Here is a 72089-nt window from a genome sequence, read left to right on the forward strand (position 1 = left end):
GACTGCCCAATGAAATTTGCTACTAATACTATTGTTTCACAATTTTTTTTCACAAATGTTGAGTAGCAGTTAGTTGCTAAAAATCATTTAAACAGTTTACATAATCATCGAATTTTATAACATTTTTTTATACTTTTTCCAATGTCAATTTGCCAAGCGTCGGCTTTTGAGATTCTTTGATGTCAATGCCGACCATTGGCGTGGAAATTAAGAAAAGGGATCAGTTTATCAAACGCATATTTCAAGAAAAATTATATAATTTTTATTAATTTTTACATAATTATATTCAGGAAAATTTCTCAATTTTTGGGCAGAAATGGTTTAAACAATTTTTTAAACAAATTCAAAATATCACCTTTTGTGCTCCAAGAAATATTTTTTAGGTTTTTGGGTGACTCTAAATAAGATCTATGTCATTTTTCTCAAAAGTTAATAGTTTTGGAGATATAGGCGATTTAAAATCCGAAAAATACGATACCTAATATACATTTTCGAGGCTTGAAAAATATGTAAATGAGTATTTTTGAGATTCAAGAGTATCTAAACTAAAGTCTCAACATTGATTTTGGTGAGAAATCGGGGCAATATTTTCCGTAGCAGAAAAAGGTGATCTTTTGAATTTGAATTGTTTCCGGCATAAATGTCCGGCACCCTTCAACCTTCGATTTGTTTAAACGGGGCATTTTTGAATAGGACTCTTCAAAGGACAGAATAAGTTTTTTTTAAATGGGAGCGGGCTCACAACATCGAATATCGAATAAATAACAAATTAATTCTTTCAAATTAAAGCTTGTTAATTTTAGTGATTTATAAGAATATTGGAATTATTATTTAGTTTTTACATAAACCAGAATATTTTTTTACAATTATCTGTAAATAATGGCTCATTCTGTCAGAAAATTTTAAAAGATGGTCTATCCAGCAAGGACAGAAAATCTCAAAATATTGTCTGTCCAGCAAGGACCACGAGGAGGTATGAGCCTTCCTTGCCAGGAAAGGAAAGGGTTGGGTATGTTAGTAAGAATATAAAGTTAGTTTTTTTTTTCATTTTGTTTTTATTATTTTTTTTCTTTTTTGTTTTTATATTTTTTTTGTTTTTTGTTCTGACTTTATACAGTGTGTCGCATTTAAGATGATTAATATATATATTTAGAGGATATATATATATATATATATATATATATATATATATATATATATCCTCTAAAATAACAGCTGAACTGGTAGATGAAAAAGGGGTTGAGGTTAATTGGGTATACAGCTGATTAAAAGCCAAGTGTACTCTGTTTAACAATTTATTATATTTCGCCAATTTTCATTGGCATCATCAGATGAGAGCTACAATTATTTAAAACATGGTAAAATATAATTTAATAATAGTTTGTTGTTTATATACTTACTTAATTGAGGTTAATGGCAGTGCGATTTATTTTAATACCATCAAGTAAAAATTTTTTTGTTGGAATAATGTTGATTGTAGTTGATGTTGATTACAAATTAAAATATAGGAAACAAATACAATTCAAATTAAAAATAAAAGAGACACAACGTTTAGTTCGGTAAATATCATTAAGGTTAAGTACTAGAACTATCAAATATCGAATGTTATTAATTGACTTTTGTGAAGATGATTAGTTCCATGATGTTGACGTAGTAGTTGTTTATTTGATTAATATTTACTGTAAGGTGTGTTATAGTTGAAAACATTTTTGAAATTACATTATGTGTTGTATTAATTATTTGATAGTTATGTGTCTATTTATAATGTTGTGTCTAAATTAGCACACAAGTTGCCATCTACCACCATTCCATCGTCTAATAAAAAAACGTAAATACCGATATTAAAATAAAAACCTGATAATATTATTATCAACACTTACCATTAAGTAATTCAGCTTCTAATGCCATGCTTAATATACGAGAACAACGGGAAGACATTTTTAACTAATAAAACTTTTCCACAAATTAACAAAAAAATTCACCAAATGTAACACAAAATAAATCTATCTATGTTTAAAATGTTTAAAATTGAAGACACACGGGCGTCGACAAGTCCAGACATTTACTGGAGAAGAATTGCATATCTGCAAATTTCTACATACCTACCGAATTATCTACGTGCAATATCGTATTACGCTGAGAACTAAAGACAGTTATCATGAAATATACCGAAATAGTACAGTGAAAATAACTTAACTTGCACTTGTCTGGTTTTGGCAGAACTATAATATTGTAAATGATAAAATATTATTTTATTTTAACAGACAACTGCACATATCTGTTTTTGGCTGAATAAAAGTGTCATCATTGGAGTTAGTTGTTTTGAGACCCTTCTGTTTCTCACATTTAAAATCTGTCTGGACGTGTTTGGTTTCATCAGTACATTCTTTGATAATTATTAAGTACAAAGGCGTACTTAACTCAGAATTGACAAAAAGTGGAGTCAGTGGGTTTTGGCAGTAAGCCGACGATATATTTTCAGTAATCCTGACGCTATGCATCTTCTGAATGCTAGGTGATCCATTTTCCCACCATTACTTTTATGCAATTGCCAGACATTGTGCTCTGCCATATCAAGACAATAAATAAAAGTACCATTTCTTGCTTCTGATACCTATTCTGTATAAGCTTATGTTTTGGTCTGCACGGTCTACTCCTCCCATATTTTCATTATATATTTTATCATTAATGGCTGTGGGATGAGTATACTTTTCTTTTCTTTCTGCGAATATCTTTTCACCTGTAGACTTGGCAGTGGTGAAGTAGCATTTGACGAAATAGTAACATTATTGTCGTTCTATTTACATCCTATAATATTTTCGTCTTCTACGAGTGAGTATTCAAATACACCCCTCTGATCTTTTTTAAAAAACTTTATTTTTTAGAGGACAACCCGGAACTCGATTTTCTCGAACTGTTCCAGTGCATTTTAAATTTATTGCTGTTATCTTGTTGCCGAGAGGCGTGGAGGGCTTCAGTTTGGCCTGTCTGCTGCTCGCAGGCTTCTTACGGTCTCGGGAACTGGACCGGGAAGAGCTATGAGTTTCCACCATCTTTGGTTGAGCAGTTCGTCCAGTTATGGTTGGTCTCGTAGGTGATACTCGGATTCGTGTATGTTTCAGCTTGAAACTATTACAAATCTGAGAAGATTTATGTGCTTGGAGTGCGTGATCGCGATGTGAAATGCCACAGAAAAGCGTACAAGTGCAAGATATATGTATATATGTTAAAACAAGTAAGTTTGAAATAAGCGCAAACACTTTTTGTGCTTAGTCTACGGAGTAGAAGTTCCACAAGCGTGTTTTCTGCACGAAAAGTAACAGAAAATATACGGAATTGTTTGTATACACAAATAGAAATAAAATGCAACAATAATAAGACAAAATAGGTGAGAGATTCCTTAACTCACGGAAGGAATCCTCGAAATAACTTGTGCCTCCTTAACTTACGGAAGGAGACAACAAGCATACAGAAATATATAAATGTTTCGAGCGTATGGTCTCTAGAAAGAGAGATATCGCAGCGGAAATATTTATGTCAATAAAAGCAATAATTAAATAGCAAAGAAAAATGGGAATATATCTGAGCGTATGGTCCGCTAAGGAGATGTCGCAACAAGATATACTCAAACAGTAAATATGCAATAATAAAATAGCAAAGAAAAATGGGAATATATCTGAGCGTATGGTCCGCTAGGGAGATGTCGCAACATTCTCAAACAATAAATATGCAATAATAAAATAGCAAAAGTAAATGGTATTTTCTCTGTGTATGATCTATGAGAAATATCACAGCCGAAAAATACAACAAAAATACATATGTATCAAAATGCACAGAAAAAATAGCAATAAAATCAATATCAAACAATGGTAAATAAAAGGCAGATTCTAGGTGGATGACTGGCGCCGTACCTAGAGACTTAGAATACGAGGGTGAGTTCGAACTGGCCGACTACAGAAAATCCACCTTCTTTTATACACGAAAATTCTTTGTTCTGGAGGATTATGACGTATGAAAGTGGACTTTCCATAAAATCGACCAATGAAAAAATTGAATTGCTCAAAAGTTGGAATAACCCTTATTCCAACCAATGAATAATTTTTTTCGTGTTTGGAGATGTTTCCCGTACGCTGATTGGTCGGCAAATGCAAGCGTACGAGAACAATCTCACGTAGTAATGGAAGTGAGGTAAAAAAATTATCACAGAATAAGTGAAACGGCGCACCTGGATTATCAGACTGCAATTTATCGGCAAATGACAATACGAAAGTGGAGTTGTGGCACCTTGATAAGTTTCAAACCACTCGACATATCCGTTTTGTGGTTCCGACCCATAGTTTATAGCCCCATCTAATGGGTTTACCTCTGATAAGTTGTTTTGATCGATGCTGCACATAGTAAGGGACCATCGCTGCATCAACACTGTGATGTTCTTCAAATGGACGAAATATATGAAAATTTTTATTGATTATGTCAAATAGCGGACGCATTTTAGCAAATTTATCGCCTTTTTGTAATTCGGTATTATCAGAAACATGTATATTTTGCATAATAAAATTGAATATATTTCGCGATATAGCCGAATACACCAACTTACACCCTGCGTCATCGTTGTTTTCCCAGTACATAGACCTTCGAGGAAATGAGAAATATCCACATAGAAGTATTATCCCAACAAAACACCTAATTTCATTTTAATTGATATCTCCAGAGCGATTGTGTTGAGATGCATATAGATTACTAAAATGTGTAATTAGGTCCACAACTTCATCATCAATGAAAAGGGAAAATAACTGTAAAGGTGTGAGAAAATTTGTTGGTTCTTTTACTGTCTTCCAGTCGGAAAAATTGGGAACAATATTTTGTTTTTTCAGGATTTTTCTCTTTTTTCTTCGGTTTAGGTTGTGGAGCACTTACACCAAAGCGAGACACATGCACAGACAACGGGAGGTTATCTTTACTATCAAAATCTTGAATTGTAGTATCTTTTGGACCCGAAATAATAATTTCATTCAGCCCTTCACCCTCCAACGGTGCACTATCAAAAACAACTTCAGCTTGTACTCTTAATTGACTGGAGTTATTTATGTCAATGTGGAATCTTCGTCGGTATCATATTTATCGGATGGAGGGAAGACAATAATACCATCAGGTAATGAAGATGGATCATCTAGGTGTTCAATCTCATCTAATAACTCATTGAGAGTCAATGGTTTCGTCCAATAACTAAAAAGTTACAAAATGTTATGACTGAGTAACATGTTATCCTACCGTATGTTATAAGATACAGTCGTTTTTAAGCATTATACAATGCGCCATCTGGCGGCCTTAGGAAAGCAACATCTTTTTAAAAATTCTTCTCGTAATTCTTCAAATGTAAAGATTAATGTTGAGGGTTTGATTACAAAAATAAAACAACCGTTGGTTCTTTTTCTACTTTATAGATCAGTTACTGAGGGTTTTTACCTCCGAATTCTTTATAACTGAATCGATTCATTTGAAATTTTGTGTGTTGGTTAATAATTACTCAGGGAACAAAAGTTATATAGTGCCGATGTGCGATTCCACCCTGGGGGTGTTTGCCACCCCCTTTCGAGGGTGGAATTTTTTTCACTCAAAATAATCACGCTATTCGATAGAAGGACAAATTTCAAACAAAAAATGTAGTAAACATTTTTTTACGCTAGATCAATACTTTTTGTGAGTTATTCTCTGTTGAAAAGTGTCATTTTCCGTTAAGAAAAAACATGTTTTTCAAAGGTTTTTTAAAGATAGCTCTGAAACTAAGAGTTTAATCAAAAAAGTGTAACGACTAAAATTAAAGCTTATAAAAAAACAAAAAGATTGGCTTTTTAATAAATATTTTCAGTTCAATATTAACTGAGTTACGGCTGTTCAAAGAAGTTTTGTTTTTGTCTTTCAATACGAGTATTTAACGTTAAATAACGGAAAACGGGTACATTTTTCGACAAAAACTCATCTAATATTTTTAAAAGAGCTTGAAAAGACCTTTAAAATGAGTGGTGGTAAAAGTTCTTTGCGCCAACTGTACGTGAGATACGATAAAAAAAACGATGGATTTCTCAAATTTTTGTAAAAAAAAACGCAATAAAACTAACGTCATGTTCACTAGGATTAAAATAAATTGTTTTCCTTATAGAATTCACTTTATTTTAGTGTTTTTTGTATAATCCAAAAGTTTAGCTACTTTAGAATACCCAGTATTTGAAAAAAATGGTTACATTTTTTTTGTAAATATTAAAAAATCTTTTTTTTATATAATAACTTCAAAACTATAAAAGATACGTAAAAGATGACAATACAAAAAATAGGTTTTTTTAACAAAAATTTTCATTTTTTTAATTTTTTTGTAGCTTAAAAAATAACGGATATAGTTGGTTGAAGTTTGCTTTATAGCACATGAACCACTGGTTTTCGACCCTTTGACTTTTTCACCCTTTAAACATAAAGGACTTTAGAATGTTTTAACATTCCCATGCTTATAGCCCGGTAAATTACCTGTGAAATCGTTTTTTTATGCATGTTGTAGCATCAAAATTAACCGAGTTATTGTAAAAAAACCAATAGTACTTTTTAGAATAAATTTTGGACCACGGAAAAATTTTATAATTTGGAGCATTGAGCATTTCGAAGGAACTAATAGACATTTAATATATACATACTGGAAACAGGTAGGGATCTTTCTATTTGGAACATCTGCTATAACTAAACCGGCTTTTTTTCTATGTGTCTATGTACTTTTTCGTCAGTATATATTAAAACAGCAGAAACTGAACACGTGGCGTAGATTTTGTGTTAAAATTTTTCCAAAAAGACGTTACATTTTCTTATGTTTTTTTTTTAAGACATGTAAGTACATAATATATACTACTTACTATGGTATACCGACAAAAGGACGCAGAAAAAAGGACGCATAAAAAAGGACGCATAAAAAAGGACGCGGAAAAAAGGACGCGCGAAAAAAGGACGCGTGGAAAAAAGGACGCGTGGAAAAAAGGACGCATATTATTAATGAAATACTATAAATAGTTTATTTTAATTGACAATAGCAATTACCCCCGTTTATCCCCTATATATAATTACAGAAAATGATTCTACCTAACCTAAAATCGGTTACGGTAAAAGTAAAAAGTGAAAAATATTTATATGAAAAAAACTTGCCTTCACACTTTATCCAGGCTTAGGATTGGCAGCAGAAGCTGGCGTGTTTACAAGTATTTTTTTATTTTTTTTTTTTTAATTTTTTGCTTTTTTTGGAATTTTTTTGTCATTTTATTTTTTTTTTGTTTTATTTTTGATATTAATTTTTTTTGTATTTTTTTATGTTTGCAACTGAAAATTGTGAGCAATGCCTCTCAAATATTCTAAAGTTGGCCTGTCAGCATAATCGGCAACAATAGCCCTTATCCTGTTTGCTGTATCTTGATATTTTCTTTTGCGTGGAGGTACATTGCCCGAAATGTACTGCTCTATTTTCAAAACATTTAAATCATGTTCTTTTTTTTTAAGAATTAATAAATTTCCAAATATTCGGATGTGCACTATTGAGAAGAGAAGAAAAGCTGTTGTGCCATCCTTCGACAGCATTATTAGTTCGAGGTATATCTTGGTCTGCCAAATCGTAACAATTCCATACATTTGCTGGAAAAAGGGGTTGTCTTCGATTTCCTCTTCTAGCTAATCTCCCTATCCAAGTGTCTTCAAAGTAATTAATCAGCGGCACTAGTAGTTCTTCATTTTGTGTATAAAAATCGCTATTGAGCAACTCCTCGTACACTCTGACTACATGGTTGTCTGGAACAAACGCAAGAGCTGTCAATTGTCTTAGGTGAAGGGCGAAGTCAGGATTCTCAATATATCTACGTTGCAATCCGGCACTTTGAATATGGCGCCACATACACTGCGAGAAATGAAAAAAACATCCGCGGATTCTCACATTTGGGAACTCAGTTTGTGCAGCATTCATTGCCGCTCTTTCAAAGTCCATTATTATTGTTAGAGGGCGCAAGGCCGGATTCAACACCTTTAGTTGCTGAAAAACACGTGTATAAGTCTCTTGTGTTTTGTTCGTTAGAAGTGCAAATACAGTCGGGATTACATTACTGTATCGCATCCCATGAATTGTGTATATTTGAGAAAACAATGGTGGTGCTGAGTTAAATGTTCCATCGGCATACCAATGATCGCATTGTTCCATAAATCTTAAATTTCTTTGTGTTGAAAATAACAAAATACGTTCTTCTTCTGGCCCGCTATCAAATAATACAAATAGCTCACCGCCTGTAGTTGTTTTATATTCTTCAGGAAGCACAAGTTCTTCTAAATTTCTCGGATTTGCGGGCGTACCTCCTAGCTCGTTCCGAACTCTTTGCACAGTTTTTTTTTAACGACGACACTGATGGAAGTTGTGCCGTAGCAGCTAAGGAAAGTCCTTGAGAAATTTCACTTACTACACCTTGGGTGGAGTGTTAGTAGATAGCTAGAGGGGGTTTAACAATCAAGAATACAGCGAAATAGCGTGGTACAGGCAAAAAATCCTTGATCGTGTAGTCTGAAGGGGGTTTGTGGATCAGCGTTGGGAAGTTGATGGGGGGCTATGAAATCATAATGTTTGGCTTTAATGGGGGGACTGTGGATCATGATTGTTATATAGGGGAGTATTAGTAGTTCTTGGAGTATCTAAAAGGTCCTGTGGGTGTTATTCTGGGGGTTGGCAGTAGGTTTGGACCAAATTTCTGAATATTATGTGGGTTTTGAATCACGAATGATATACCCGACCGTTCTGGGTGTATGTATGTATGTATGTATGTGTGTGTATGTATGTATGTATGTATGTGTGTGTGTATGTATAAAAAAAAATAAAAACAGAAATATAATTCTAATTATTTTTATTGTTTTAAAATGTATGTATGTATATCAGTATACTAGTTTTCTTAGAATCATACACTTTAGGTACGAAAAGAATTGTTTTATTTGATTAAATATTTACGATACAATATGTATTGTAAAAACATATTTGCTTTAAAATGTCTAGACCAATAATTTTTGAATAAATTATTAGTAAGAATAATAACCTGGTATTAAACAAACAAACAAAGTCGTTATGAATTGACTTGTTTATTAGGAAAACAAGTCAATAAACATAATACAAAACAAAGGACAAGAGGGGAAAAAGAAACACACAGTGGCGTTCAACCAATTTAATTAATTCATCAAGCTGCAATAAAAGAAATACATTAGTATCAATTTGGAATCATAAATAAATAAACTTACTAATCTTTAAAGCCCATATTATTACTACCGGCTCTTCTTCTATAATAAAGAGCCGGTAGTTTAAAATTCTCCCAACATATTGGGCAGATATTGGAGCCGCCTCTTCTTGTCCAAACAGGACTCCTATGGGGCGGCTCCTTAAATGGCTTGGTAATCTTCTTGTTAGGAAAGATTTTATTGCTGCTAAAATGAGTAAAATAAAAAATTATTGTACACCTCTGAAGTTGTTGTTTATTGTGTAGTGACATAGTTACCTTCCATTTCTGAAACAAAAAAAAATGTGTTAAGAGAAGTAGTATAAATATATACAAAGTCCCAACGTGTTTTATCATCATTCAACAAATTGTAACGAGTGGTTTTGAATACTTCAATTTACAGTAAGTGCAATTAGTTTATACATATATATTATGTATTAGTATATTTATTAATATATAATCATTTTTACTTTATCTAGTATGTTTTTTTTTGTTGTTTCGTATTTGTAATATATGTAAGTGTCGTTATCAATTTTGACATTTTCAAAATTCCTTTTCAATAATGTTTCGCATTTGTATTTACTGAAAAATTTATATCAGTGTTGTTTGATTTTTTACTTTATGTTACATCTCTGATTCTTTAAAATTTCCAACGTTACATAAATTTTTATTTTCTATTGTTTTGTGTCATTTTTGAAATCTGTTTTATTACATTATAAGTCTTTAGTATAATTCTTATACAAGTAGTGCAAACATTTTAGATCTTTTTCTACAATTCTTTTATTAATAATATTAATACTATTTAGTGTTAGTTAAATTGTAGTCTAGTAAATTATTTTTAATTATAGAATATGGATCTTTTAGCAATCAATGCCAGCTGCTCAGTAAGCAGAAAAGCAACTATTAGACTACAAGATCTTCCACAAGGAGAAACGTTTAAAATCGTAAATTGCAAAATAGTGCAAACTCGATTTGGTCAAACGGTGTTGATAGAACTCCAAGAAAACGTAATATTTCTCCCGAAATATACAACAGAACACATACAACCTCATTTATTAGAATTAAGTAGCGGTAACTACGGAATTTCCTTTAAGGGACTGAAACCGGCAACTTCTACCAACTTTAAACCCTCACCTAATTTTGAATTTAAAAAATTGTAAGGTAAGCAAATTTTATTTTTTTTTTGTTGTTGTTTTCTATAATCATTATAATAATTATTGCTAATATGTCGATGGAACAAATCGCTAGAACAAGTGATAACATGTTAAAAAGTGTAGATGAGGCTTTTAAAATTTTAAAAGATACGTGGCATAATGGAAAGGCTGAAAAATGGATTAAAATTATAACAAACAATATAACAGTTTGTAACAAACTCATTAAAAAATTAGTTATATCTGTCAGTATACGAAAAAAAGTATTAAACAATATTGCACAAATGAAGAGAATACGAACTATATTAAAAACAATGTTACAAAGCAAAAATAAAGAAAATGATACTAAATCGACTTTAGGAGTAAAGTGGGAAAATTTAGCATCAATTTTTTAAGGTCGCATACATACAGGAATAATTATTAATTTAATTCATAAAGATGTAAAAAAATTCTTCGAAGATGCTTTTCTTATTTTTAAGCAAAAAATGATACAATTTGTAATAAATTTAAATTCTACTAAAGTCAACTCAACATTTTGTGCCGAATTTATTTTAAAAAAACAGGACGAAGAAGTGACATCACTTAAATATTTTCATACACGCACTGAAGTAATCGATAGGAGTACTGACTTGAAGGATTGGTTTACCAATTATATTGAGGAACCTCTTTTAAACAAACTAGAAAATTTTCAAGAAAAAGATAGTGGTTACAGTCTTAGTAATATAATATCTCTTGAAATTAATGTAAACAAATATGAAATAGGTAAAGGACCGTCTTCGTTTATTCCTCTTCCTACAGAAATTTTAAATAGAAAAGCCTGTATTAATGTAAAAAACAACGATAATGCCTGTTTTTATTGGAGCATCGTAAGTGCATTATATCAACCAGTGAATAACTTTAACTTAAATCGTACCTCCTCTTATCCATTTTATACTACAGTATTAAATACGAATTCTTTGGAGTTGCCTATGCCTATATGGCAAATATCAAAATTTGAAAAAATGAATGATATTTCGGTAAACGTATTTGGATTGGAAATGAATAGAAACGGATCTTTTGTAACTGTAGTTCTAAGAGTAACACAAAACAAGAAACCTAGACATGTTAATCTTCTGTTAGTTCAAGACATTTACCTTCCAAAAGATGAAAATATAACTTCAACTGACGGTAGTGAAGAAGAAGAAGAAGATAATGATAATGTTGATAAAGAAGATGATAATAACGAAAAATACAAGATTAACTACCATTATTGTTGGATTAAAAATTTATCACGTTTAGTTAATAAAGAAATATCAAAGAAAAAGGTGAAAAAATATATATGTGACAGATGTTTAAATTATTTTTATTCTCAAGAAAAGTTAAATGAACATGTAACAATGTGTGAAAAAAGCAATGATTGTAGAGTCATGTTTAGTAAAAACAAAATTATAAAGTTTAAAAATTTTGTTAACAAAGAAATAGTTCCGTTTATCTTATATGCAGATTTTGAATCAATATTAAAACCTCTAAGAGAATTAGAAACGTTAGAAAATAGACAACGTTACCAACAACATGTACCCTTTTCTGCAGGTTACTATTTGAAATGTTTCCATGATAATTCTTTTACATATTACAATTCTTTTCGTGGACTTGACTGTATGACTTGGTTTGCTAATGAGCTAGATAAAATTGCAACGGTTATTTCATCCAAGCTAAAATTTGTTGAACCATTAAATGTAAAAGTAGATTTGAAAAATGCAACAACAAAAAGTTGTCATATTTGTGAAAAGGATTTTTCTTCAACGGATATAATTGTTAGAGATCATTCACATCTTACAGGTGATTTTAGAGGTTATGCTCACCAAAACTGCAACCTTAATTACAAAAACTCGTTTGTAATCCCAATTTTAATTCATAATTTAATGGGATACGACTCGCACCTATTAATTAGAGATTTAGCAAAATTATATCCTATAAAAGTGATTCCGTTAAACAAAGAAAAATATATTAGTTTTACCGTTTTCCATCAGAAAACCAAGATAAAATTTCGATTCTTAGATTCCTTTCGATTTATGGGATTTTCCTTAGAGAAAATGGTATCATTTTTAAATAAAGAACAACTGGAAAATTTAAAAGCGGAATTTAAGAACGTTTCTTCAGATAACTTTGAATTGTTAACACGAAAAGGAATTTTTTGTTACGATTATATAGACAATATAGAACGACTTAATGAAACCCAGTTACCTAGCAAATTACATTTTTATAACAAATTAAATGATGAGGAAATTAGCGAGGAAGATTATGCTCACGCTCAAAAAGTTTGGAAAAATTTTAATATAACGGACTTGGGATCTTATAGTGATCTCTATTTAAAAACTGATATAATACTATTGGCAGATTGTTTTGAAAATTTTCGAAAAATGTGTAATCGAACGTATAATTTAGATCCTGCACATTATTTTACACTACCTGGTTACACTTGGGATTGTATGTTAAAATATACAAAATGTCAATTGGAAACTCTACAAGATGTAGATATGTTGTTGTTTTTTGAAAGCTCTATTCGTGGAGGAGTTAGTCAATGTAGTAATAGGTTTTCTGAAGCTAACAATAAATATATGAATGAATATGATCCTTCTCAAGAATCAAAATATATATTATATTTTGATGTAAACAACTTATACGGTTGGGCACAAAGTCAGTATTTACCTTACGGAAATTTTCATTGGATTGAAGAACCTGAAAAACTTGACGTAACATCTGTACCAAGTGATTCTTCAACTGGATATATACTAGAAGTTGATTTAAGCTATCCCGTTAAACTACACGATTTGCATAAAGATTTACCATTTTGCCCTGAAAAATTAGCACCACAAAATACTAAATTAAAAAAATTGTTGACGACGTTACACAATAAAGAAAAATATATAATTCACTATGAAAACTTAAAGCAGGCTTTAAAACATGGTCTAGTGCTTACAAAAATACATAGAGTTTTATCATTTAGCCAATCAAATTGGCTGGTACCCTACATACAGCTGAACGCTAATCTTCGAGCTGAAGCAAAAAACGACTTTGAATGTGAAAATTTTAAACTAATGGTCAATGCTAATTACGGAAAAACGATAGAGGGAGTACGAGGAAGAAGGGACCTGCGTTTGGTCCGAAAGTATGAAGGGAGGCATGGAGCGAAGAATTTAATTGCTAGTCCATTATTTCATAGTAGAGTTTTATTTGATGATAATTTAATGGCAATTGAACTAAGAAAATCTAGTATTGTTTTTGACAAACCAATCTATATAGGAATGGCAATTTTGGAATTATCTAAAACATGTCTTTATGATTTTCATTATGATTTTATGTTAAAACAAAATTCAATTCAACAGTGCAAATTGTTATATACTGATACTGACAGTTTATTATATGAAATAACTTGCTACGATGCTTATGAACAAATTATTAAAGCTAATCTTTCAAAATTTGACACAAGCGGTTACAAACCAGATAATGTTTATAATATCCCCCTAGTTAATAAAAAAATTCTTGGATTAATGAAAGATGAAACATTAGGAAAAATAGTTTCAGCTTTTGTGGGATTGCGATCAAAACAATATACATACAAGTTATTTAAAGAAATTCCTAATGAAAATAGCAAAGAAATTTCATTTAAAAAAGCAAAAGGTATTAAAAAAAACGTTGTAGCCAAAAAAATAACATTTGAAGACTATTTGTATTGCTTAGAAAATAGTGTAAGCAAGTGCGCAACACATCGTTATATTCGATCTATACTTCACACTGTTTTTAGTATTGAAGAAAAAAAAGTTGCATTGAATCCTTTTGATAATAAAAGATACTTGCTTGAAAATTCTTTTGACACTCTTCCCTGGGGTCACTATAGTATAATGCAGTAACAATTTTCTTTCAGATAATGATGATGATGAGTTTACAAAAACAATGTGTTAGAACAATATGCAAAAATATCAACAGCCTTTGCGATTTTATGTACACGTCCGGTCTACCTCAGGTATTAAATAAAAAAATTTGTAAAAAATATCCATCATATAAATTTCAAAAATTACTTGATGAGGATGCCTTACCCGAAGTAAATATGTATATGAAAGAATTTGAAAGTTATCAATGTAAGACTTGTTTATGTTATATTATAAAATTTGAATATGTATATATTAAAAAATACAATTTAAATTTATGTCAAGAATGCGCGAGAGACTTTGAAAGAAATTTAAGATTTTCAGATATTATATGTGAATACAAGTTTGTTAAGTGGGATGACCTATACAGCGAGTCTTCCTTAAAAAATCTTTTTTTCTACTCAACTTATTTTTGTCAAAATGATTTTCATGGTGTTTTATTTTTTCCTACTACACTCATTTATTGCAATTGTACATTATGATTTATATTTAGAAAATCTTTCGAACGTAAAACAACAACAACAAAAAAATTACCATGCTTGTCCTTTTTACATTAATATTGTTACTAACCGTTTATACAGAATAAAAGAAATCTTTGATTAAATATGATTACTAACCATTTCACTAGAATTAAAAACTTATTAAACAATATTCTTTTGAATTATTATGTAAATCAAAAAGAATGTATTAAGTAGATAAATGTAACAAGTAGTTTTATTGGTTTTAAAAAATTAAAATCAAAAAAGGTATTTGTGATCCATATTTGTAAACAATAATAAAGTATTATAACGATTTATTGTTTTTTTTTAAGTTATTCAATACTCAATATTTCCCCTTCTCTCTCACTTTACCAAATAAAAGGACAGGAAAGCAAATATTGCATTAGTTTATCGCTGAATTAGAAGTAGAAACGTAAACAATAGCATATCAAAATGTGTAACTCCAGATTTCCAAATACCGATATATTTATTGGAGAACGACGCTTTTATCTAAACCCGACTAAATCAAAGTATGTCGCAGTGTGCTTATCCCACCAGTTGAATTTTGCTCCATGTATCATGATATCTGGAATAAAGGGTCACAGTAATACTGTGGTGTTAACTGAAGAAACCTGGAATCACTTGCTATCTTACAAGTCAACCATTGATGACTTTTTATCGTCCATTTACATCCCAGATTCTATCGATGCTGGTCCATTTTTTTTGGAATTTCAACAGTTGCGATATGCTTCAGCAGTGAAAATTACAACTGGTCAGTCCCAAGTACTCCTTGGAGCCAATTCCGTTTCCACACTTTGGAGAATTCTACCACTAATTAATCATTTGTTAGAAACAACAAAAAGGCAAGAATTAGCTAATAATATAAAACTGGTACAAATGGGAGCAGTTTCGGCCAGTGATCCTATTCAAGAATCATTAGAAATTATAAAATCTATTAAATACGTAAATCCTTTATTGTATAGTTGGCTGATGGAACTCATTTACATTCATCCAGAACTTGTTCAGGAACCAGGATTGCAGTTATGACGACATAAAAAATTTGTAAGAATCAATGAAGAAGCAAACGTAGTTTATAACATGTTTACGTGGCAATTTGCATATAAATCAGCGCGTAAACCTTATTGGGAAATTTTAGCTGTAGACAGAAATCGATTCAAAAAACGAATTGAAGATGTAGAAAAAATTCTTAATCCCATATTATTATTACGTAAACATGTACAATAGTAAAACTGTTTTATTTATATAAAGTTTTATTAAAATAAAAAATTATTTGTAAATTTGAAGTTTTATTTAAAAAAAAAAAGAAAAATTACATTTCATTAGGTATTATATTATTATGTTCTTTTTATCGATCCAGGAATTGTTTGAGTTGGACATTCCTAACCATTTTACAAAGACTTTTGAACCTTTACGACGTAAAATACGTTCAATTAAGTAGACATCAGGATGTCTGGTTTTCTGAAGCTCTTCGGTATAGAAACTTCCATTAATTTCTTCGCCAGCAGCATCTTTGAGTAAATAAGTGGTAGGATTCGTATGTTGAACGTCTCGAATAGTAAATATTTCGTTTGTCCACAAGGGCTGGTATCCTTTGGCAAATGCGTGGCGGTATCTACTTATTCGAACAAAGTCACCCTTACGAAATTTTGGCTTTCGGGGATCAACAGTCTTCATGTGATTATAAGCAGTAATATATTTTGCATTTTTTTCGGTTACTTGATTGGGTATTGCACCTGTGGTAGAATGGCGAGTAGAATTGTATTTTTTAACCAGTTGGGGAAGTACGTCTATCCACTTGTACGATCCTTCTGCAATACTTGCTTTTAAATTTGAAAAAGAGCTGTAATGATTGATATGATAGTGTTCAGTTAACCGTTTAAAATGTAAATTGTAAAATTCCGTTCCATTGTCAGTTTGTAAATTTTTTGGAATTGTGTCCAATTGTTGCAAAATTTTCTTCATGCCGCTACTGATTTCTAAACCTGTTTTCTTTTTAATCGGTATCGCCCACATGTACTTGCTAAAAGCATTAACAACAACTAGAATATAGTTGTATCCTTTATTGATTTTAGTATAGGAAGTTATAATCGCCAAATCAGCCTGTAAAAGATCATGGAGACCTTTAACAATAACCCGTCGTCGCTTATAATTTATCCTAGCAGGCTTATGCAATTCGGCAACTATTTCAGCTTTAGACATTTTTTATTAGTGGACACTGTAACAACAGTTCAATGCAAATGGTGGATGGATTGCTTATCTTGAACGCTAATATATCCCCTTTTTCAATTGACATTCCAGTCAACTGACTAAATTTATAAGCTTTATTATTTAGCAATACATCTCCGTCAGCTGAATAAATAGTAAGACTTTCAATTTTGCCATTTAAAGGAAATGTAAAAGATGAAAGTCCGTTATCTAGTATATAATGCTCCTTATTCAAACTTGGTTTCTTTTCTCCTCTTATACGAATCAAATGTTTAACGTGATAATCAAAAGTCTCGCAAATATAAAATGCTGAATTAAAGCGAGGAGTATCTGATGAAGATACAATATCATTTTCAGAAAAAGTGCAATTGCTTGAATTAAGGTAGTGTTGATTAAACTTGTTGAGCGGCATAATAAAACTGTAAATCAAACAATTAGTTTGAGATATTTATACGCTTATTCAATTTTCTGTAATGGACAAAGAAGTACAAGTTCCAAAAATATTTTATCTGAGTGAAAGCCAGAATTGGGTGGCAAAAATTGATTAGGAAGCAAAAATTGGAGACTATCGCCTTCATTTACATCATACTTTTTGCGTATATCAAGTTCTTGAACTATATTTTTATTTTTATTTTTATAAATAAGTTTGTACGATTCTGGAAACAAGCTAATATTTGTGATAGTGCCACTTACCCTAAACGTGTAAGTAATAGTGTTATTATCTAACACAAAATGAGCTTTATCAACAAGGGAATTTTTAATACCTCGAATGGTAATGATACAGGTACTATAAAAATCACTTGGTGTGCAAATGTAAAAAAGAGAAGAAGAAGAAACAGACGGAGAAGCCGAAACAGTTTCGTTGTCAGAAGTACAACTTGTAGACGTAAGGTAATGTTGGTTGAACTTGTTAAGAGGCATTGTGTTAATAAAAAATATTGATCGAAAACCGCATATTTATGTAATAATTCCACCTTCACGTAGTTCTTCTAGAATAGAAACCATCTCGTTATTATGACCAGTATTTCCGGCATTTTGAGAAGCTATTAGTAATCTTAACCTATCAACAAGTTCATTATAATCATCAAAATATTTATAGTCAATGGGATTTGTATCATAAGACATTAGTGTCATTTTTCCTCCTTTTTTGGTCGCCATTTTTCGAGTAAGTACACCAGTTATTAAGGGAAGATGGAATGGAACCAGATCTAGGACGTGTATAAACATGTAATTGTGGTTTAACGATAAAAAGCCATTTGTCTTTTATATCACTGGAAAATTTGCGAACTGGTAGGTCCTCCTTATTTTCTCTTCTATATGCATTGGTTCGCTTTATAATATCTATATAATTAGTAAGATCTTGTTTTGTATACGAAACGGGATTCTTCAAAAATAGCAACTCATAAAGTCCGACAGTACCTCGATAATTAACTTTTTTATCTTTAAATTAGCTCCATGAAACTCAACGTCTGAATCTCCAATATAAAATTTATCCTCAATGGGATTATGAAAAATTCCTAATATATGATCGTACTTGTTGGAAGTATCCCGCACAAGTCCCTCGATAAACTCTCGAGGAAGTGGAGATGTAAATTGTTCGAAATATTCACGAAGAACATTTGGGTTGTTGATTGTTTGATAAAATTGAGATAGAGTATCGTCTATAAATTGATCCTCTCGGGTTCTATCTGGTAACTCTCCACTTTCATTTCTTGTTTCGTATGTTGTTTCGTTTCCGATAAACTGAGTGGGTTCTAGTTGAGTGCTATTATATTCTGGAGGTGATACAAATGACAATTGTCCGAAAGTCGAAGGACTTTTTTTAATAGGACTTATTTTATCAGATAAGTTAAGATATTGTTTTTTAGATATATCTTCTGGTTTAATAAATGGTGTTTTTATTGATTTGTCGCCCAATGCTGTTACTAATTCCTGGATAGGTTTAGTAAGGGGTGCGTAGGATTTTTCCAATTCCACTTGCGATTTGTCGTCACCACTTTTTAAAAGTCTAAATTTACGCTTAATGGCTCGACGTGATTTTACGAGTTGTTTTCCCAGTTGATCGTTCATGATGTAATAAACTTTAAAATACTGTTAGGGCTTTATATAGCAATCAAACCCTTTTCTATATCTACCGCAAGAAACATCACAATCTTTATCGATTACAAGAAATCCAAATTTTTTATCCCAACATGAAGATGTCATATCTTTAAACTGTTGCCAAGTCATATGGATATTGGCGTGTTCTAAATATATGTGTTTTAAATTGGTAGTATCTTGTGGAAAAATTATTAAAAGATTGGCGTTATCGCGAATTAGCTGTTTTGGAATTACCGAGTATGTCTGACAAAGATAAAAACAATCTGTATGTTTATGCCGACCAAAACTAAAATAACTACGTATAATGTTTTGATCACAAGAAGCGACGTCGTCAAATATAATAACTGAGTTGTTTTTAATATTTTCCGGATGTGGTATATCTTCAGCGTTGCTGTACTCTTGATATCCAATTTCTAGCAATGGTTCAAGTACTGATCGTAGATACTGATATTTTGCTTGTTGTAATGATTTGGAATACAGGTAGACATTTTCAAATTTTAATCCGTTAGGATGCTCCAGTAATGCTAATAGCACGTTAGTTTTTCCCGACCCACTCGGACCTACAATAAGTGCTCTTTTCGAATCTCCTCCAAAGATGGGACCATGTTTTCCTACAGTAGGTATAGTTCCTAAATCATAGTTAGGTACGGGCAGGGATACTTTTTGTCGTTCGATCTTCATGACTTACAATGAAGGTATAAAAGGTGTGCGAGTATATATAAAGAATCACATACTCATGAAAACTGTCAGAGCTTCACGAAAACGCACAGGAAAAGGTCTGATAAATAGCTTGATTAACAAGCTACCTTTTGAACTTCATATTCCAGGCGGCTATTCTTATTGCGGACGTTAGTATTACTTTTTATCTATTTAGATTAAAACGATTTCTAACTTTGTTGTTATTTTAGCTGGAACCAAATTAAAAGAACGACTCGCACGAAGAGATCCTGGGATTAATCCTTTGGACGAAGCGTGCAAGGAACACGATATAGCCTACTCCTTAAACAAAGACATTGGTGATCGTCACAGAGCTGATCAAATTTTGGAACATAAAGCGTGGGAAAGGGTAAAGTCCAGGGACGCTAAGTTAGGGGAAAAGGTCGCTGCTTATTTCGTAACTAACGTAATGAAAGGCAAACGCAAACTTGGAATGGGTCTCAAAAAAAGACCTAAAAAACGAGTTATTCGTGCACCAAAAAAGGTGGATTTCTTCCACTACTCTTACCAATATTGGGAGCACTCGCTGGTTTGGGTGGGGGAGTTGCGGGCATCGTAAAAAATGCAAATGATATCAAGGCAAGCCGTGAACAACTTGAAGAACAACGTAGGCACAATATGGCAATGGAACAAAATCAAAAGACAGGCTCCGGGTATTACTTAAAGCCATATAAGGGCTACGGAATGAAGAAAGTAGTAACAAAGAAACGATCAAAGGGAGGTAAGGGTTTTTACCTAAAACCTTTTTTAAAAAACTCCCGGTAAGGTTACCTGACAAAATTATGACCAATGTTGATCTTCTCAAATATGTAAAAAAGCTTGAAATTCCTAATTTTTGTGGAATATATATGCGTGATTCATTGCCGAAAAAAATAAATGAATATGAATCAGCTATTATTAACCTTGACAAACAATCTGGAAAAGGTACACATTGGACCGCTTATACGAAAAATAAAGATTTAATTACGTACTTTGACAGCTATGGTAACTTAGCTCCTCCTATAGAGCTTGTTAAATATTTTCAAAGTAACGGTAGGGTAAACATCAAATATAATTATGAATCAGTACAACCCTTTAACTCTTACCACTGCGGACAGTATTGTCTGAAATTCTTATATAATCAGTACTATTAAAAAGTTTCATTTTATCATCAACCTTTATTGTGAAATGTCGTGTACATTTACGTTAAGCGGTGCATCTTCAATTTTAAGTGCACAATTTAATCCACCCATATATTTAGAGGAAAATTCGGAATATGAAATAGGATTATCAAATTTTGAAACATTTAATACTATCCCTAATGTAGACAAAACTAATAACATGCTCGTTTGGGGTGCCGAGAATAAATTTAAATATAAAATTCCCACAGGAGCTTACGAAATGAACGACCTTATAAAAATAATTAAAAATAAGTTTATTGAAGGTAATGAAACAATAATTCATATTACTGGAGATCCCATAACTTCACTAATTTCCTTGAAAAGTAACGATTGGATTGATTTTAGTGTAGATAATTTAATAGGATCTTTACTGGGATTTCCAAAAATAAAACTTGAACCTAACAAAGAACATACATCTTCAGTTCCAGTTAATATCTTGAAAGTAAACACAATTCTCTTGGATTGCAATATAGCCACTGGTTCCTTTTTAAATTCCGATCCTGTTCATATTATTCACGAGTTCTTTCCGACCGTTCCGAGTGGCTATAAAATAGTTGAACAACCTGTTACTATATTGTATTTTCCCGTTAGTGTTAAAACTATTAACAACATAACTGTCCGAGTTTTGGATCAAACAGGTGAATTGATCAATTTTCGAGGTGAAACAATTACCGTACGTCTACATTTGCGGAAAATTCAATAGCAAATATGGTATTGCATTTTTACAAAACTGCTGCTTTTCCGAAACATTTACAAAACTATAAAAGACGACAACGCAACAAAAAACATTACAGTTCTTCGACAGCGCGGCCCAAACTGCTAACCGTACGCAATCGTAACTTTTTGAAAGCGCTTGGTTTTCACGTTCTTATTTAATAATGGATTTATTAAGTGTTACCGATGAGCCCTTTAGTGATACATCAATCGAAAACTGCCAATTTCATAGTTATCAACCGTACAATTCAGCATCTCCTAACTACAATGATGAGGTCAGAATAATAATAACAGATTTTGACGCCCTTACTGCGCCCAGTAATAGCTATATTTACATTGAAGGTCAATTACTGACCGACAAAAATCAAGTCCCAACAAAATTCAAATTTATTAATAACGCTATTGCCTACTTGTTTCGAGAAATTCGATATGAATTAAACGGGGTAAATGTAGATTCCGTACGAAATCTGGGCTTAGTTTCTACTATTAAAAATTATTTGTCATTAAACGATAATACATCTAAACTTTTAATTAACGCAGGGTGGTGTCCAAATGAAAAAGACCGCATTCTAACTGATGACAAAGGAAATTTTAATTTATTTATTCCGCTCAGACTTTGGTTGGGAATATTTGAAGATTTTACAAAAATTATTATGGGAATGAGACAAGAATTGGTACTGATTCGAGATAAAGATGACATAGACGCAGTATTATCAACAGATGAGACAGAACATCCAAAGATAAAGCTGTTAAAGCTATCATGGCATGTTCCTCAGGTTACTCCTTCGATTTCTCAACAGATTATATTAAATAAAATCCTCAATAGTAATAATGAGCTACCCATTAAATTTAGAAGCTGGGAGCTAATCGAATACCCTGCTTTACCAAATTCCACGAGACATACGTGGCCTGTCAAAACATCTACTAAATTAGAAAGCCCGAGGCATGTTATTATTGCATTACAAGACGGAAGAAAAGGAAATTTGTTAAAGGACCTGAGTCAATTTGATCATTGTAACCTGAGAAATATTCGTGTTTTTCTAAATTCTAACAGATATCCGTACAATGATCTGGAGCTAGATTTTGACAGTAACCGCTTTGCTACTTTATATGAAATGTTTGCAAATTTTCAAGAATCTTATTATCATCTAACAAGTAATCAACCATTATTAACTCCACAAGAATTTAAGGAAAAAGCACCCATAGTACATATCGATTGCTCTCGTCAGCCTGAAGTTCTTCAAAGTGGATCTGTTACTCTGAGAATTGAATTTGAAACTACTAAGCCAATAGGTACTAATATCTCAGCGTACTGTCTCATTTTACATGAGAAAGAATTTTATTACAACCCGCTAACAAAGATTGTAAGACAAGTATAATCATTTTTCTCAATTATCGAAAGTCGCTAACAGACTTTTAGAGACAAGACAAGTATAAACTTTTTTTTTTATTTTTCGAAAGTCACCAACAGACATACAGACTTTACAAACAAACATACATACATTTTTCCTTTTTTCTTTTCTGATTGAAATTTTTTTAATGAAATCATACACAAATAATAATAAGTTATTCCCAAATTTACGACATCGTCTCTGTTATTTTAATTTTGTTAAATTAGTCTCTTTTAAAGAACGATTGCGTAAGCAGCATCTCCAAAAATTGAAAATTCTTAAACAAGACCTACAAATATATCTCAATTACAAAACAACTATACGTCAGTTACGACAACTTCAAATATGCGAGTAGTCGTTGACGTTCAGGGCTTTACAATAGGTAAGAAAAAGTTTTTTCCTAAGGAATTGGCCATATACGATGGAAAACAAGCAGCCCATTATATTTTTCGACCTCCTTTTGCAAAAAAACTATTAGACTTGGAGGATTTCCGAAAAGCCAATTGGTTATCGAGCAACTACCATTTTTTACAATGGGAAAACGGTTTCACACCAATGTTTCAGTTTTCCAATATTTTACATTTTCACACAAAAAACGCTTCAGTCGTAATGGTTAAAGGAAAAGAAAAAGCTGAATACATTAGGACCTACTTGAAAGATAAAGTATATGAATTGGAAGAAACTCCTAGTCTCCAAATGTCTTTGCCGAAATGTATGGGACATACCAACAATTTATGTATGTGTGCTTTAACTAATGTATATTATTTGTTCGATACGTTTGTTATGCAATAAATTGTTGAAAAAAAAAACAATAACATGTTTTATTTATTTCCCCACCCTTTCTGTATCATATAAAGGCAAATATTTTTTATAAATTTTATTAGTATTCACGATGTGTGATAAAGAAAGAGGTTACGATATAGCTGGCTTTTATCACAATGATTTTAACACAACTAGTTTAACTAATTTCTATTATAGATTATCGACGTTTAAAAACTGGAAAGGACTGATATCGGCCATTGAGTTGGCTGCATATGGCTTTTATTTTTTACAACTACAAGATATTGTAAAATGTTTTCATTGTAATGTAGAAATTTATAGATGGATGTCAAATGATGACATTTATAAGGAACATATAAAATTCAGTCCTAATTGTACGTTTGCATCGAATATACACAATCTTTTCCATAAAAACAACAGAACGGAAACTAGTGACAACAAAATAAATCAAAAAAACGTGGTGAAAAAAACAATAAAAATAACAAAACGGAAACTAGTGACAGCAAAACAATCGAGAAACGTGAAAAAAATAAAATGGACTATAAGTGCATTTTTCTAAATGTATTAATCATTTTGATCCATTCAAGCATAATTTTTACACTCAACTCTCTATATAAATAGAAGAAAATAGATAATTTTTTTTTAGTGATATGGAAAATGTTGGATGTACAATATATACTTTTAACTGCAGTCATAAACAATACGCTATTTCTTTCTCACCCGTTTAATACTCAAGAAGTCTGGATCTGTTTTGACCACGGAAATCATTATGAAACCTGCTCTAACTGGACAAAAATGACTATATACGTTCCAAATATTTCACTAACTCTGAACGCAACAATACCACAAGATAGTATAAACTTTAAACTTAGATTTTTAAAGCAACATAGAAAAATAGTTGAGACTTTGTGGACCAAAATCATAAATTGCGAATCTGGGACAAATCAGCAGTGTACTAGTTTGATATTGTATTATATCGCAGTTTGCCTAACAATAATTATTGCAGGAATTATATTTAATTTATGGAGGAGAATGCGGGAAAAGTCACAACAATTGGAAATAAAACAAGGTCGATGTGCGAAATAAGTTAGAAAAAGTATTCATTTTGGCAATATTTGTTTATTTATTTTATATAAAATGTATATTTTATTAAAATTAAATAGAACTTTATGTTTTTTATTTATTTCGGACTAAAAATACTTTTTTTTTCTTTTATTTCTTTGTTTTAGAAATAAGACAGTAATTTGCAACGAAACATGAGAACATAAAACAGTAATAAAATACCTACAAATTTCTAAATGCAAATTTTGTTTATCAGTGTAAATTATAGTAATTACATAATATATAAAAAATGATTTTACTTACCAGATTAGTTGTTCTTTTCTTTTGTGGTTTAAAGACAAAATAAAATGATTTTTTTTTTATTTGTGTACCTATTTATATACAGTTAAGGATGTTAATATGAATGTGATTTGCATACGAATGACTTAGAATTATTATACAATATAATTAAATATTTAAAAATTTATCGACATAATGTTCTTATAATATTATGCAGATTAAAATGTCATCTTTTTCAACATTTGTTTATGGACTTGTTTTCCCAATAAACAAGTCAATTTATAATGACTTTCTTTGTTAATACTCTTAAAGGTTAATATTCTTAATAATAATTTATTCAAAAATTATTGATCTAATCAAATAATGCAAATATTTATTTTTGCAATATTTAATGAATAATAAATTAATGGACTTGTTTCTCTTCGGTTTCAAGTAAAAATTCTTAATAACATTTTTGTTAAAGCAGGTACGTATTTGGATATTTAGTAAATATTTAATCACAACTAAATTATATTATTGGTTTTGTTTAATACCAGGTAAATTCTTAACAATAATTTATACAAAATTATTGGTCTGGACATTTTAAAGCAAATATGTACTTGTATAGTAAATATTTAATCACAACTAAATATTATTATTAGTAGTATATACAACACCCTACTTTTCATCAATAAAACAATTCTTTTCGAACCTAAACTGTGTGATTCTAAGAAAACTAGTATACTGATATACATACATACATTTTAAAACAATAAAAAAATAGAATTATATTTCTTTTCTATTTTTTACATACACACACACACACACACACACACACACACACACACACACATACATACATACATACACCCAGAACGGTCGGGTATATCATTCGTGATTCAAAACCCACATAATATTCAGAAATTTGGTCCAAACCTACTGCCAACCCCCAGAATAACACCCACAGGACCTTTTAGATACTCCAAGAACTACTAATACTCCCCTATATAACAATCATGATCCACAGTCCCCCCATTAAAGCCAAACATTATGATTTCATAGCCCCCCATCAACTTCCCAACGCTGATCCACAAACCCCCTTCAGACTACACGATCAAGGATTTTTTGCCTGTACCACGCTATTTCGCTGTATTCTTGATTGTTAAACCCCCTCTAGCTATCTACTAGTGTTCCAGTTGTTGTGCAACTTCTTTCATCCGGTTACAAGCTTCTTTTGCTTCAATCTTTGCCGTGTCTGCAACGTGATTATGTTCTGTGGATTTTGTAATTTCATCCACAACGGTATGCACTCCTTCTGTACATTTGCACGTATTATAAGTAGCACACTTCCAAATTGTCTTTTCACCAATCACTCGCTCTTTTTTATGGAGAAATCCATTATAAAGTAACAAGTTGTTGCCTTTTTGGCTTTTCACAAACGCTAACACCATCTTAACAGACTGATATCAATTTGTAAAATGTTTTCTTGTTAAGAACAGAATAAATTACCTACCGCGACAAGTTTCCCCTATATAAACAATTTGGTTAATGATGTTTTGTTATATCGGACCTTTTGTAATATTCATTTCTTAAAAACAATTATCAAACAATTAGAAAGTATTATTTTCTTACTAATCGTTTCTATTTACATTCTTAACATTACCTGCGGAATTTACCAACCTTCCGGTTCGCGTTAAACCCTCATTAGACCCCTTACTGGGCTGGTACTTGGGTTTTTCTAATCCCATACATAATTCTGATAATATGGAATCTAACCTGTTTCAATACCAGAAATCTTGAATCAACATTATATTAGTATTTATTATTTTACTTAAGATATTTTAGTCCTAAGCCTCGATAAAATGTGAGGGCAAGTTTTTTTCATATAATTATTTTTCACTTTTTACTCTTACCGTAACCGATTTTAGGTTAGGTAGAATCATTTTCTGTAATAACATATGGACATAACATATGGATAACAACTGTCCTTTTTTCGCGCGACCTTTTTTCGCGCGTCCTTTTTTTCCGCGTCCTTTGGTCTCGCGTCCTGTTTTCCGCGTCGTTTTGTCGTAGATTCACTTACTATATAAGTTAATTGTATGATTAGTTATAAGTTCTAATTCTTAAAAATATCATTGTGTTGGAAACATCTTTATTATATATAAAAATTAATAAAATAATATTGGTAAGATTTAATACATTTTATTACATACTAATAAATACCAGAATATTAATCTTGTAATAAATATTCCTCCGAAAATTGTTATAAACTTTTTTAAAATGTTGTATTTTGGACTGCAATCGATAGTTTACAAAAATTTATATTTATGATTTTAAAAACAGTTTAGGTAATAAAATAAATACTTTAAACATAGAACTTTCAAAATTTTTTGAAAATTGTAAAATTTAATAAAATAAAATGTAATAAAAATTATTAAATTTTAGTGTCAGTAACAAATCAAATTTAATAAAAAAACCGAGTATTTTTTGAAAATTTGTTTGTATGGAGCACTCAGTATTTTTGACAATTTTAAATAACAAAATACACCTTATCGGAAGCAGGTGAATATTATATTGTCGAATCATTATTATTAAGCACAGTATTTATTTACAATTTATATTTAAAATTAAGCATAACATTAATATGTACAATATTTATCTAAAGCTGTTGTTGAATTTTGATTAATCCATTTATAAATTAAGCATAACATTAATGTGTACAATATTTATAAATGTGTATAATATTTATCTAATTAGAATTACAATAATTTTAATCTTTAAAACACTATGAAAAAAACTCGCAAAAAACATAAATGTTAAATATAAATTAAGTTCCAAGTTGCAAACCATAATTAATATTTGTGATATTCATGTGTACTAAAATTACCCTGTCAATAAAAGTTTATAAAAGATTTAACAAGTTACTAAAAAATATACTTACACAAACATATCTTAAAATGCAAATTATTTAAATTTCAGATGGTCCTGTTTAATAATTTATTTGTTTTTTAGCTTATTTAAAAGTACTATACAGCTCATAAAATAAGTAATTCTTAAATCACGTTCAAATATCAAGATAGTGCATATTGGTAAGCTTCATTTAAAATTTATTTATTATAATTTTTTATAAACCAAAGGAATTGAGTTCAATTTCATATTATTTTTTTAGTAAAAATACAATGTATACCCCAAGTACAAGTTGTAGTAATGATGATAGAGATGAAGAGTTTTGTAGAATTTGTTCTTCGAAAACCATTGAAAAAGTTGTTAATGTCGGTTTAAAGGGTAAAGACACGTTAAAAAAAATCTATTGAAAGGCATGATAATTTGTTTGCTAAAATAGACTCATCAGAAAAAGTATTTGTTCATGATACCTGCCGAAGTGCTTATATAAATAAAATTAATGTTGAGGCAGCCAAAAGAAAAATGGAAATTCTTGCCAGCAAAAATATTAGTCCCATAAAGAGAAAATTGAGGAAATCTAGTTCAAGGTCTACCATGGGGGATGATTCTTTTGATGCTTCTTTTGATTGGGATGAAAATTGTTTAATTTGTGGAAGTAGTCCATTTAGAGATGACAACAATCGAGAAATTCTAAAACGTGTTAATGGTGCACAAAATCTTGTAACTATGAAAGCTGTGTATTTTGGACTGCATATCATAAAGAATTATGCAAGATTACAAACTGTGAACAAATGCCAATTTACTATGAAGCAGCTTATGGAACCTATACAATTATCTGATACAATCCCTCATGAAGATACAATAAAAAATCGATTATTCAGTAAATTTTCAGATCAAGTCATTGTCTCGAGCAAAATGGGTGGCAATATCTATGTATGTTTTTCAAAAAATCTGTATGATATATTTACGGAAAGATGGTATAATACTCGAAAACAAAGTATTGAAGAAGAAGAAAATAAATTAATCGATTCTGCTGCTGAATTAATTCGACGAAAAATTAGAAATACTTTTTGCAATATGCATGAATATCCTGCCAGTGATAATTTACTTACAAACGTGAACAAAGATATCCATTCACACTTGATTCGTCTTTTGACTAACATAATTTCTAGTGATAAAAAGCAAAGTTCTAGTAACGATCAATTGTACTCAACAAAAATATCTTCTATAGCCCATGCAATTGTGTCTGCCGCACGACCCAGAAGTTTTTTGTCGTCATTGCAACTTGGTACAGGAGCAACGTTTTACCGAAAATTTGGATCAAGAAAAATTGTCGATTTATGCTAGCAGCTTGGATTTTCATGCAGCTATAAAGAAGTGAACTTGTATGAAATTTCTGCTGCTTGTGAATCACAGAGAATTTTGATTAATCCATTTATACAATTTGTGTCTGATAATAGTGATTTTAATATCAGTACTATAGACGGTCGAGGAACTTTCCACAATCTAGGCTCGATTGAGGTAATTGCTCCAGCCAATAGCTTACAAGCGAGATTACCGCTGAAGCGTGTAGCATTATAACTGCTACATTGCCTGCTTTCTTTCTTATGTTAATATATTTCGTTAATTCTATTCTCCAATTTCCATATCTTCTGTCATAATTCATATTCTTCTATATCCTCCATTGTATCTCTTATTTTTCTATATATTTTCTCAGATATAGATTGTATCAGAATTATGTCGTTACTTAATTGATTCATTATTCTCTTTTCATTTTTACTGGTATTTGGTATAAAAACCAGTTGGCGTCCAAATCTATCTTCTTTATATATATATATATATATATATATATATATATATATATATATATATTTCAGTATCTACCTTTCCTATTGTCTTAATAATTATCATTTTTATCTTTTACTCAAGTTTCTAAAGAATGAATTTTATTTTCATCTCTATTTCTGTTACTTTGGAACGAGAGGTGCCATCTTTATTCTCTGTTTAGTTTAATGCTAGTGACATTAACTGTCTGTCAAAGACTCCTTTTTGTTGACATTTCCCCTTTCCCGTTCGATACAAAACTCGATATAATGGCTTCTATTTCTAAAAATGTCGATTTTCTTCATGACTTCTGTAAAAGTACAATAAATAGGAGGTAAGAGTATAATATATTTTATCGGTTTCCTGATTCTACCTGTTGTATAAAAATCTTTCTATAATTTTAACTTTGAAAATTCTAAGATCATTATTTATGATTATGGTATGTAAATAGGTACATATTTTTGTGGATATTTCTTTTGTTTTTTATTTTATATAAAAAACTAGCGATAAGAAATATATAGTTTCTTTAATATAGTATGTAAAAGTTTTACGAATATTTTTATAGTTTTAAATATTAATTTTAAATCCTTAATAATATCTTTTGATTTTAATAATAATTAACTTTTGACAAACTACCATTTCTATATAGAAATGTTTCTAAATTCTAAATTATCTAGCTTTTCAATAAATATATCTTGTCATTTTTACCGAATCCGCTTTTTAATTAATATTAGAATATTTCAGTTGTAAAAAGTAATTACCATTTGCTTTAAAATATTATATATCCTTACTTTTACTTATTTGCTTTTGATAAATACATAAATAAAAATTGTTTCTCGACTTGCTTGGGTGAATAATGATAAAATTTTGTTAAATTTGATTGGTCACCTACTCATCCCCCAAGCAAGGTCTCTCATTTTGGTTTCACCATTTTCTGAAGCAAGGTGTGTTTTTCTTCATTTTAGTCAACCTCCGGGATACATTTCTCAAGTGCGAGTCAAATTCTATTAACATCCAGAAGACCAACCTGCCTGAGAATGGCACTATCATTCCGATAGGAGAGTTGACTCCGGGGCAAGAAAATCCACAGCTAACAACATGGCTTGCTAACAACCATAGCAGTAAAGTCCAGGATAAAACCTAGGATTTGGTGACAAACATTTTTCTTTACTATAATGTAACACTGTAGCAAAAAGTCGAATAATTTTTATTTAAATTCAATATCATATTTAAACATGTATTTTTCTGTCATTTTTTTTAATATTTTAATAAACATGTGTTAATTTAACTGTGTATTGTTTCTTCTTTTTACTTGTTTGCGTGTGTTGCTCCAGAGTAGGCCATATTCACGTCCTGAGTGAGCTAGCCAGGGAGTGTTTCGTATAACGTCTAATATAGCAGTTTTGCAATTGATACATTAGGGGTTATGACGTTAAAAATTGGTCCCAACGGGAAACGATTTGTCGCTCCAACGTTGTTAGTGATGTTAGTCGGGTTGTAGCAGCAAACTAAGGTTTGCGGTTACAAGTTGACAACAGCAGCTCAACGTTGGGATGTTACAAATTGAGCCTCGAAGGGTTACAAATTGGCACCCAATGAATATTCGTTGGCACGTCATAGATTGACGTCCAATGAATGTTCTTTGGAACGTTACAAGCGTTTACCATTTTCCGAAATTCCCAAAGAATGTGAATTAGTCGAACAAAATAAAATTGAAATATTATTCTACACAAAAAAATCAGGGAGTGGTTTAAAGAACCACTTGGTTTATAGTGAATTTTTAGTTATATTCTGTAATTATTTGATTTGAGTTTTATTGGAGTTTTGGTTTTTAGTGAATTTTTAGTTATATTTTGTGATTATTGAAACCAACTCCAACCAATTAAAGAGGTGGGAGTTTTGGTTTATAGTGAATTTTTAGTTATATTCTGTAATTATTTGATTTAAGTTTTATTGGAGTTTTGGTTTTTAGTGAATTTTTAGTTATATTCTGTGATTATTGAAATGCAATGAACGAAAAACCGAGTTGTTCCCAGAGAAGACAGCAAAATTCCAAAAATGTTGATGTTGATTCCAAAAATGAAAAGCCGCAAAAGAGACGGAAAATGTTAACGTCCGAAGAGAAGGTAATAATACGAAACGTTTATGAAGAAATTGTCGGCAGAAAAATGGAATTACCAGTAGCATGCATGTCGAGCCTGGCCTTGGATTTATCACTTTGAAGCTTTAAACTTTTACGAGCAAATTCGTAGACTTTTTCTAATTTTTCTTTCAAATTTTCAATGTAGGTCAGGGATGGAACGTTCTTCTTCACAGGGAGGCAATCTTCCGAAAATAAGATCTTGAGGAAACTTCATTTCTCTTCCGGTGATCATCATTGATGGAGAATAACCAGTTGCTTCATGTTCGGAACTTCTATAGGCTAACAGGAATAGAGGAATTAAACTATCCCAATCTTTTTGATTATCAGAGACAAACATTGAAAGGTACTGACAAACAGTTCTATTATGTCTTTCGACCATTCCGTCTGATTGAGGATGAAGAGGCGTAGTGCGAGTTTTCTTAATACCCAAGATTTTCAATAATTTTTTTTTCCCGGTTTTTTATAGCGTTCTCCGCCTTCCGGTTGCCAGTTTCCAGCTACGTCGGTCATTCCATTCGCCAGGGTGAAGGTTTCTTTCCGACATTGTCTTCTGAATGCCGCCCAGCCAGGATTGTTTTGGCCTTCCTCTCTTCCTTCTTTCCCTTGGCGTCCATTTTAAAATTTGGTTTGGCAGCCTGTCGTCGTCCATTCTTTTCACATGACCATACCAGATCAGTTGTCTCCTTTGAATTTCGTCAATGATGGTTGACTTGACTCCCATTATATTTCTGATATGGTCATTTTGTATTCTATCAAGCCTTGATTTTCTAGCTGATCTTCTCCAGAAGTCCATTTCCAATGCAAGTAGGCGTCGCTCAAGGGATTTAGTAAGTTGCCATGTTTCGCATTCATAGAGCACTATACTTTTAAAGATGGAGTTAAAGAGGAGATGCTTTCTTTGATTTGATAGTTCTTTTGACCATAGCATCGGGTTTAGGCATCCTATCACCCTTTTTCCTTTCACGATTCTTTGCTCTATCTCTTTTTCGGTGCGCCCACTTTTGTTGATTGTTGTTCCCAAATATATATATTCCTCACAGTTCTTGATTGTTTCATGTTCGTTGACCATTAGATCTTCTACTTCATTCCCGATGCATAAGTATTGCGTTTTGTTTCTATTTACAGAGAGGCCCCATTCTTCATATGTTTTAAACAACCGTCTCTTCATGAATTCTAAATCTTCCTTGTCTACTGCCACTACTACTTGGACGTCCGCAAAATGTAGAGTGTATAATGTTGTATCGTCGTCAAGTTGGATCCCCATTCCTGAACATGATCTTCTCCAGTGTTTTAGTGCTTCATTTAGATCTTAAGATTAATAGATCTTAAATAGTATTGGAGAGAGGCAGCATCCTTGTCGTAAGCCTTTTGTTACTGGAAATTCTTCTGATAAGGTGTTGTTTAGTTTGATTTTTGATAATGCTTTATTGTATAATTGTTTGACTGCGGCGATGATCGTGCTATTTAATGAAGATCGTTCAAGAGACTGCCACAGCTTTCTCACAGGAATCGTGTCATATGCTTTTGTGAGATCCACAAATAAAAGATGTATTTCCTGGTTTCTTGCAACTTTCTTTTCATTCAGTTGTGTTAGGGTAAATATGTGGTCTACGCAAGATCTTCCAGCTCTAAATCCTGCTTGCTGTTCAATTTCATGAGGTTCGTATTCTTTCTCAATCATGTTTTTTTTGAGATTTTACCAAACAGCCTGCTAAAGGTACTGGTGACAGAGATACATCTGTAGTTTCCGCAAATATCTTTTGGACCTTTTTATTCGGGATTTCTTCCGTATTTAAGTATCTTGTGATTTTCTTAATTCTTGCCATAATTCTGATTCAAAATTTCGTCCTTGATCAGAATGTAACTCTAAAGGAACTCCATGTCTTGATACGACGTGTGTTATAAATGCTTCTGCTACTGTAGTCGCTTCTTGATTAGGAAGGGGTACAATTTCAGGCCATTTTCAAAAATAATCCATTGCGACCATTAAGTACTTGTTCCCTCTCTCTGTCATCGGAAGTGGACCAAGAATATCCACTGCAAGCCGTTCAAAAGTCTCTCCGGACAGATATTGTGCCATTTTACCACGACTTCTTGTTCTAGGGCCTTTTTTACCATTACATAAATCGCATTTCCTACACCAATCTTCTACATCAGTAGAATCGAGACATCGAGAATCGAGACAGTAAAATCTGTCTCGAACTCTGGCCAGTGTTCTTTTGACTCCAAAATGTCCTCCAGAAAGGCTGCTATGAAGTTCTAGCAACACACTTTTAATGTGTGATTTCGGCAGTACCACTTGTTGAACTATATGTACTCCATCGAAACTTTCCCACTTCCGATATAATAGACCATTGGAAAGATACAGAGATTCCCATTGAGCCCAGTACGCTTTTATAGTTCCACTGTATTTGGTTATTTCCTGCCAAATAGGTCTTACTCCATTTTTAAGCCATTCTCGTATGACTCTTTTGACTCTTTTTAAGATTTTCCAGGGAAATCTGATCATTATCTTCTTCCTGTATAACTGTGGTTACCTGGAGACTTACTTCTTCGGTTATGTTCTCTTTATCTTCAAGTCTTTTACAGTACTGGCATTGTCGTTCCAAACAGGGTCGCCTAGAAAGAATATCGGCTTTGTTATGGAGACTCCCTTTTCTATGTACTACGTCGAGCCACTTGTCCCTCTGGCTTTTTAAAATTCATTAGCCACTGTAAAGCGCTATGGTCAGTTCTAACTATAAAATTTCTGTTATAAAGAAAAGTATGAAAATGTTCTAGGGCTTTTATAATAGCTAGGAGCTCTTTTCTGGTAACACAATAATTCTTTTCAGCCTTTCCCATTGTTTTACTAAAATATGCAATAACTTTTTCTTCGCGTTTTGGCAATCCGGTGTCCAGTCAAATTCAATATTGTTTTCGGTTAGTCGATAAAGGGGCTTAGCTATGCGGCCAAAATCTTTAATAAATTTTCGGTAATATGAACAGAGTCCAAGAAAACTTCTAATTTCCTTTTTATTTCCTGGTTTAGGTCAATCTTTAATAACTGAAATCTTCTCTGGATCAGTTTTAATTCTTTCTACTGAAACGATATGTCCTAAATAGTATGCCTTTCTTTGAAATAGTGAACATTTCTTATAATTTAACTTTAAATTGGCATTTCTCAATCTGTCAAATACCTCGCTTAAGTTTTTCAGATGTTCATCAAACGTTTTGGACATAATCATTATATCATCAAGATATACTAGACACGTTTTCCAGGTAAGTCCTCTTAAAACCATCTCCATTAGACGTTCTAACGTACCTGGAGCATTACACAGACCAAATGGTAGGTCTTTTTGTGTAACCTGGTTTAATCTTCTGTAGTCTACACAAAAGCGAGTAGATCCATCTTTCTTAGTTACTAAGACTACTGGTGAACACCAGGGGGACGAAGCTTTTTCGATAATATCAGCATTTATCATGTCGTGTATTATGTTTTCAACTTCTTTTTGTCTAGTAAATGGCAATCTCCGTGGCGCTTGACGAATTGATGTTGCATCTCCGGTATAAATTCTATGTTGAACTAAACTAGTACGCCCTGTAGATTTCTCGGATTCAAAAATGTCGTAGTTTTCATTAATAAATTCGTTAATTTTGTTTAATTCTTTAGTTGTTAAGTGGTCAACATTTTTGATTAGTTGTTTTACTAGGCTAGCGTCAACTGGGTTACTGGAAGCTGTATTCTTTTTCAAATATTTTTCGCACTTGCTTATTTTTTCTATTGGTGTACAGAATGCTATTTGTTGTTCTTTCTTCAATTTAAAAGGCTTTTTAGACAAATTAGCAACCCTTACTGGAATCATCTGATCTACATTAATGAGGCATCTGGCTATCAAAATTCCATCACTAACTAGTTCATCGCTTTCCACAACGCCGAAATGTAGACCTACAGGTTTTTGACTCAGTCTCGCCAGGATGATACTTTCAGAATTTTAGGAATTTCGTTATCCTCGCTCACTATAACTCTTACTTGAGGTACCGATTCTTCCAAATTTAGAACAATTTCTTCATTTTTAATTAACAAAATTTTATTTTGAAGATCTATGATAAATTTGTTCTGCATAATATCCATCCCAAGAACGCATTCGTCTTTAATATCGGCTACAAGGAAAATGTGTTTTATCAAGGTGTTACCAATCTGTATGGTTGCTGTTATCTCTCCATGAATTGGAATAGTGTGGCCTGAAGCTATTTCAAGAACTAAGTTTGTTTTAGTGGGTTGTAGTTTCTCATTCAGAAATCCGGTTCAAATAAAGGATCTGGTTGCACCGGTATCAATAATAAAGGTGCATTTTTGATTCTCAACATAGCCCTTAAGTAATAAATGCTGTTCATTTTTATGTAAAGTGTAAGTGCGAATTTGGGGGCTTCTGGATGTCGATCTAGGCGACCTTCTAGCCTAATTCTTTGAATGTTCTCTCCTTGTTTGGGATCGGCTTCTGCAATTGTTTTGAAAATGTCCTATTCTCCCGCAATTAAAACATCTTCAGTTTTCATTTCGAGGTTTTTGTTGAAGATTTTGCAGTACGTTTAAAATTTGGGATAAAATAGGTTGTTGGTTATCTGCGGTTGTGATTTCTTCATTTTCTTGAAATTTTATTTCTCTTGAAGATCGATCGAGATCTGGAAATGCTTTTTGCCGCTTCATACTCCTGGGCTGAAACTAGTGCTCCATTTAGCGATTTGTGATGTTGTAATCGGAGAGCTTCTTGCATTTCAACATTCTGTAGTCCATCTATGAATGCCTGTATTCCAATTTGTTCCAGAAAATCTTTAGGTGCCTGAGGGTATGCCAAGTGCAATAGTCTTTTAATGTCGGCTTCAAATTCTTGCAGGCTTTCGTTATGTTTTTGATATCGAATTTTTAGCTGACTTTGGAAAACCTGCTGGAAAATCATTTTGTTGTTCTATTTTATTTTCAAAATTGTTTTGTTTTTCGTCTAATTTATCTATTCTACTAATGATTTGACTTATCTCTAACTGAAAACTTTTGTGAATTTGGGATAAACCATCTATGATTTCTACCTCTATTTTTTTACGCCTCTCCTTTTCCTTTTCCTCTTCTTGCCTATGCTTCTCATTTTCCGCTTTCTCTTCTTGTCTACGCTTTTCTTCATCTTCTTTCATTTTTAAAAACCACGCAGGGGGTCCGGACGTATTCATTTCTTTGTCAAACTCAGTGGATCTTGTATTTACCATTAACAACTGCTAAATATTTCTTTATCCCACCGCTGTCTCCAATGATGTTACACTTCTTGAAAATTAAGTTTATTGAACACCAACAATATTACAATACTTTTTAACTAACTGTCAACTGTAAAATTATATATTTTCTGACGTTCCAAACTTCACTAGACATTTTTCTAATTTCCTTTTTATTTCCTGGTTTAGGTCAATCTTTAATAACTGAAATCTTCTCTGGATCAGTTTTAATTCTTTCTACTGAAACGATATGTCCTAAATAGTATGCCTTTCTTTGAAATAGTGAACATTTCTTATAATTTAACTTTAAATTGGCATTTCTCAATCTGTCAAATACCTCGCTTAAGTTTTTCAGATGTTCATCAAACGTTTTGGACATAATCATTATATCATCAAGATATACTAGACACGTTTTCCAGGTAAGTCCTCTTAAAACCATCTCCATTAGACGTTCTAACGTACCTGGAGCATTACACAGACCAAATGGTAGGTCTTTTTGTGTAACCTGGTTTAATCTTCTGTAGTCTACACAAAAGCGAGTAGATCCATCTTTCTTAGTTACTAAGACTACTGGTGAACACCAGGGGGACGAAGCTTTTTCGATAATATCAGCATTTATCATGTCGTGTATTATGTTTTCAACTTCTTTTTGTCTAGTAAATGGCAATCTCCGTGGCGCTTGACGAATTGATGTTGCATCTCCGGTATAAATTCTATGTTGAACTAAACTAGTACGCCCTGTAGATTTCTCGGATTCAAAAATGTCGTAGTTTTCATTAATAAATTCGTTAATTTTGTTTAATTCTTTAGTTGTTAAGTGGTCAACATTTTTGATTAGTTGTTTTACTAGGCTAGCGTCAACTGGGTTACTGGAAGCTGTATTCTTTTTCAAATATTTTTCGCACTTGCTTATTTTTTCTATTGGTGTACAGAATGCTATTTGTTGTTCTTTCTTCAATTTAAAAGGCTTTTTAGACAAATTAGCAACCCTTACTGGAATCATCTGATCTACATTAATGAGGCATCTGGCTATCAAAATTCCATCACTAACTAGTTCATCGCTTTCCACAACGCCGAAATGTAGACCTACAGGTTTTTGACTCAGTCTCGCCAGGATGATACTTTCAGAATTTTAGGAATTTCGTTATCCTCGCTCACTATAACTCTTACTTGAGGTACCGATTCTTCCAAATTTAGAACAATTTCTTCATTTTTAATTAACAAAATTTTATTTTGAAGATCTATGATAAATTTGTTCTGCATAATATCCATCCCAAGAACGCATTCGTCTTTAATATCGGCTACAAGGAAAATGTGTTTTATCAAGGTGTTACCAATCTGTATGGTTGCTGTTATCTCTCCATGAATTGGAATAGTGTGGCCTGAAGCTATTTCAAGAACTAAGTTTGTTTTAGTGGGTTGTAGTTTCTCATTCAGAAATCCGGTTCAAATAAAGGATCTGGTTGCACCGGTATCAATAATAAAGGTGCATTTTTGATTCTCAACATAGCCCTTAAGTAATAAATGCTGTTCATTTTTATGTAAAGTGTAAGTGCGAATTTGGGGGCTTCTGGATGTCGATCTAGGCGACCTTCTAGCCTAATTCTTTGAATGTTCTCTCCTTGTTTGGGATCGGCTTCTGCAATTGTTTTGAAAATGTCCTATTCTCCCGCAATTAAAACATCTTCAGTTTTCATTTCGAGGTTTTTGTTGAAGATTTTGCAGTACGTTTAAAATTTGGGATAAAATAGGTTGTTGGTTATCTGCGGTTGTGATTTCTTCATTTTCTTGAAATTTTATTTCTCTTGAAGATCGATCGAGATCTGGAAATGCTTTTTGCCGCTTCATACTCCTGGGCTGAAACTAGTGCTCCATTTAGCGATTTGTGATGTTGTAATCGGAGAGCTTCTTGCATTTCAACATTCTGTAGTCCATCTATGAATGCCTGTATTCCAATTTGTTCCAGAAAATCTTTAGGTGCCTGAGGGTATGCCAAGTGCAATAGTCTTTTAATGTCGGCTTCAAATTCTTGCAGGCTTTCGTTATGTTTTTGATATCGAATTTTTAGCTGACTTTGGAAAACCTGCTGGAAAATCATTTTGTTGTTCTATTTTATTTTCAAAATTGTTTTGTTTTTCGTCTAATTTATCTATTCTACTAATGATTTGACTTATCTCTAACTGAAAACTTTTGTGAATTTGGGATAAACCATCTATGATTTCTACCTCTATTTTTTTACGCCTCTCCTTTTCCTTTTCCTCTTCTTGCCTATGCTTCTCATTTTCCGCTTTCTCTTCTTGTCTACGCTTTTCTTCATCTTCTTTCATTTTTAAAAACCACGCAGGGGGTCCGGACGTATTCATTTCTTTGTCAAACTCAGTGGATCTTGTATTTACCATTAACAACTGCTAAATATTTCTTTATCCCACCGCTGTCTCCAATGATGTTACACTTCTTGAAAATTAAGTTTATTGAACACCAACAATATTACAATACTTTTTAACTAACTGTCAACTGTAAAATTATATATTTTCTGACGTTCCAAACTTCACTAGACATTTTAAGAATTTTCGATGTCATCTTGAATGTTCTCGAACTACTTCTTCTTTTTCGTCAATGGACTTTTACGCAGACAACAGATTCTTATCGCAGGTACATGACAATAGCACACTTGCCATCGCCTGCATTTCATCCATCCTCATACCATTAGGATGTCTATGACGAATAAAATCATTGAATGAGGAGGCTATCGCCTCATATAAAAGCATTTTTATGGAGGATCGAGCCCATGCCTCAACATTTCTAAAATTTAAATTTAGGAAGACATTGCCATTTCCATTTGTAAGTGCTTCATTCATTATAGCTCTGATTCCGTTATAACCATAAACCAAATCGGCAAACCGAGCATACTCAGGCTCATTCTGCAATAACGCTTTGTAGTTTGTACTAAAGCTATGATACACATCATTCATCACTGCAGTTACTTCATCACTGACTGCCTTGAGCTTAATACCCTTGGATATATAAATTGAACTAATCCATACAGCTAACGCTCGAATGTACATGTCATCCGCTTCATCTTTAACCGAACTCACCGAGTAAATATCTGGTGAGTCGTATTGCATAAATTTAAATTTCACCATTTGCAGTGAGAAATCCGACAACTTAATTTCATTATTTGGAGTCAACGTTCCAGGTGAATCCATATATTTTAGGAACCGATGCAAATAATGCGAGTTAGGTAGTGAAGAGACCCAACGAGTCAACTTCGTTCTAGATAGTGCTTCAAGATTGAAGCTTTCAGCTAAATAATTGGTGATAAAGGGACCGTCTCCATATGGGGTGCGACGGTACGTGATGAAATATATCCAGATTTACTTAGTATGATAAAGCCAGAACTCATTTTACGATCGTTGGTCTCAGTTCAGGTCATTGTAAAAGTGGTTGGTAAGGTTACTGCGCATGGTAGAACGCGTCGTGAGAATGAGAAATACACATTTGTGTTGTGTAATGAAAATGAGATCGAAAATTTGGTGACAACGGTGGGATAAAGAAATATTTAGCAGTTGTATTTTGAATTTGGAACGTTGAAGTATATAGTTTTCAGTTAGTTAAAAAGTATTGTAATATTGTTAGTGTTGAATAAAGTTAATTTTCAAGAACTGTAACATTTGTAACAGCGGTGGGATGGTCGAAAGACATAATAGAACTGTTTGTCAATACCTTTCCTGTTAGTCTATAGAAGTTCCGAACATGAAGCAACTGGTTATTCTCCATCAATGATGATCACCGGAAGAGAAATGAAGCTTCCTCAAGATCTTATTTTCGGAAGATTGCCTCCCTGCTAAGAAGAACGTTCATCCCCGACCTACATTGAAAATTTGAAAGAAAAATTAGAAAAAGTCTAAGAATTTGCACGTAAAAGTTTGAAGCTTCAAAGTGATAAAGCCAAGGCCAGGCTCGACATGCATGCTACTGGTACAACTTTCGCAAGAGGTGAAGGTGGAGGGTGGAGACCTGCATGTTTGCAATAATTTCGAATGCTTCGCCCTGTAAAGATCTATTTAAATAATGAAACCGCTGTACATTACTAATTGAACTATTGTTATTTATCAAACTGTTAAATGAATCTCTAAATTGTAGCCAATCACCAGATTCGCCTGAAAATATTGGCAAATTGATGGCTGGCAACTTTACTTCTGAAAAATTGAATTTATTATTATTTGAATTCGCAATGGAATTTACATTGTCTGTGCTACTTTCCTTAATCATGGCTTGCGCTTGTGCAATTATCGAATAAAAATCATTTTCAAAGGTTTCGCGTGTTTTATATTCGTTTTGCAAGTCCTCTTTCTCTACCAAGCATTTAATCTCTATCTGCATAACTGAATATTCAGCTAGTAGACTTTCAATGTGCCCAATTCTGTTTTTAAGTCCCTGTCGTCAAATGAATCAATTTGAGACATGCATTTATTTACATATGTCTGAATTAAAAACAAATAAGCAAATATTAATAAATCAACAACTGCTTTGTAAGAATGCAAATAAAACTTGACTATTTATGTATTGAATATGCCTGTTTGTAATAATATTTAATAATAGTATAATATATCCTAAAATAATTCGAAAAATAAATAATTGACTATTTGTATTAAATATGTCTACGTAATATTTAATATGATAGTAGAATATATACCGTAAAATCGTAAAATAATATGAATAGAAAGAATGCAAATTTTTAATTTTGGTATAGGAAAGAAAGGTAGTAGGGAATATAGCTCTTATTGAATAAGTAATACGTTACAGTTTTGCTGCCAATATGATTGAGTGTATCGCCTTAAGTGTTCTAGTCGCCAGAAGCCCAGATGAAGTTGTTGTCGTCCAGATGAATATCGATACAGCGCACCGCTCTTGAATGCTTAACCTTGAATTGGCTGATTGGCTGGAGCTGGTTCTGTGTATGAGTTTAAATGCCCCTGTTTTCAACGGCGTTTTCGGCTTGGCGTCACTTCACAATCACTATGTATTATTTATGAATTAATTAAGTGTGGACATGTGTATTATTTGTATCGAAGGACCAAATCTGTAGCTTACGCTTGAAGTGTTTTGTATTTGCTGAATTAACACGTTAAGCCCCAAAGCTTAAACGCGCACCTTTCGTCTCGGACCAAAGGATTTTTTTTTACTTCTGACATCAAAGTTATATTAGTTTTTGTGTGTGCATGATAATTTGACGTTCTGACAATTAAAACAAGGGAAAAACAGTGTGGTCATTTTTGGTACACACGGTCTGGGGATCAAATTTTTTGTTCTTGGTTTTACTCCAGACCATGAGCACCAGGTTGTCCCACACAGTTTGTACTTTTTCTGGTATATTAGGGGTATGTTTATGTTGTGCGAGATGTTGTGAGAAGGTGGAAGTGTTTACTTCACTTTACACTATTGTCACAACCCTCCCTCCCAATTTTTTCCGACCCTATTGTTAACTTCATAACCATCCATATCTATCATACCTCACTATCTCATCATTTTTACACTCTTCACGTTTACATCATATTCCTGTCCATTCTTTTTTCTTTTGCTAGTTCTCTGTCATTTCATATATCTACCATCCACTCATTAGTTCTAAACTCAGTAACCATTTAAACATAACCCAACAATTTATCAAAATTCACTATTTCCCACTTCACCAAAACCCTTAATCAACCATTGCTTCCCTCTCTTAGTCAACAACTTAGTACAGCACACTCATAAATAAAATTTCAGGCTTTTATGTACCGAATTTAATACAACCAAAATATATTTTGTTCAGGGTGCTAGATGCTTTAAGCATGAAGGACCTCTATTATCTCAAATTTTTTGATTAACTCATTTATTTTCCTTTAACCCCCTCTTCTTTATTCTTTAGTCATTTCCTTTACTTTTATTCTTATCAAGTCTCTGAGGAGCTCAGCCTTTTCAATTTTAAATTAATTCCATATGTTATAACTTTAATTCCTTCAGCCGGAAGATTTTTAATCCCTTTTCTCAATTTATTGGACTCACTTATATTAACCTTTTTTTTCTATTCAATTTTACCTTGTCTTAGATGTGAGCAACATAAAAGGACAATTCCATATATCTAAGCTAATTTGTCACAAATTACACTTTTTAAACCACACTCCATACGACAAAGGGTAATATAAGCTGCCTAATGCATACGTCATTCTCTTAAACATGACCTTTAACAACATCAGTAATTTTACATCTTTTATATCCAATATTAAATAATTAAAAATTTTTAAATCCCAACACCTGGATTGCTGTTATCATTTTTAACATCATCAAAGGTTTGAATCTTTTGGCTGTAGTAATGCTATGTTTAACTAATATTGTTTCATGGTACATTAACATTTTGTTTTCGACACCGTTCATGACGAGAGGCTAATTGCCACCTTGCATTCCATCTTCTCATTGGGCGACTGGATGACATTTTTGACATCAGTTAGTGAGGTTAGGTAATCAGTATGTTCCATCTTTTTATTCGACGATTTTGTCACGTGACCTATTGAAGTTATGTTTAAATTCTAAATTGTTTAGGAAAAAAATATATGAAAAATGATATTTTCTTGAGTTATAGAAATAGCAGGTCGCCGGTTAGATTACATCAATCGGGCTTTAGTGTTGAATAAATATTATACTGATGAGATTTTTCCACGTTGTTTAATAAGCAATCGCTCCGATCAAGCTGCATTGTCTCTATTTTTTAACATATTTAAAGATTTCGACACCGTTCATGACGAGAGGCTAATTGCCACCTTGCATTCCATCTTCTCATTGGGCGACTGGATGACATTTTTGACATCAGTTAGTGAGGTTAGGTAATCAGTATGTTCCATCTTTTTATTCGACGATTTTGTCACGTGACCTATTGAAGTTATGTTTAAATTCTAAATTGTTTAGGAAAAAAATATATGAAAAATGATATTTTCTTGAGTTATAGAAATAGCAGGTCGCCGGTTAGATTACATCAATCGGGCTTTAGTGTTGAATAAATATTATACTGATGAGATTTTTCCACGTTGTTTAATAAGCAATCGCTCCGATCAAGCTGCATTGTCTCTATTTTTTAACATATTTAAAGAGATGTGTCTTATAAAGAGAGAAGCTGTGTTACTTATTTTTTTTAATGCATTTGATTGCCCAATACAAGGGCCATCTACATCAACAGCTACCTCAATTGGTAAGAGATTGTTTTATTAGAAAGATGAGTTATTTTATATGTTTTACATGCTGTTTTCCACTACAATCTATAATGAATCAATTGGTACCAACCAAAGTACTCATGTACTACCAAAAATTATTTGTAGAAGGATAAAGACGAAACTGTTTATTTTGATTACAGTTTTGATCCAGTTGAACTCTACCAGCCGCTTGATTGAAGTAGAGAAAATTGCAGAAACAGGTACAAATATTTTATTTTAATGCACTATTTTAAAATTTCTTTAACTTTGTCTAAAGACATTTGATGATGTTAACAAAAAATTCTTATCTTACAGGAACAAGTTGACAAACTCTAGCTAAAACTAAAAAGGTTTGTTTTCTCAAATGTAAATGAAGTATGAGAAATTTGGGGCAGGAGCCAATTTACAATCCTAGAAGAAAAAAGACAAGAAGTTGTGAAAGGCAATCAATAAGGGCAAAGTGAAATGGGAATATTTTAAAATATTACACTCTTCTGACAGATTTGAGGTCTTTAGGACAATTTGTAGATAGTTTGTGACGATGTATCATTATCATCATCAGTGGCATCACATCTTTCTTCAGAACAATCCTCCATTCACACCTGTGTCTGCCAACTCTTCTCCAGGTTATAATTCCAATAGAATATAAATTATCCTCTAGGTTGTCTCGATACCTAAATCTGGGTCTTCCTCTGGCTCATTGTCATATCAGCCCTCTTTTGTCAAAAACCTTTCTGACTGTTGCACCTACCTTTTGCCTGATGAAATGCTCTATCCATGTAAGTCTTGCTATATTAATGAATTTTATGTCAGGTTCCTCAAAGTTGTAATGTCTGTGTTATAAACCTTGTTATTTGTAGTAGTATCTTTTAAGTGTATTCGTAGGTTTACATTGTAGTATGTTTTAGGTTTGATTTAATTTTTGAAAATGTAATTGATTGTAACATATATGGTATAATGCTTATTAAATTATAAACATTTTTTTTTATTTAACAATATATAAATATATTGATTATAAAATGATACCTTAATTACGAAATATCAATCAAATTCTCTGATGATGAATCTGATCAAAAATATTTTTATTTAAAAATTTTATAATATAAAATTTGCAGCAATACATTTCTTCATGTTCTCTAAGGGTTTTAAAAACTTTTGGGCCAGGTTATAATATATTTTTATTTTGTTGTTATTTTTGTAGTTAATTGTACATGATTTATGTGTTTGTATTTAACAATATATAAACATTTGTATTTTAAAATGTTATAACACAGTTTGCAACAATATGATATCTTCGTATTCTCTAAGGATTTTAAATACTTCCTTTTTTCACCTCACAATCTACACTGCTGTTGTAATAATCATTACAGCCTGTTTTTGATTATTCATTACTTTTTACGTAAATATCAACCTTTTGTCTCAATGTAATAGAGTAAGTAGTTGTCAAGTTATGTATTTGTGTTAGAGGATATGTTTAAAATACATAATCTTATTTTATTGCTATATTCCATTTTCCACGAGTCATAACTATGTCACTAATAAAGTTATACATTTAGTAGATTTAGTAAATTTCATTTCAAATGATTTTTTCATATTAATTTTTTTATTCATAAAAAATCATAACTTCTTATTATACTAAAACAATTTTCCGTGGTAAGTTTTCGGATCTCGAGCTTGTTAATAAAATGATTGGCTACAAAAGATAATACCATTGAAAAAATATTTATTTAGACTACTGTAACAATAAATCAATTTGATACATTGTCAAAGTCGCCTTCTTTCATTTCAATACATTTTTGAATTATATCAGAAAAAATTTCTCCTAACCTTTAGAAATATGTTTGGTTGATTTCTAATAAAATTTGCAGTATTCTCTTTTTCTTTTGTGCCATAATTCTAGTCAGTGATTAATTTATTGAACATACAAAAGGGTCTTCATATGTCCCCAAAAATAAAAATCTACGGGATTAAAGACATTCATGTGAAATAAGCAAAACAATAAGATTATGTATTTGTGTATATTTGTAATTAAACACTCTTTATCTCGTTAATGTAGAATATTTTATTTAAGTGTTTTAGGTTAAACCTTATATATATTATAAAATGATGAAATAAATAAATTATGTTTATATTATATTTATTTATTACATGTTAACATTATATAAATAAATTGATTGTAAATTTATATCACTAAATTACATAATATTATAAACCTATATATCACTATATAGGTATTATAAAATTCATGTTAGCAACATGGCTTTTCTAAAGGTAAGTCTACATGCACAAACATAATACTGTATACTAATTTTATTACTAATTCAATTGAACATAAGGGTCTATGGTTGATGCTATCTACACAGACTTCTCTAAAGTCTTCAACAGAGTTAACCATGATCTGCTTATTGCTAAATTACAAGGCTATGGATATGAAGGTAAAATACTTGAGTGGATAAGTAGTTATGTGTCTGGTAAGTGTCAGTATGTAAAATATGGAAATTGTTTATCTCAGCGACTATCTGTGACCTCAGGGGTCTCATTATTGGACTTCTCTTATTTATTATATTTGTTAAAGATAAAAATACAGTACAGTTAGTACACAGTAAAGTCGTCAACTACTTTATTGATTTATTCGAATACGTTTCGCTTTTACTTTTAAAAGCATCATCAGTTCACTTCAAATAAAAAAGATTTTAGAATATAAGTAAACAAACCAACAGGGTTCATACTTACAAAAACAATTTGCAGGGTTTTTGGATGTTATAAAAACTCTACGATAATTTAACATTAAAGATTGACAACTAAACGAGAGAAACGAAACAAAAAAATAAAAGAAAAACTGTAAGAACACTAGTTCATTTGATTTTAACCGATGGCTTCATTTGAATGTTGGTTTAAGCTCTTTCGAGGGTCAAACCACACTAATCTTTTCTATTGTTTTCTATCAGCTCTAGGATGTCATCATTTTCACATGTGGCTTATTGTCGTACATGTGTTTCTCTGGAATGTAGCAAGCCGGTACGATTCTTGAGGGAATTAGCGGGCGGAACGGGGACATACCTTTTTTAAAAAATGATTCATTTATTCCTTTTCTTTAAAAAACAACCAAACAAAAAAATGGAAAGAAGAATGGGAATGAAGTTACTGTCTTATAACGGGTTTTTTTATTTGTTTTGTATGATGAGAGAGTGATATATCTGGCTCAAGTTGTCGATGTTGGTTCTCTTATTTAGGGACGATGGATGTTTTAGAATTTGACACATTTCAAGGATGGATCGCTTATGATAATTTTTTTGTTTGCACAGTATTTTGGTATTCGTGAAGTCGATACTGTGTTTGGTTGAAATGGCATGCTGTGCAAGGGCACAAGATGGTTTAGAAATCCTAATGTCGCTTTTGTGGGACGTTAGTCGACCTTGAAGCGAGCGGCTGGTCTGGCCAATGTAGCAGGAGTTGCACTCTGCACAGGGTACTTGATAGACGACATTAGTTTGTTCTAGAGGGGCCAATGGAGTTTTTGTCTTAGAAAATAACTTACCTAAGGTTCTGGTATTTTTTAAGGCTATTTTGACGGGTAAGTTTTTGAAAAGTTTGTTAAGCTTGTTAGTGATTTGTGGGAAGTACGGGAGCGAAGCATATTTTGTGGTTTGTTCAGGAGTGAGGGGGGACTTATTCATCTGTATTTTGTTAGATATGGACGCTAATGTTAGCCCGTTGGGTGTTTCCGTAATGGACTGTCCATAGCTTTTGGAATATAGAAATTTATTGATGAAGGATGCTGGATAGGAGTTATCTATGAGAATGTACTTCAGTAGATTGAGAGATTCCTCTTTGTAAAGCGGGTGTGTCAACATGTGTACTCTAGGCTGAGGGCTTGTACCAGGTTAGGCTACGGTTACTATGCATGCGAATTCGTACGAAATTTTGTTCTTACGTGTTCTGACGAACTCGTCGTCAGAGCAAGGTGGTTACACTGTGGACGCATTTTGATCGTCAGTACGTTTCTGCCACCCAGCGAAAATGGACGAACTCGATGATCTATATTTTTTGGATAATCCTTTATTAAAGTTATTAATTTTAAATAGTGGAAAATCGGAGCACGTGAGCCAGTTGTTTAGCGGTAGAGACGACAAAGGAGAGTTTCGTATGTTGTTTCGAGAGATATGGGACCAACCAGAGAAGTTTTTCGAGTACTTCAGGATGACACCTGAAACTTTCGACTACATACTAAAGGGGATTGAAAAAAGGATCGAAAAGTTCTCCAATTTTCGCGAATGTATTTCGCCAAAACACAGACTGGCTGTAACTTTAAGGTAAGAAAAAGATGAACTACACTGTATACTATATATTTAGTTCTTTACTTCAATAACAATTTGAAATATTCAATAATAAAATAAAATACAAAAAGTTAAATTAAACGCAGCAAAATTGAACGAACAAATAGCGCTTAGTTTTTAATAATGTTTGTCGTCCGGTGTTACATTAGAAAAGGACGAAGTAAGGTCATCTTGTTGACTATCACTCGTCGATGAATAAGTGGAAAATGTATGAGTTGGATGGTGAATTGGTTGTGGTGTATATTTACCTCCAAATCTTTCCTCCTCTTCGCAAAAAACTTGTTGGAGTTTAGTCCTCACGTACAGTTTTCTGTCATCTGGCACTTTCCTCAAATAAGGTAGTAGGCTCATCAGAAAATGATAGTCCGGATCGTCGTTTCGTGGAGATGAATTTCTTTCTTTGATCATTCTAAGTTTCTCTTCTTCAAAATCCATCAATTTTCTGACGATAGTGGCATTATTTATCTTCGCTACTTTTTTCTTGGGTGCAGAAAATGCTTGTGGTGGCGTTGTTTCATCCACTGTGTTATGAGGTGATACGAGAGTTTTTGTATGTGAATCTGGTTCGTCTTCTGCGGGATCAGGGGGAAAACTAAAAGGTGAATTATGGGTCTCTTCTTCACTATCAGATGTTGGCTGGGTGGGTCTCGGGACATTACCCTGCAGTTGTCTTTTTTGAAATTGGTCCTTTAAAAACTCCATGCTTCTAAAATAGGCCCACTTAGACTCTTTGATGATTCCTCCTTCGTCTCCGCTTCGTTTTTCAGGATACTTGCTCAATTCTTTGCGAAACGTGTCCCGCAAACCTCGCCACTTAGTTTTGGCTGTTTCACCTGAAATTATTGAAATGAGAACCAATTAATCTTGTTTTCATTTGTAACCTACTATTATTTTAGTGTATTGAATTATTGTTTTGTTAAATAATGTTGATTTAGTGTGTAGTAGATTTGTTTCTTATTTCAGATTTCTGTCTACTGGGATGTCTTTTCGAGCACTTAGCTTCTCATACAGAATTTCCCACTGCGGTATTCGAAGCATAGTTTACGACACATGTCAAGCTATATGTGAGTGCTTCTGCGGTACACATATGTCGTTGCCAACTACAGAGGAATGGAAAAACATCGCGAGTGACTTCTACAACAAATGGAATTTTCCCAACTGCATTGGTTGCATAGATGGCAAACATATTCGCATGAAATGCCCAAAAAAAACTGGGTCGACATATTTTAACTACAAGGGCTATTTTTCAATTGTACTGCAAGGAGTAGCCGATGCAAAGTACAAGTCCATTGCTGTTGAAGTTGGGGAATACGGTAGGCAAAGTGACGGGGGAACATTTTCAGATTCAAATATTTATCAACAGTTGGAAGCAAGAACTCTAAACATACCAGAGAATGAAAATATTCCGTCAACTAACATTCCAGCACCCTATGTTCTATTGGCTGATAATGCTTATCCTCTGAAAACCTATTTATTGAAGCCGTATTCAAGACAAGGACTTGGTATTGAAGAACGGATTTTTAACTATAGACTATCAAGAGCTAGACGGTGTGTGGAATGTGCCTTTGGTATTCTGGTATCCAAGTGGAGGTGTTTAAAAACCGAACTGCAAATCGATCCAGATAAAGTAGACATCGTAGTTAAATGCGTTTGTCTTTTGCATAACATAATCGTTGATAAGGAAGGACTGAGTTCCCTTGATATTCCTGCGATGGGACTTAAACCCAAAAACAATGCTCCAGTTTCACGGAGATATAATAACTACGGAAGAAGCGCAAATGATGCTAGAGAATGAAAACTTATTTTGTTAGCCCAGCAGGTGAGGTTCCGTATCAATATGACCTAGTATAATAATCTCCAGCTCTATAAGATTTGTTATTGATGGGTGAAATGTTAACATTATAACTCTACTTGCTTAGGTAATTTACTTGCTTTATGATTATGTGTAAATTAATATATTCGTAACTAATCTATGTGTAATCACAAACAAATTCATAAACTTTGCTTACTGCTGGTGTCGAGTTGTGATGCAACCTTCTCCCAACTTTGCCGACAAACATCTCTGTTGTGGTAATGTTTTTCCCTCATGTTCCACAAACACTTGTTCTCTTGAACACAAGCAATTAATTTTTCAATGTCCATGGTGGACAGTCCGCAGTTCCTAGAACAAAACATCCATGTAAATGTTATTGTTTTTAAACATCCATAGTTGAAAGATTTAACGCAAAAAAGGAATTAACAAATTAAACATCCATGTTTGTTAACATCATAATTCTACTTGATTAGGTGTAATTCGCTAAAAAATTCTTAATAAAAAAAGAAAACTTTACTTACTGCTGGTATGTGTCGCAAAACAGCCGCTATTCGGAATAATTCGTACGAAAATAACAAAGTTGTTTGAACTCTCAAATCGTACTGACGACGACGCACGTATTCTGACGAGGAAATCGCACCCACTGTAAACACTTCCATTGAAAAGCATTTACTTGTTTGTTCAAGCGAATTCGTCAGAAAACCTAAGAACAAAATTTCGTACGAATTCGCATGCATAGTAACCGTAGCCTTAAGTTTATATCTCATTGGGTGTGTCGAATGGTAATTTAAGAAACGGTTGCTAGCCATTTCTTTTCTGTACCAGGTAGTGACTAATCTGTTATCCGGTGTGCGAATGATTCGCATATCTAAAAACGGGATACTGTTATCAACCTCAAATTCACATGTGAATTGTAGGTGAGGATCAAAGCAGTTAAAAACTGATAAGGTGTCAACCGCCTTATCCGAGGGTGTTGCTAAAATCAGATCGTCGACATACCGTTTTACAAAGGGAACCTGGAAATCTAACTTCTTGATACTCTCATTAATAAGGTCATCTAGTACAAAGTTGACTAGAATAGGTGGATCCCATAGGAGTTCCAAAAATTTGCCGATAATATTTGTCATTGAAATTTTTGCTTTATATATATATATATATATATATATATATATATATATATATATATATATATATATATATATATATATATATATATATATATATATATATTGTATATATATTGTATATCCTCCTCTGGATCATTAGAAATATATAATTCCTTAGAATCATTTTTTAGAGTCTGTCTGATATTTACTACCTCAGAGGTAACAGGTTTTTTAAAAGGGTTTACATTTGTTTTTCTTTTTTTTTGTGTTGAGAAAAATCTACTTTGCTTTATAATTTTTTTATTGGCAGGTTCTCTAGAATTAACAGTATCATGGGTAAACGTTTTAGAAGCAGTAGATGGCAACTCGAGTAACTTCTTAATAGTATCCAAGTGACTTTTAATTTGTAATATTACTTCATCTAGATTTTTATGGTCTACATTTTGTAATTTATCTATTGTATTTACAATATTTGCAGAAAAATTCTGTCTTAAAATGTCAGATTTATTTAAATATTGGATACTTTAAAATTTACAATTATTGAAGTGATGCTGATGCTTTTCCTCCTGTCTTTCAAATTTATTTAAATCATAGTTTAATGATATGTAATGAATATGCTTACATATTATGGTGTTACCAATACAAAAGTCATTACATGTGCATGAATATGTGTGACAACATAAGTCACATTCTTTGCGTTTTAAAACACAACAACTTTGCTCAAATAATTTTTATACAATAAATATTATCTATATACCAAATATTGCGATTTTCTAAATCAACACTTACTGAAAAATTACTTGTAACAGCAATTTTATGTCTTAAAATAATTTGTTTAATATGAATTGAGTTTTTCCCTTTTATTTACTTTATATGTCTTTCAATGCACTTATCCCTAACAAATTTCATTAAACAATGTAGACTCTTATCTAACCTTTTAACCTTTTTGCCACCTAAATAAAAATATTTTATTACTTTATGCATAGATTCTATGCGCATATTTGTATTAATGCCACAACCCTCCCTAAAGCAATAAGCCCACTTTTCATATATTAAACTATAATTATTTTTAAAGTAAATACCAAATTCTTGAGTATCAGTATCTAAAAACAACTGGGAAACTGTATTATTAAGAACATTATGGAACTCATTTATATTCGTATTTTGTTAAACAACCTTAATTACCTTATATACCTCAGATCTTTTAAGCTTATCCCTTATTTTTGAGAGATTTTGCTGCCAAGCTCTATCAACATGCCATGAACAAAATAATTGGTAAATTGCTGGTCCCGTGACAGTACACCATGCATTATAAAAAGTTGAAACAATGTCACTCATAAAAGTTTTTGAATGTAAAACTCCAATATTTAACTTTACTAAATTGAAAAAAATTTCATAAATGTATGTGTCTTTTCTGTTGCTAAACAAAAAAGCCACTGGTATACCTTCACCAAACTCGTCCACAACCATTAGAGTAGTTAACTCAAAGTCGTAATTGTTTAACCCATGAGTCCCGTCTATAGCAATTATATTACATCCAAATTTTTTTAACATATTTTTCTGAAACACAGTCATTATAACAATACAAAAATCCACATTATTCAGCTTATAGACAATATCTGTCTCCACCTGTGCTTTGTAAAATAATATAGGATTATTTTCATCCTCCTTACACATTTTTACCCATAGGTCCACAGAAACTGCATCATTTTCATGTTTAACCCCTTCCGAAATGTTAAAATGATATGAACTTTTAATGTTTCGTATATCCTTTTTTGTTATTAGATCTTCACGATTTATATCCTCTTCAATGTTTTGTCTATATTAATCTAAGATCCTAAAATAATAAATACATAAAATTTTTGACTGTAAAATCCCAAAAAAACTTAGTTATAAAATGTGTAAAAATAAAATTTACCTTGAGGGTGGAATTCCCAGTGTTAGTTTTGAAGCTACTAATGATCTGTCCATCTTTGGAAGTCTTAAGTGCTATAATTCAAAATCATGGCCATAATGACTTTTCACCCAAGTTGTTACAATTTCTTCTGCTTTAACAACTTTAATCAAGCTAATGCAATATCTTCCCAATTTACATGTCCCTTGACTTTTTGGTAGTCTTATACCAGAGCTTTTTGTTCTTAGTTTTCCTAATAAAACAGAATGCCTAATTAAAAGCAAAGAATGATTTGAATATGAGTAAGTACCTACCAGATCTATTGCATGAATAGATAATTACTGGTTTACCCTTGAATTTATATTTTCTTGAAATTATATAATTTGATTTGGTTGTCTTTTCAATTAAACTTTTCCAAGCATAAAATTCTAAAACAAAAATAATAATTAAAATGTAATAAAAAAAGAGCATGGCACTTGGTGAGTGCCGACAGAAGTGAATACTTCTTATAGCATGTTATTACTTATGTAGGTTAATAAAACTGTATGTCTGCCTATTTTGCTTCTGCTTTTATAATAAACACTTCTTCTTCTCGTAGCACTACAACCCGCGGTGGGTTTTGGCTGACTGAACAACTTGCTTCCATCTTGAATGGTCATCCATAATAGTTGGGTCATTGGGTAGCCCCATTGTTCTTAGATCTGACATAATTTAACCACTAAACATTTAAAATCTTTTATATAAGTGTATGTATGTGTATTATGTATATAACATACCGTATACTGTAATATACTACATGTGTCACACTAAATAGGATTTCGAGATCGTCTAAAACATCATACCAAGCTCTAAGAAGTATTCACTTCAATAATAACTAATGGAATGGAGCATACAATATGTTATAAGATTGTGTTTTATGTAAAATTGTTAAATTTTAAACTTATACTTGCCACCAATATTTAAAAAATTTCTTTATCTCAATTTAAATTGGAAATTTGTGGTAATCTGATAAATATGACTTCTTAGACCAATATTATGTTGAAATGAACTATTGCATAGTTTTTCCAAGCATTTATAATTCCACTTTGATTTGTCACATCCGACGATTTTGGGTTCTTGATGATGAACTTTTCTGATGTGCTTGTTTATGTTGAATATTGTTGAATAAGGTTTGTTACAAATGCAACACAATACAAACAATTTTTAATACAATTTAAAAAACACAAAATAAACCAAAATGAAGTGTTGAGTAAATATTTTTAACGCGAGGTTCACAACAACAATACACAAAACACAAAAATGTTGAATACCTAACCTCAATAACTGGTGTCGGTGTTGGTGTCAAAATGTCATCCAGTCGTCCAATCAGAAGATGGAATGCAAGGTGGCAATTAGCCTCTCGTCCGTTCATGGGTATCTTGTCAATCAGTTACCAGCTGAAGTCCGTTTGAAGAGGTTTACTCTCCGGACACTGGAACTCACTTAAAGCATGGGTGTATGTTACCTGAAGTAAAATTTAATTAAAATATTAAACATCAAATAATATTAACAACATCATGTACAATCTTTGGTAACATAATATATTTTAAAGGGGTTTTACCCAAATATTTTGGTGGCTCAGGCATGGTAACCTGTAAGTATAACCATTTTGCTTTTTTAACCTTAGTCAAAATTTTAAACCACGTTTGCTTTAATTAAATGGTTTATACTTATTTTATGTATTTTTAACCTCATGATGGAACTGTTGTTCCGAAAACGTTCGTGTTTTTAATGTAGCCCTTTTAAGGGTTTTTATAAAATATACCTATTTACAAAGATTAACCTCTTTTTTTTCTTTATAAAAAGGTATATAAAAACCCCTTTTTTATAAAGGATTTTATTAAAATTTTTTTAATATATGGTATATAGCCAACTATAGGAACTTAGTTTCCTTGTGGATATTACTCATTAGTTGAATAGAGAAGTTTCATATTGTTGATAATATGTTTTTCAGTCAAATAGAGTCAAAGTATAGAATAAAACTGGTAAATCAGTAAAAGAAAAAATGAAATCCGTTAATAAATGACGGAGATATAGAATACTAAAGTTGAGAATTTCCGCGCGAAATGATTATCGCTTCGACTTTGGTTCTGACGTCACGTCTCCGTATTGGAGCGGCAGAGTGCAGAGTCCCGAACGGTCCATTTATTCTGCATTGAACCAGCAAGTGTTATACGTGTAGTAGCGTTCAAATTTTATTTTATCGTAATGGAAGAAGGATTTGTAAAAAGTCAAAGTGATAATTTGCCAAAAATTGATATTTATACAGTGATGGATTTTTTTTTCTTCCAATCCATCTTGTATAAGTGCTGAAATAAAAGGAGTAAAACTTTCTAAGTAAGTACCTATTTACTTTCGCTTAATATTATAGTCGTCTACATACTACTTAACTACTAATATAGAAATTCTTTGGCTGATAAAGCAAAGATATAATAATGCAAACATTATTCTTTTACCAAATGTTTTTACCGACCAATCAATAATTCTTTACTTGCATATTAATTTTATAAGAACACTTACTATGTTTTCATGAAAAGTTCAGTAGTGACTTGTAGTTATTATAATATCATTAATATATCATTATGATGGTCGTCCATAAGTAAAGTTGATTAAAACAATATTAATCTAAGTATTGGTAATTTTTCAGAGCCTGCAGAGAATCCTATCGAGATGAGGCTCTCGGATATGTCCAGGTGAACCGTGAAGGCAATAAATGTACTGTAAAATGCAGAATTTCACCTGAACACAAAGTAAAAAGTAAACCTTATTACTGTACATGGGGTTGTGACGAAAGTGAGGAAAAGGTTGAAAGTGTTGTTTGTCATGACTGTGCTGCTAATCAAGGTGGATGTAAACATACAGTAGCTTTTTTAATGCGGCTTTTTAAAATTTGTGAGGCACCTGCAACTACTTCAGTAAAGTGCTACTGGATGAAACTAGCGCTTTCTAATGATGGAAGTAACATTAAATTTATTAAAGCCAAAGATTTTAACAAAGACTGCGCAACAATTTCGGAAATAACAGAAGATAATGAATTTTGTAATACTTTTATTAGCGAATGCAAGAAACGAAATGCGAACAACATACAAATAATGACATATTTTAAGGATGTAAACTTGGAGATGAAAGCTTCACTACACTACCTGATTTGTAAATACAAGAGTAGTAAGGTTCAGTTTAGTTTAAATGATTTTATAACATTTTGCAAACAGAATATTACTGAAAAGCAATGTAACTTGATTGAAAAGGCAACAAGCAACCAATCCGATTCTCCACTATGGTTCGAGCTGAGGTACGGCAGAATAACGGCTTCTATTGCTCATGAAGCGTCAAAATGTAAAACTTCGGATGGGGTACTCGTAGAAAAAATTTTAGGAGCATATCAGTTTAAAGAGCCGATAGCAATGCAAAGAAGTACTTAATAAATTTTTATTTAGTATATTGGTGTACTAGTATATTGGCTACTATTGCGGTAGCGGGTAAGTACTCCTCCACAATCCCAGTGGAGGATAGACTTACTTCAGGGATGCGACCCTGCCCTACGCGAGCCTTGATTGTCTCTCAACTCCTATGGAGAGAAATCATGTCCTAAACCCATTCCTACCCAATACCTACTATCCTACCAATTTCCCAAACCAACTCACCAACCCGCCTGGCAAGCGTGGTGTTTAAATGCCAAAACCCCTCAGCATGAATAGACATTCAAGAAAAGGGCCCTCAGTCCCCGGCAGCTCGCTAGTTCCCAAACAAGGTAGCGGTAGGATTCACGGACAGCGGGCAGAGGGTGCAAAGAATCTCCGGGATGTAAGAGGCTACCAAGAACGACGAACGCTGCACATAATTACGTATAATGTAAGAACCTTATCCAAAGATGAAAAAATGACGGAACTGGAGGAAGAACTCAGACATGTGAAATGGGATATTATAGGAATTAGCGAAGTCAAAAGAAGAGGTGAAGATCAGGTCAAACTAAAATCAGGCAACATATTCCACTATAATGGGGAAACAGAATCGACAACTGGAGGAGTAGGTTTATTAGTACACAAAAAATTACAGAAAATGATACAGAGCATTGGCTGCATTTCCCCAAGAGTTATGTATATAAATCTAAGACTAAATAAGAGATACAATCTGAAAATAATCCAGGTATACGCCCCCACCAGCGATTACGAAGATGAGATTGTTGAAGCCTTCTATGAGGAAATCGAAAGAGCAGGAACCGGCCCATTACAATCTGATAATGGGAGATTTTAACGGGAAACTCGGAAGGAAAAAGGACGAACAAGAAGTAGCAATCGGAGATTTTGGAATCGGAGTAAGAAACGAAAGAGGCGAAATACTTACCAACTTTCTACTGCAACACAAACTGTATGCAATGAACACCTTTTTTAAGAAGAAACAGAGTAGAAAATGGACGTGGGTTAGTCCAGATGGAAGAACTAAGAGCGAATATGATTATATAATAACAGACAAAAAGCAAATTATTCAAGATGTCACTGTACTTAATAAACTATCAGTAGGAAGCGACCACAGACCAGTAAGAGCTAGAATAACGATAAACCTACAAAAAGAAAGAGCAAAGATGATAAACAGTGGCAAACGCATAGTTTGGAATTCACCAAATCAGCCAGAAGCGTACATAAAAAATATAGCAGAAACTTTACAGAGTAATAATCCCAAACCTCTAAGTATCGACGATCATAATAAATTAATTACAGACTCGGTTAGAAACGCACAACTCAAATTTTGCAAGAAAAATTACACCAAAAGTGAAAAGATTAGCAAAGACGCAAAAGCTCTCATGGAAATACGACGAAACCTAAGCGAGAAAGAAAAGGGAAACAAAGAAGAATATAGAAAACTAAATAAAAGAATTTCAGTGGATATTAGAAGAGATATAAGAAGATATAATACTAATGTAATTACTCAAACAGTAGAAAAGAACAAAGGTTTAAAGATAATGAAAAGAGAACTCACACAAAGTAAAAAAGAAATATACAAGCTAGAAGATAAAGACGGAAAGGCAACAACAGATAAACAAAACATTCTGAAAATAACTAGAGAGTTTTATAAAGACCTCTATACTGTTGCCGAGAGGGGGCGTTTGGGCCTGTAGGACCCATCGCCGGCTCTGCGGACTTCTTCCTGTCCTCGGAATTAGACCGGGTGTTGACCATCTTTGCTTGTCACTGATAAAATGGTTTAATACTTCTACTGGTATAAAATATCGGTTACCGTGACAAGTATCTGTTATAGGTAACAGTTCCAAGGAGCAGTTACAAAATAACAGATCAAAAAATAGAAAACAGAACAGGTAAAATAGTCTAAGTATTCCTTGACTTACGGAAGGAATAGCTTAGTAAACAAGAAAAATAAAATGGTATAAAAGTACAATGCAAAGAAAATGTTTCTAAGTGTTTCTTGACTTACGGAAGAAACAACTTAGAATGAAAAGTAAAATACACAAGATAAAAGAATAGAAAAATGCAGAAATATTCCTAAGTGTTTCTTGTCTTACGGAAGAAACAACTTAGGACAGAAATACAGATAAATGAAATATGTAAATATGAAACAAGGTATGGAAATATTTCTAAGTGTTTCTTGACTTACGGAAGAAACAACTTAGAGTGAAAATAAACAAGAGAATCAAATATGGAAAAATAAGAATACAAATACTTATAAGTGTTTCTTGACTTACGGAAGAAACGACTTACAAATACGAAAAATCAAATACAGAAAAGATGTGGAAATATTGCTAAGTGTTTCTTGACTTACGGAAGAAACAACTTAGCATAAAATAGAAAATGAAAGAGACAAATGTATTAAGTATTTTCTTAACTTAAGGAAGAAAATATCTTAAATAAAATATCGGAAATAATAATGCAACAATGATTATGAAAATATTTCTAAGTGTTCTTTTGACTTACCGGAAAAGAATGGCTTAGACGCACAATTAAAATAACAAGTCAAATATTCAGAGAAATATTTCTAAGAGTTCTTTGACTTACCGGAAAGAACTACTTAGACAAAGTACAAATCAAAATATAAAATAGAAAAAGCAAGATAAATATTTCTAAGTGTTCTTAACTTACGGAAGAACAACTTAGACACAAAATACAAGAAAAATAAACAATCAAAATAATCAAATAAAATATCAAACAATCAATACATGAACAAATATAGATCAATGTATTATTCTAACCTGAAAAGGTCTGAATATACAATAATGCTAAAATAAAAAGGTATACAGAAAATCAGAAATAAAACAATAACTTAGTTGGAACAATAATAGCACCGACTAGGTCTACAGTAGAAGAGGCAAGCTCAACTGACCGATGAGAGAAATTCTACCTGCTTTTATGTAAAACAAATCCTTTGTTTTACGTAGCGAAAGTGGAATTTCCCTGCATCGAATCAATTAGAAATTTGGATTTGGCCAACCTTGGAATTCCCAAGTATTTTAACCGATATCCAAATTCCTTGATGCGTCGGGGATATCCCCCCTCCTCTGAAAGACCTAACGGTGCTAAAAAAATTTATTAATAAAAAAAAATCAAACAATACAATAATACAAAAAGTCCTTAACCTAAAAAAAAGAAATACAATACAAAGAAATACAAAGAAATACAATTCAAACTTACGCTAGCGACTAAGATATGTTACACTTAACTATTATAATATCCAGATGGCCCAGGTGGTCCCGGTGGTCCAGGTGTTTCGGCCAGGCTACTTAATTCACCCGGCTGGGGCCTTACGACGTTTCAGAACACGTAGAGTTACTCGATTCACCCTGGTGTCTGTAACGTTTCGTAACAGGGCCCCGTTATCCTCAGCTGTTCTGGCAGGGCTACTTAATTCACCCTGAGGAAGGTCTTACGACGTCGTGAAGATATAAGGTTACTCAGTTCACCTTGATATCTACACGTGTCGTAATAAACCTTAATCCTGCTCTGGAGGTTCGTCCCTAGGTGGAGGAGCAGCGCGGATGTCATCTACATGGATGGTCCTATTCACGTCCCGGTCGCGGTGTATCTCATAGGTATGATCGCCTAGCACCTTCAGGATCGTGTGTGGTCCCGTCCATGTCGGTCCGAAGTTCCCTCGGACGTGGTTCCTCACCATGACCTGCTCTCCTTCGATGAACCTCCTGGCGGGTGGAGCGTTAGGGTTGTCAGGAAACATGTTCCTCGCATATACAGTGGCCTTTTGAACCGCTCTGGTAACCCTTTCGTCTCGTCTGGCTGCGGTGTTTGCCAGACGATGCTCACGCTGTGTTTCTTCTGCGCGCCGTGGCAGATAGCCTAGCAGAAGTTCAGCGGGTGTTTCCTGGGTGGCCTCGTTCCTCCGTGTCCTTAGGCTGAACATGATGTCAGCCAGGTAGGATTCCCATTTCGGATCATTTGCAGTTTTGCATCGGGCGCGGAGTCCCTTTTTGAGCTCCTGAGCTCGGCGTTCAACCGGGTTGGCCCTCTGGTGGAAGATAGGGCTAAATTCGGCTTTGATGTTGTGCCGTCTCAAGAATCTCTCCCATGCATCTGTCCGAAATTGGGCTGCGTTGTCCGTGATGAGGGTGGTAGGTTTCCCCCAGCGGCCGCAGATTTCCTCCTGGAGTAACTGGATGATGTCCCGGCTTTTTGTAGATTGGACGCATCGATATTCCACCCAGTTGCTCAAGCAATCTGTCGCCAAGAGGATGTAGCGGTTGCGTGTTCCTCTGGCTGGTGGATATGGTCCCAAAATGTCGAAGGACACTCTCTCCCAGGGGTTGGCGGGTTCCCTGGGCATCACAGGAGCTGCTGGTTGTCGTGGAGCAGCTTTGGTCCTCAAGCAGGTCAGGCAGGACTTGACGTAGGCGCGAACATCCTTTGATAATGTGGGCCAGTAATAGATATTTTTAATGGCCCGGATGGTCTCGTCTTGTCCTGGGTGGTTGGCCTCCTCTGAGTCGTGATAGACCTTCATCACGTCCTTCCGGAGGGATGGGGGTACTATCAGCGTCCTGTGGTCTGGTCCAGCGTTGTAGTAAGCGGCGTTATCGACTAGTGTGAATTATATAGTAGACCGGGTGTTGACCATCTTTGCTTGTCACTGATAAAATGGTTTAATACTTCTACTGGTATAAAATATCGGTTACCGTGACAAGTATCTGTTATAGGTAACAGTTCCAAGGAGCAGTTACAAAATAACAGATCAAAAAATAGAAAACAAAACAGGTAAAATAGTCTAAGTATTCCTTGACTTACGGAAGGAATAGCTTAGTAAACAAGAAAAATAAAATGGTATAAAAGTACAATGCAAAGAAAATGTTTCTAAGTGTTTCTTGACTTACGGAAGAAACAACTTAGAATGAAAAGTAAAATACACAAGATAAAAGAATAGAAAAATGCAGAAATATTCCTAAGTGTTTCTTGTCTTACGGAAGAAACAACTTAGGACAGAAATACAGATAAATGAAATATGTAAATATGAAACAAGGTATGGAAATATTTCTAAGTGTTTCTTGACTTACGGAAGAAACAACTTAGAGTGAAAATAAACAAGAGAATCAAATATGGAAAAATAAGAATACAAATACTTATAAGTGTTTCTTGACTTACGGAAGAAACGACTTACAAATACGAAAAATCAAATACAGAAAAGATGTGGAAATATTGCTAAGTGTTTCTTGACTTACGGAAGAAACAACTTAGCATAAAATAGAAAATGAAAGAGACAAATGTATTAAGTATTTTCTTAACTTAAGGAAGAAAATATCTTAAATAAAATATCGGAAATAATAATGCAACAATGATTATGAAAATATTTCTAAGTGTTCTTTTGACTTACCGGAAAAGAATGGCTTAGACGCACAATTAAAATAACAAGTCAAATATTCAGAGAAATATTTCTAAGAGTTCTTTGACTTACCGGAAAGAACTACTTAGACAAAGTACAAATCAAAATATAAAATAGAAAAAGCAAGATAAATATTTCTAAGTGTTCTTAACTTACGGAAGAACAACTTAGACACAAAATACAAGAAAAATAAACAATCAAAATAATCAAATAAAATATCAAACAATCAGTACATGAACAAATATAGATCAATGTATTATTCTAACCTGAAAAGGTCTGAATATACAATAATGCTAAAATAAAAAGGTATACAGAAAATCAGAAATAAAACAATAACTTAGTTGGAACAATAATAGCACCGACTAGGTCTACAGTAAAAGAGGCAAGCTCAACTGACCGATGAGAGAAATTCTACCTGCTTTTATGTAAAACAAATCCTTTGTTTTACGTAGCGAAAGTGGAATTTCCCTGCATCGAATCAATTAGAAATTTGGATTTGGCCAACCTTGGAATTCCCAAGTATTTTAACCGATATCCAAATTCCTTGATGCGTCGGGGATACCAGCCAAAGATCACAAGAAAATTTACCGACACGAGTAAAGACTCTCATAAATCAGGGATCGGAAATACTTTTACCCATTACTGTGTCAGAAGTAAGATCAGCTTTAAAGGAAATGAAGAACCATCGATCGCCTGGTGACGATGGACTCGTTATTGAGGCAATAAAAGCAGGAGGAGAAATTCTATTAAAATCAGTAAGCGAACTGTTTAATAAATGCTTACATGCGGGTACGATTCCTAAAGACTGGAACAATGCAGTGATAGTCTTGTTACACAAAAAAGGTGATATTACTAAATTAGAAAATTATAGACCCATCAGCCTCTTGACACATATGTATAAACTCTTTATGAAAATCTTAACAAAGAGACTAACACCTAAACTTGATTTCTATCAGCCCAAAGAACAGGCAGGCTTTAGGAGAGGATATGGCACAAATGACCATTTGCACACCATAAAGATCTTAATTGAAAAATGCATCGAGTACAACATACCACTGGTTCTTGCATTTGTCGATTACGAGAAGGCTTTTGATACTGTAGAGTTTGAAACCGTACTGGAAGCCCTAAATCAAAGCCGAATAGATTACAGGTACACGTCACTAATCAAAAACATCTACGAGAACGCTACATCAAGTATACGACTACACGAAGACACAGAAAAATTCAGCTTAGGTCGAGGAGTAAGACAAGGAGACAATAGTTCACCAAAATTGTTCACGGCAGCTCTAGAGTCAATATTTAAGAACACCCAATGGCAAGATATGGGCATCAATATAGATGGAGAAAGATTAAATCATCTGAGGTTTGCAGATGATGTCGTATTAATCGCAGATAACTTACAGGATACGGTTTCTATGCTACATTCGCTTAAAAGTCTGTCTGAAAGAGCAGGATTAAAGATAAACTTTGAGAAAACTAAACTTATGACAAATCTCGTAATGAGTGGAAATATAACTATCGACAATAATACCATACAACAAACAGACACTTACAAATATCTGGGACACGAGATCAAAATAAACAGAGACAATCAAACAAATGAAATACAGAGGCGAATAGGCCTGACATGGGCAGCATTTGGCAATCTAAGCCATATTCTAAAAAGTTCAATTCCCATGTGTCTCAAGCGAAAAGTTTATAACCAATGTGTTTTGCCTGTACAAACTTATGGAGCAGAGACTTTAACACTCACGCAGAAATCTGCGAATAAACTAAGAGTTACACAACGAGCCATGGAACGTGCAATGCTGAATGTGAGCCTCCGAGACCACATAACAAACCGACAAATCAGGCAAAGATCAGGAGTTCAAGACGTCATCGAAAGAACCACGAGACTTAAGTGGAACTGGGCAGGACACTTAGCCAGAACACAAGATGGACGATGGACAAGACGAATTATGGAATGGAGGCCCAGAAATTATAAAAGAAGCCGAGGACGACCACCGACTAGATGGACCGACGACATAAAAAGAGTAGCGGGAAACTGGCTACAAGCGGCCCAGTGTAGAGAACACTGGAAAGAACTGAGGGAGGCCTATGTCCAGCAGTGGACGGGATTGGCTGATTGATGATATTGGTGTACATAATACTTTTTAATTTTTGTTTTAGGAAAACGCCTAGAAAACGATGTAAGGAGAGAGGTAGAAAAAATTAAAAATATTAAGAAATTATTAAGAATATCCTTTGTTGGGTGCCTCTCCAGATGATATTACAGAAGACCATATTATTGAAATTAAATGTCCGATGAAGAACAAAAATTTAACCAAATATATTAATTCAAATAACTTAACACCAAAATGCGAAGCCCAAGTGCAATTACAAATGCACTTTGCAAAAAAACTGAAAGCTTATTTTTGCATCGCTCATGATGATTTTGAGACTTCTAAACAAGTAGATGTTTTTGAAGTATTTTATAATGAAGAATACTGCAAAAATTTAATTAAACAGGTACATTGTTTTGGAAGTATGTTTTTGATTTATTGATTGTAGATTAAAAATAAAACACAATACGTTTTAATTACATGTTATTAATTTATTTTGAACATTAACCATACATCATGCAATCACAACAATGAAAACATACAAATGACTTTAGTATTGATACAAGCGTGAGGGGCTACCATGGAAATATTTCTTAATCTACCTGTTGATCTCTCAACATTTATACGTAGCGCTGCTATACGTTTCTTTTCCATTACTTCCAATTTTGAACTAACCGTGTTTGCAGAAACGCTTGGAGGTCTTATAAGATGGCGACCTTTAGTTTCTAGCAAATGAGATATGTTTTTAAAACCCCTGTCAGCCATAACAGAATATCCCGGTGACAAATTCAACAAAAAGTCACAATCTTCAAATATTATTGTGTCACTGGCCCTTCCACCATAACCATCCGAAATGTAGTTAGTTAATCCATCAGGTGTAATGGAAATCAAATATTTAATTGTATTACAATGTTTATATTCAGACCAGGTCAAAGACTGTTGCTTGGCACTCGAAGGTTTTTCTATTCGTATTTCAAAGCAATCTAATACACTGACAGTTTTAAAATATCTCTTTCTAAAAGATATGGGTAACTTGTCATAAATTTGTTTCATCGACGGAAAAAAAATAAACTGTTTCATGCGGTTGGCTATTAACGGAACTGTTCTGTTAAATATTTTTCCTATTAAACTTGTGCTGACATCGAAGTCAATGGCCAGACGTATATATGGGTCGTTAAGACGAATTTTTTTTAATGAAATTAAAATATCTCTTACTGGCGAAGCAATGCTTTCAGATAATTGTTTCGTTAGAAAATATACTTCTTCTGGTAATCGCAAATAAAAACCGATGTTGGTATTTATTTTAAGTATAGTATCTTTACAAAAGTTAGGTTTGATTGTATTTGACATGCTATCTGAACTTGTGCTACTACATGATGACACAGACATTTTTGAAGGAGAACTTTCAGGCGAGGAACAGATGTTTTTTCGCTTATTTTCCATGTCACTTTTTTTCGTTCTAAACCTTACTGTTTGCACCTCCTTGTTTTTTTTTGTGGAGTTTTTATATTAACTTGCACTCTTTTATATTTATATTTTTTCTTTGGACTACCTAGTACACTTTTCAAAATACAATCCTCGGATAAAGGGTCCTTTGGTACACTTTTCTCTTCATATATTGGATCACAATTAATGATTTCGAAAGGTTGACAACCTGAGGTCGATGGAACATCATCTTTTAAAATCTCATTTAAACATTCTGCTTTTCATCTTTTTTCATATGCTCCACTTTTTCTTAAAGATTTTACTACTTTCTGGCAATCAAACTTGTGAGGGTATATTTCTGATTTCAATTTTAATGTTCCACCGACCAATTTAAACTTTATTAAATTTTCTGTATCATTTTCAATCTGTAATAATAAAATGAATAGATATATAGAACAAAATTTAACTAGTTTACTTGTTACATTATAAAGGTATAAACATAAATTTTACATATTGCAAATACACTTAACGAATTGTTAAACATTCTGCAATAAACATAGCTTAAGACTTTGAAGTCAATTTTGTGATCTTTCTGGAGTTTTTGCAAAGTAAAATTTTCTACTTATGACGGTTGCATATTACTGCATGCATTTATGGACTTTGTAGAGATACAAAAAAATTAAACTAGTGTATTTGATATTACATAATGCAGTCACACTATTATCCTAATACGCTGATCAGCTTAAGTCACTAACTTCCTAATGTCCTAATCAGCTTAAGATGGAATACTGGTAGTTCTGTTATGACATTGTGAAGTCACACTCAACTTCTAATACGGTGATTGGCTTGGGACACTAATTACCTTATATGGTCACGAGTAGTTCGGTGATGACACATAAACACAGCGGAACGAGAAATAATAATTTGGTGTGATTTAATTATGACCATTGTGAACGAGTTTGATTTAATTTAATAAAATAGCTATATTTACGTAAATACGTGTTTTAACTATTTTAATAGACGATACTATTTTAATAGACGATATCAGAAGTGTGTTAAAGAACCTACGGTAGAATTTAGTGAACTGTTTTTAATGTTAAGTGATTGAAAGTGTCCAAAATGCCGAAAAGGAAAAAATCCAAGCGAAATAGTAGTTCCAGTAGTGAAACCACAACAATTTCGTCTACCGATTCTTCGCCGAGAAGGGAGTCAAGGTATACGAAAACGAAAAGAACACGTAAGTCAAGAAAAAGATCTAAACATTCAAAAATAAATAGAACCTATACGTCTTTGCCTTTGCCTCAAATTAAAGAAAATGCCATAAAAATAAATTCACCATCTACATCTTATAATTGTACGAATAGAAACATTGAATCCGTCAGTTTTATTCCTGAATTTGATCCACTAATTGGAGAAATAGATCGATGAATTGAAATAATAGAGCACAATGCTAAGACGTATAGTTGGTCTGATAACTACATTATATTTCAAGCGATTTCTAAGCTTAGAGGTACCGCTAAAACATGGTACGCTAGTTTTATTGAAAATGAAGTTGCATGGTCTCAATTTTCTTGGGCAGAATGGAGATCAGTGTTAGAAAATACTTTTCAAAGTACACGAAATACTTATGATCTTTTTATGGACGTAGCCCATCATAAACCAACAGAGGGTTCTTCATTATATGAATTTTATTTTCAACATTTAGCAAAAATTAATAAACTTAAAGTAAATTTTTCTGAGTCAGATAAGATTTCTTTAATAATTGGTGCTATTGAAGACGAACATATTAAATCTGCTATTGAAGTTGCTCAAATCAAAGATTTCAATTTATTGGTAGTTTATTTAAAAAATAAGCTTTATCACAAAAGTCCAGAAAAATTGCCTGATTTAACAAATCCAATTGTTTTTTCCAAATCAAAATTTGTACATAATAACAAATTTGTTAATAACAAATTTAACAAGAATAAACCTTGTATGTGCTGTGGAATTCAGGGTCATTTAAAAAAAGATTGTCACCACAGAAACCAAATATGCAGGTTTTGTAAAATTAAAGGTCATATTGAACAATACTGTTTTAAAAAGAACAAAGAATGTCAAGAGACAAAAGTAAATAAAACGAACAAAAATTTAGAAAAAAATAAATCTGTTAAACAAATACAGTTTGATTCTTCCGAAAATAAATTTATTAAAATTATTTTCTTAAATGAGCACAGCCATACTGCATTCATTGATTTTGGCAGCGATTGTTCGCTAATTTCAAAAGAATTGGCAGATAAGTTTAAATTAGAAATAAAATCATTAACTAAAGATGTAAAACTTTCTGGATTTTGGGAAATTCTTTATCAGTTGAATATTATGTATTTGCTAAAAGAAAAATCGATTTTGTAGAATTAAATATTATGTTGTATGTCATGGATAAAGATTGGGTTAATGACCTTCTAATAGGAAGAAATTTTACACAAGATGTAAATATTATGTATTATAGGATAGATAATAGTTTAACATTTAAATGTAAGAAAGACTTAGATAAAGAAATAAGTACAGGAAATATATCTAAACACGAGAAAATGATGTTGGAAAATATTTTGCTAAATCACGAGGACTGTTTTTATACAAATTTGAAAGCTCTAAAAAAATCGCATTCTGTTGTTATGAGAATCGATATTACAAGTTCAGATGTAGTTAAGTTTCGTCCCTAAACACCTGCAGCCGACAAAGAAATTTTACAAAAAACAGTACAAGAATTATTGGATGCAAATATTATTCGAAAGAGTAATTATTCATCGTTTGCAAGCCCTTCTTTTCTTATTGATAAAAAAAAGATGTAAATTGGACATGGACAGAAGAAGAAACAAAAATTGTTAAAGAAATAAAGAAAGTTATAGTCTCAGAACCAATTTTAACAATATTTAATCCGAAACATGACATAATAGTTTACATGGATGCAAGTAGAGAAGGATTTGGAGGCATATAATAACTCAAATTGTTGATGGTCGTGAAAAGTCAATTGCCTATTTTAGCAAGCAAACCACAAAAGAAGAAAAGAAATATCATTCTTTTGAACTAGAGCTTTTGGCTATTGTCAAAACCTTAGAAAGGTATAGATAATATTTAGCAGGAAGATCTTTTACTGTAATAACAGACTGCAATTCCGTTAAAAATGCAATAGTAAAACAAACAATAATCCCAAGAATAGCAAGATGGGTTTTGTGTTTACAAGATTTTTGTTTTGAAATAAAACATAAATCAGGAGTACAACTACAACATGTAGATGCCTTAAGTAGGAACTTTGAAAGAACTGAAGCAGAGGAAATTCTTGAAATTAAAGTGATGCTCATCCAAGAAGACGATTATCTAAGAGAAGCACAGGATACAGATACGGAAATAAAAAAAATTAAAGATATTCTTTTGTCGGGAGATCAGAAAAATCATAAGGATACTTTCAAGAAATATGATTTAAGAGGAAACAAAGTTTATAAAATAACAGAATATGGTAGAAGATGGTATGTGCCTAAAAATTGTCGTTGGCAAATTGTCAAAATGAATCATGACGATATTGGACATTTTGCGTTGGATAAAACAATTGAAAGAATAAAAGAACGGTATTGGTTTCCACGAATGCGAAGATTTATTAAGAAATACATTGCGGCTTGTCTTGCCTGTTTATACCATAAACAACTGGGAGGAAAAAAGCCTGGCTATCTACATTCCATTCGAAAATATGCTAGACCGTTTCATACACTCCATGCCGATCATTTAGGGCCATTTGTGTTAACGAAATCTCAAAATAAATACGTCTTGGTTTTGATTGATGCCTTTTCTAAATTTGTGTTTGTTGAAGCTGTCCCAGATACATCAAGTAAACATGTTATTCGTGCTTTAGAAGAAATTTTTAAAATATTTGGTAACACCAAACGAATGATGTCAGATGCAGGATCAGCTTTTGTTTCAAAAGAATTTTTGAATTATATGGCAGAGAGAGGAATTAGAGTGTTTACAACTGCAGTAGGAATGGCAAGAGGCAACGGCCAAGTAGAAAGGGCAAATAAAACATTATTGGATACCATGGCCACAATGGGTGCAAAGTTTGAGTCCGATATGTGAGATAAGAATTTAAAAAACATTCAACAAGGAATAAACGGGACAAAACACCGAATAACTAAATCTTCTCCCAGTGAAGTGTTTTTCGGGTACAAATTAAGAATTGATGGAGACAAATACATAGATGATAATGATATGGACATTATTGATGTAACGTCATTGAGAAAGGATGTAGCTAAACGATTAGAAGAAAACAGAATCAAACAGAATAACGAATTTAATAAAAAAAGATGCTCTCCAGTGAAATATGCTGTTGGTGACCTGGTATTGACAAAAGTTACAAGTTTTCCAGCAAACAATGAAAGTAAGAAGCTTTTAGAAAAGTATAGAGGGCCATTCAGGATTGTTGAGGTTCTACCAAATGATAGATATCGTGTAAAAGAAGATGTACATTCATCAAGAACAAGGCGTCCTTATGAAGGAGTTGTTGGTGGAGAAAACATCAAGAGATTTAAGATCCAAAGATCTTAAAATTATTCAGGTTAGTTACATGATAGTTTAGTCATTTTGTAGAATGACATAAAGATATTCTATTGTTTAAAAGGAATTTGTTTGAATAGCTGGAACTAAAAAAAAATATATTTTAATTGTCATTCTGAAAAATGACAACAAAGTGTTTCAATGATCTGAATGGGTTTATTTGAGTAGTTCTGACTATTTGAGGCAAATTTATTTTATTCGTCATTCTGCAAAATGACAAATAAATGTTCTAATGTTCTGAATGGATTTTCAGTTCGTCATTCTGAAAAATGACAAATAAATGTTTTAATGTTCTGAATGGATTTTCAGTTCGTCATTCTGCAAAATGACAAATAAATGTTTTAATGTTCTGAATGGATTTTCAGTTCGTCATTCTGCAAAATGACAAATAAATGTTCTAATGTTCTGAATGGATTTTCAGTTCGTCATTCTGAAAAATGACAAATAAATGTTTTAATGTTCTGAATGGATTTTCAGTTCGTCATTCTGCAAAATGACAAATAAATGTTCTAATGTTCTGAATGGATTTTCAGTTCGTCATTCTGCAAAATGACAAATAAATGTTTTAATGTTCTGAATGGATTTTCAGTTCGTTATTCTGCAAAATGACAAATAAATGTTCTAATGTTCTGAATGGATTTTCAGTTCGTCATTCTGCAGAATGACAAATAAATGTTCTAATATTCTGAATGGATTTTCAGTTCGTCATTCTGCAGAATGACAAATAAATGTTTTAATGTTCTGAATGGATTTTCAGTTCGTCATTCTGCAAAATGACAAATAAATGTTTTAATGTTCTGAATGGATTTTCAGTTCGTCATTCTGCAAAATGACAAATAAATGTTCTAATGTTCTGAATGGATTTTCAGTTCGTCATTCTGAAAAATGACAAATAAATGTTCTAATGTTCTGAATGGATTTTCAGTTCGTCATTCTGAAAAATGACAAATAAATGTTATAGTGTTCTGAATGGATTTTCAGTTCGTCATTCTGAAAAATGACCAATAAATGTTTTAATGTTCTGAATGGATTTTCAGTTCGTCATTCTGAAAAATGACAAATAAATGTTCTAATGTTCTGAATGGATTTTCAGTTCGTCATTCTGAAAAATGACAAATAAATGTTTAATGTTCTGAATGGATATTCAGTTCACCATTCTGCAAAATGACACTCAAATATTTTAATGTCTTGAATGAGTTTGTTTGAATAGCCGTAGCTATTTAATTTATTCACATTGTCATTCTGAAAAATGACAGCCATATGTTTTAATGTTTAAAAATGAGCTTGTATGGATAGTTGTAGCTATCTGAAACGAATTGATTTAGACTATGTCATTCTGCAGAATGATGGAGCCTTTCTATAAATTGGCATTCTTAATAATAAAGAACATATTATTTTTTTTTA

The 72089-nt window shown here is 32.5% G+C and overlaps 3 protein-coding genes and 1 long non-coding RNA gene across 4 annotated transcripts; 2 read left to right on the top strand and 2 right to left on the bottom strand.

Annotated features, from left to right (window-relative positions):
- Positions 1 to 21888: 21888 nt before the first annotated feature.
- LOC140450688 (uncharacterized) lies at positions 21889 to 23103 on the top strand. Its single transcript, XM_072544355.1, has one exon. The coding sequence runs from the start codon at positions 21889 to 21891 to the stop codon at positions 23101 to 23103; it is 1215 nt and encodes a 404-aa protein (XP_072400456.1).
- A 21160-nt stretch (positions 23104 to 44263) lies between these two features.
- Positions 44264 to 45372, top strand: LOC140449513 (uncharacterized). The gene is made up of 3 exons (XR_011951817.1): positions 44264 to 44552; positions 44715 to 44774; positions 44869 to 45372. It is a non-coding gene; the product is annotated as an uncharacterized lncRNA (long non-coding RNA).
- A 3635-nt stretch (positions 45373 to 49007) lies between these two features.
- On the bottom strand, positions 49008 to 51057 carry LOC140450689 (uncharacterized). The gene is made up of 2 exons (XM_072544356.1): positions 50900 to 51057; positions 49008 to 49723 (listed from the first exon to the last, which is right to left on the bottom strand). Exons 1-2 carry the CDS (start codon positions 51030 to 51032, stop codon positions 49008 to 49010), a joined length of 849 nt encoding a protein of 282 aa, XP_072400457.1. The 5' UTR covers positions 51033 to 51057.
- Positions 51058 to 65201: 14144 nt separating this feature from the next.
- On the bottom strand, positions 65202 to 66068 carry LOC140450690 (uncharacterized). Its single transcript, XM_072544358.1, has one exon. The coding sequence runs from the start codon at positions 66066 to 66068 to the stop codon at positions 65202 to 65204; it is 867 nt and encodes a 288-aa protein (XP_072400459.1).
- Positions 66069 to 72089: the final 6021 nt, after the last annotated feature.

Source organism: Diabrotica undecimpunctata, chromosome 9 (genome assembly GCF_040954645.1).
Source record: "Diabrotica undecimpunctata isolate CICGRU chromosome 9, icDiaUnde3, whole genome shotgun sequence".
Classification (NCBI taxonomy): domain Eukaryota; kingdom Metazoa; phylum Arthropoda; class Insecta; order Coleoptera; family Chrysomelidae; genus Diabrotica; species Diabrotica undecimpunctata.

Coding starts and splice junctions, on each gene's coding strand:
- LOC140450689 (XM_072544356.1), bottom strand. CDS start 51,032: ATGGACATTGAAAAATTAATTGCTTGTGTTCAAGAGAACAAGTGTTTG. Junction 49,724..50,899: donor ATCACAACTCGACACCAGCA/GTAAGCAAAGTT, acceptor CAATAATTTCAG/GTGAAACAGCCAAAACTAAG.
- LOC140450688 (XM_072544355.1), top strand. CDS start 21,889: ATGGATTTATTAAGTGTTACCGATGAGCCCTTTAGTGATACATCAATC.
- LOC140450690 (XM_072544358.1), bottom strand. CDS start 66,068: ATGTCTGTGTCATCATGTAGTAGCACAAGTTCAGATAGCATGTCAAAT.